Here is a 60948-nt window from a genome sequence, read left to right as displayed (position 1 = left end):
GCAGTTCTTGTCAGATTCCAGCCCAGGACCTTTGCTGTCCCAGTCGCAGTCGTTACCTCCAGACCAAGTGTGCCGGAGACGCAAAGAAATTGGAATTCACTATGAACTGAACCTAAAATTACCATTTCTAATTTTGATCATTCACGCGAAAAAAAGAGTCAAGTACCCGAACGCTATACCCTTGCTTATTGCAAGGGTAATAGTTAAAACTAGGGGCCCAGCTGTTAAAGACAAACTATTGTTTCAAAAAGCCAAAACCTTAATAATTTCTGTACTAAATTAAGTGATTAGGAACTAGTGCAGGGGAGATACCTCATACCCGTTCTTTCAGCTACACTCAAAAAGAAATTTGGCATGGAAGTAGAAATTTCCCGCAATAAGTTCTTTTTATTGAATTAGTGACTGCGAAGCAACTTCTATCGGGAGATTCCCATAAACTATTTTGCGATTGAACTCTTAATCTCAGATTTGTCAGGATAGTTTTCAAGAAATGAAAAATTTTGGAGAGCGGCGAAAAACTCAGATTGTGGACATTTTTATATGGACAACAATGTTCTTTTTTTTTAACAAAAATTAAGCAGTCGACGTTTCTGCAGAAAAAACTTTCACAATCGGTTCATTCGATTTAATCTTTAATCTCATATTTGGCAGGGTAGTTGTTAAGAAATCAAAGATTTCAAAAAACGGCCGTTCAAAACTTGACTTATCCGACGACCACGGTAAAAAAAAACAGGGCGCTATCCGCTTATTTAGGGAAAACTTTCGGTCAAAAAACGGTCAAAAACTGAAAATTTGACTCTTCAGAGAGCCATAGCTTTTCGTGAAAAAAAAATTGGACAAAGCCGCATATGCAGAAGATTATCCTTCTCTTTCGATAGAACCCAAGATCTCTGATTTGGGAGAATAGTTTTCGAGACTTCAAAAATTATTGTCGAAAAATATCAAAAAACGGTCAAAAATTGACTTTTCTGAGTGATAACAGTCTTTTAGAGCAAGAAAAAGCAAGAAAAGTTGTCATAGCTGCTTGCCATTGTCATTGAAGGAAGCGCAGGTAGTTTTTGAGAAAAAGAAAAATTCCAAAAAATGGGTCAAAAATTTCTCATTCACAATTTTTTGAAGGCTGTAGAAGTTGGGGTAAGGTAGAAAAAGACAACGGGATTAGGCAAAAAGATTCGGCGAGCTTTCTATTGAAACACTAAAATTTCTGAGAAACACTAAAATTTTTGAGAAATGAAAAAAAAATCAAATCGCCTCAAAAAAATTCAAAAAAGCAAAACCCATACATTTTTACAATACCTGTTTTATCAAACAGTTACCGATTACAAGTCACTTACTCTCGCAAAAGAAAATATACAATTTTCTGAAGTTTCTGGGATTCCTCTATCATAATTATACCTGTTTGATTGATTGTTAAAAGATGCGCCTGATAGCATTTTATTAAGTGAGCATCTCAAGACTGAACGACTGCTAGTTGACACACTAACATCGGATCTGTTCGCAGTAGTAGTGGTTTTTGTTGAAGTATATTCTGTTATCTTATCTGTTATGAACCGAATCGGTGGGCGCAAAGTTGAAAACTTTCATAGCAATCTACTCCAGATATGAAACTCTGAGATGTTCTCTAAGTTACTGCATGTAGCAAATCAGATGACAAAAAAATTTAATTGTTTCTATTGAAGCTATTTAAACGATGAAATTTCATATATTTCAAGTTATTTCAAGACCGAATCAGTTTGCGACAATTTCAAAAACTTCTAAGCCAGCTATGAAAATTTGAAATATTTCAAAGTCGTATCCTGGAGCGAAACAGTTTTTGTTAGTTTTTCAAGCAAGCTATTCATTGGATGAAACAATTCAGGTAATATCATGAAGCGAGTCGAATGGCTAAATGATTAAATTTTTCTGAGCAAGCTATTCACGCTATGAAGCTTTAAAACCTTTTAAGTTCTAACAAAGGAAATCCAAAAGCCAAACGAAAAATTGTAGTTTTCTAAGCAAAGTATTCAATTTCAGAACCTTTGAACCGAATTGAATCGGATGGCATACAATTACATTTTCATATTAAAGCTAATCAAGCGATGAAATTTAGAAAAATTTCAGATTTCTCACAGAGCAAATCGGTCCGCAAAATCAAATGTATAGGAAGCTAATCAAGCCATGAAATACTTCAGGTAGTTTCAGTCTAAATCGGTTTGCGAATTGTTTTCTCGGCAAGCTATTTAAGCAGTGAAACTTGGCTATATTTCAAGGTATTTCATGAAAGGAATCGGATTGCGAATAGTTTAAGTTTTCCTATTGGATCCTATGAAAGTTTTTTTTCATGATTCAGTTTTTAAACTTTTCTCAAGACAACCTTGTGGGGTTAGTTTGAGCATGGGGCCAGAATCTTATCGATTTTTGAAACCGTAAGAACTATAATATAAAAAATATAAGGTAGAAAAGCGGCCAAACAAAAATTGAAACCGACAGGCAATAAGCAGAAACTCATCCACAACGTACAGCTTATATATTGTCCAAGAGTGCTTTAAATGTAGTTACTGCGAGACTCAATTCGGAAATTGAACCGATTTACATCAATTTCTCTGGACACTATCAGTTTGTCTGGAATCAAAAAAGATTTTTAACAAAAAAACATGCCAAAGAACAATTGAACATTAAATTTGCACCGGAACAAAAATTACCTAAGAAGTAACAACCCATCAATGGTAGTTGCCAAAACAACAATCGCATGCGTAATATTTCCGTGCTCACTAACAGACAAAAAAAATGTTGATGACGTTTTTTAAAAAAAAACTTATGAGAAATTTGTGTTAAATTTTTTCAAAAAAGGCAAAAATTTCGAAAAAACCATTTATTACTTCTACCATTGGCCTTCAGAAAATAAGCTGAATCTTCAAAAATGTCGTGCAATGGGAAGTAAACCGAAAAGATAAAGAGGCCGACGATTGCCTGAAAAAGCAGAACATTTCTAGTTAGAAAAGGAAAACAGGTTCCGGCTGGATTCAAACCACACGCTTTAGTCGTCTCAAGCCTGTGCTACCTCTACGTCAGACGCGCTGTTTTATTGATATAATTAATTCGCATTTGTTATAAACGAATAAAGCCGAAATTTTTTTATGAATACTAGAGTGTAACGCACCTCCGAACTTTTAACAACTCAGAAAAAAACCGCATATAAGATCTGCATTCTTTGAGTCTACTCTGACAGCACCCAATTACAGCGTTCGTAATTTCAAAAATGTCACATCTGGGAAACTAAAATCAATTGAGCAGTCGGATTTGGACGCAAGATTTGCAACTCCTGAGAGTACTCCTACAGTACCCAACTAAACTTTAATCTTAATTTTTCTAAAAAAAAAATTGAAAACCAGAAAAACGTCACTAATCTCGAAAACTAACTAAAAATTGAGCAATCTTATTTGAAAGCAATAATCGCAACCTTTGACAGTACTCTGACAGCACACAACTACAGGGTTGGGATTTTCACTTGTGATTTATTTTGTAATTTGAGCTTTCTGAAAACTTCTTAATTGGAGGCCGAATCCGCAACCCCTGAGAATATTCTGACAGTCCCATACTACAGGTTGGTAATTCCGAAAATAAAAATTTAGTTTTCATGAAATTTTTTTGAAAATTCACAAAAAACTGAATATCTGGAAAACTACAAGGATTTGAGCAGTCATATTTGGAGGCAATATTCGCAACTCCTGAGAGTACCCTGACAGAGCCTCACTACCGAGATGGGAGCTTCACATTTTGTGAAATTTTTTGTATCTAAGTTCTCTGAAAAATTCCCAACAAAAGGATTGAGATCTTCAAACTTCTGGAATTTTTTTTTCAAATCTAAGTTTTTTTTGAAAACTTTTGAAAAAATCATAAAAAACGCCCTATTTCGAAAACTACAAGGAGGTGAGCATTGAGATTTGGAGGAAAGATTCGCATACCCTGACTACCCTAATAGATAGATGAAAAATCAGGTATCAGACAGACAGACTTAATTTGACCTCGAAAAAAAAGCTGAAAAATTTAATTACCTTGAGGAAAGCTCATCGAAAATTTTTCTTTAGCATTGCAATACATGATATAGCTTAAATGTGAGAAAATTCTTGTTGAACAAAAATATTACGTTGAAAAAGCTTCAGTATGGCAAGATCGTGAAGACCGCATTTAAATATATAAGAGAAATAGATAATAGATAGACGAAAAAGCAGGTATACAGACAGACTTAATTTGACCTCAAAATTAATTGCTGAAAAATTTGATGACCTTGAGCAAAGTTCATCGAAAAATTTTCTGAAGCATTGCAATAAATGATATAGCTTACACGTGAAAAAAAAATCTGTCGTAAAACAAGCAAAATTATTATGCTTAAACAAGTGAGATAGCTGTCACACGCATTTGAATATAGTATAAAATGATAGATAGATTTTTTCTATTTGTATTACGGATGGCTTAAGAAGGTGATTTCCAGTTTTCAAAAATTTCTGGTTAGAGCTCATTTGTAATAAGCCAACAAAACTAATGAAATAAAAACATTAGAAAAAAACGACAGAATCAAAGCCGACCGACCTCAGTGCCGAAAATCTTACAAAAACTTTCGAATATCATAAGAAAATTATAGGCAACTACTAGCTTAAGCGCAAGGCAAATACAGTAACCATGCTAATAACTAACCATGAAGTGGTTCACAGACCATGCTCACCATCTCTGAACAAAGTTCTCTACCCTTCTATCGCAAGGGTAAAATAAACACCGTAATTATCTTTTTTCGAACTGAAACAATAACCAAATTTAGCAAAATCACCACTAATTAATTTAATTTGTTGCTGTCTTCTAAGATTAAAGTTAAATTTGATTTCGTTTAAATACACATTGAATTTGTTTTAACTCTTCAGAAATCATTTTGTTTGTTTTCTTAATGACCAACGAGAAATTCGCCCAGTATTTGACTCGGTTTCAACACTTCCATGACTCGAGATGTGAGAGCGAACGTGACAGCGCTAATGACAATCATACACAAACATGATTAGCATTAGTTAGCGGTAAAAATCATGACCAGCGAGCTTAGAGAAAGAAGCCAAATCTAAGAGCCTACACTTGATATTATTGACTTGTAAGATTTTACTATTTCAAAATGAAAACAGCCAACAGAAAAAAAAATTATCCAACAGAACAAAAATAGCCAACACAAAAAATGCCTACAGACATTTAGAAAAAAACACCAATGAACGCAGGGAAACAGGAACAAATACTGAGTGTTTTTTGATTGTGTAAAACACCTTAAATTTCATGATGAAATAATAATGACTGGCACTTTTCATTACAATTAACTCATGTCGAAAAAACTGCATCAAAAGATAAAATTTTTATTCGCCGGGAAATCTGAGGTTAAAATCCACTTTCGAAATTAGAAGTCGATCACGTTTGTCGTGACCTATTAAACTTTGCTAATCGAAAGTCGAGTTTGCCTTCCTTTTAACAAAAGAAATGAAGTAGTTTGAAAAAATCAAAGTAACACCGCAAACAATCAATAATGAGCATGAACAAATTTTAAGACTTTCCTTGAGATAGGGGTAGATGGGGGAGTTCGGGTAAAGTCTATATGAATGTCCTTGAGGATGTCTGGCAACCTGTCTGCCAACTGCAACTGACCTCTATGTCTCAAAACACCGAAAAGAGAAAGTTGTAGTTAGACTTTGGAAACCGCAACCCCCAGTCTTCTGGGAGAAGTAGATAAAAAATTCCACTGAAGAGTGATTGCATAACATGACATTGATCGGGACGAAATTTATTTTGCAGATACCCTAACAGCAGCTCACTTCGGTGCGCTAGCTCCAAACGTCAACGAGAAAAACAGGATCGAATCCGAAAAGAAACTGAAGTCAAATCTCTGCCTGTGCATCGGCAATGATGCACAGCGGATATTCAAAGCAAGGAACCCGGGGTGAACTTGGCCACATGTGAAATGCGCTTGAAAGGGAGCGGAACGTAAATCACAAAAGGGCACTATTCTAAAGACAGAGCAGCGTGAAAAGGAAATTTTCAAAAAATTCCATGCGGTGCTTAGCGCACTAGCGGGACGGTGCAATTAGACTAATGCAGCAGAAAACGTGCGGGACATTTTCATCATGAGCATGCGTGAGTCTGACTGCGAACGGGAATTATCTGGGACGACGAAACCACAGGAGAAGGTCTATCGTGGGCCCCTTTGGTACGAGCCAGCCTGTAAGTCATATGCCAGATGAGCGTCGACAGCTCCACACATCAGTATAAAACATGAACCAGTAGGAAACATACGGGGACCGGGCTATCTCTGGAACCGGAGGAGAGGTGGACGCGGAAATTAACCGGGAAACAAACAGTATCTTTTATAACTGCGACGCTCTGAATTTCACACCGGAGCATAATAACGTGTGCCCAGCAAAAAATGCTACGTAAAAAGCATGCCAAAAAATGGTCACTACAAGCGAACGTATTTCAAGCCACTCAAAATTGACAACAGTAACCATCAAATTGTCCTGAATCATTCAACGTAAAAGATAGGGAAAGGCAAAATCAGAATAAAAGAACGAATCTTTTTTAAGAAAATTATTTTACTAGACACAGATTGAATTCGCAAACGAAAAAACGCGGTTAAGAATGGTAAAAACGGCAAGAGAACAAAAACTAAATGAATTTATTGAATAATAAACGATCTCTACGGAAATTGAACCACAGGCATTGAGCACCCAATTTTACTACTCTGCACAACTGTGCTGCTGACATTTAAAGCTTTCAAAGACTAGCCACTCATAAAGCGGAGAACACACGCGGTTAAACTGCCAATAAAATGCAGCAAAAATGAGCATAAATTTTTATTTCATGCGAGTTGGATTGGAAAAACCCTGGCTCGAAATATAACACATTTGATCGCTGGAGTTAGCAAAATGAACAGAAAAAACAATGAGAACTCAAAAATGGTCAAAACGATAATAGAAATTATAGTTGGGCTACTTGAAACTGCAAACTCAAAACAAGTATTGACCCAGACCCCCTCCCCCCTCACTGCAGGTCTTTCGACAAAAAGTAATAAAACCTTGAAAAAGTTAAAATAAACCTTGAAAACAAATTGTGATATCTGCCGATATCGCACCACCGACCAGTAGACAAGGAGTTTCATGTCCTCGAGTCTGCGCCACGATTGCTTGACTTTAGGCAATCACTAGCCACCAATAAAGCAGAGAACATATGCTATGAAAATTTCAATGCTATGCAGCAGAAAATCCATTAAAGGACAGTTGGGTTTGAAAAGAAAGTGCTTCCATAATAATATACTACGAACGCCAGCTGGCTTGTGCAATGATCCGTCAAATTTTGGTTTAATAATTACATAAATCTATATTCATATCTCTAGAACATGGAAAATTTAGAGAAATAAAACAGATTTTTTAGACCAATCGTCAGCCCATTTACCTACGACATTCGGCTATAAATAAAATCCAATAATAGCTTTCTCATAGCTAAGATATGGAAATTATCAGACAAAAAAGTGAAAATTAGTTCAAAAACCAATGTACAAACGTTCCAAACTGTACAATTACAATTTGCCAATAAACTTTGAAACAAAACAGGCTGCAACTGGGCCAGGGGCATTTGATCAATTATCAGTTTACCCATGTCCTTTTAGGTTGGAAAACCAGACATTTTACAAATCCGGTTACGTACACAGAGCTTGAAGAAGCAAAAAAAAACTTAACTGACGTTTTTTTTGACAGGCTAACAAATATGCAATTTTCTCTCCAATTTTGAGGCTCTACTCATTGATTGTTAATTACTAAGATTAAAATGAAAAACAGAATTGCCAAAAAAGGAATTTCAAAAAGCTTGAACATAAGTTTTCGAGCATTTGCCACAGAAAAAAAATTACGAACGCATCTACAGGTTACATAGCAGATTTAGACAACCGCGTATTCAATCTCGTCAGTATTTAGACAAATACTGTTTCAACCAATCAGAATCGAGACAAAGAAGAAAGTAATAAATAATTATTATTTATTTTGGATTATTTATGTCTTTTCTCGATTATGATTGGTTCATACAGTATTTGTCTAAATACTGAAGAGTACGAATACGCGGTTGTCTAAATACAGGCTGCTCTCCACATCCACAAAACCTCCGAAACGTTGATTTATTTTAACCTTTTCCAAAATCGAAATCTATTTCTCAAGGATTTAAAATCAGAGAGAAAATTGCATATTTGTTAGCCTGTCAAAAAACGTTAGTTAAGTTTTTTTTGCTTCTTCAAGCTTTGTGTACGTAACCGGGACTAGTAAAATGTCTGGTTTTCGAACTTAAAAGGACATGGGTAAACTGATAATTGATGAAATTTGTTTTAAATAACTATTGCCCCTCCAATTCTAGCACAAAAAAAATTAGCTATCATTAATTGCATCTTCGACAGCTTGAGAACAATTTTTCCCAAGAAAAGGGGTACTTTAACAATTTGATTCAATTAAATTCAAAGAATTATAACATTAATCAAATTTCAGATAAGTTTGCGCTGTTGGATCTGCTCAAGAAAAACATCGCCAGCAGCGTAATGCGACAACTCGCAATAAACGACAACTCGCATTTACAAACAACTCGCTATTTACTCACCGCCTCAGTCGCGCCAATAAGTTGTGAGCTTGCCAACGAAGGGTAGAACTTAAGTTGAAATTGAGAGCCAAATATCGTCCTTAAAACGAAACTATTCTTCCGTTATATATTAATTTTCAAACTTTGCGAGTTGTCACTTTTTTTGAAATTTTTAGAGTTGTCTTGTTGCGAGTTGTCGGGGTACTGGTACCTGCCAGCAGTCAAAAAAGCAATAAATAAGCTTCAAAATTAACGATTATTTCTGTCAAAGAAATCAGTTCAATTTAGGAAAACTATGAATACTAAGAAAACTATGAATATCAAAGGCAACTCATATTGAACAGCTATTTTGCTGCACAACATGGCCTTAACAATTTGGAGCTACTTTTCAGTTGAGCTCGATAAATGGAAATGGAAGTTTGCATCAGAAACACTTGAACACAATCTTCATCAAGCACCTTAGATTTGTGGAATCTCAGATTAATCAGCATTTGGTTTCTAAAACCACGTCAATAGGCTCTCGTTTAGGCAGCAGTCGATTTAGCTGGGCGAATGTTAACTCTTTGTAGTTCTGCTGCTTTATCAAATGTATCAGCGCTTCCCGTGCCGTCTCGTGCTGAACTTCTTCCAACTGAACCCCTACTTGCATAAAAGACAACGGCTGGTCAAAATTAATTTGTAGGGTGCATCGATTTTCGCTTTTCTCTAAAGGCTCATCAACAATACTTTGGATGATTGAATGATGAAATTGGTACTTGATTCCATTCACACTAAGGTACTTGTGTAACTCGTGTAAATAATTCGGCGACGGTATTTGTGAATCGACGTTTGCCATTACTAAATTAGCATCTATAGGAGTGATTTCTACTTTGTAAGTATTCAAATGAGATTCAACTCTCAGATCCAGTTTGTTCTGTCGCAGAAACTCCTCGTCTAGTCTCGCCTTCTTTTCCTCGCTCTGCCACTCAGTACTCCATGGCTCTCCGTTGTTATTCTTCCCAGTTTCGATCTCCCTCTTAAATGGGGGAGCAAAACTATCCTCCAGTTGAACCAGTGACTCCTCCTCGGTCACTTTACCACCTCTCCCCCCAACGACCGCCTGAATAGAGGCACAAGTGATACCCCCGCCAGTTGAGCTCTTTTCTCCTCCTTCAGTGAACTTCATTTGGCCCAACTGCTTCAACATGTTCGCCGCCGCCTCTCGTTTCGCTAGTCTTTTAGCCTTGGCGTTACCTGCATAACAAAGGTCAATTAGGATAGAAGGTCAATTAGAGATCAACAATTGAAAAGGCGAAGCAGCAGCAAATAATTTTTTGATGAATGCAGATGCTTTGAAAAAAAGCAGTTTCAGATTAAACACAGACGAAGCGCAGCTTCGCACAATTTGCGATACAAAACTAAATGCCCAAGTTAGTAAATTCTAATAATTATATACAAAAAAAACTGATAAAAACCCTACTCTCAATTTACAAATTTTTTCAATCCACGGAGGCTATTTCAGAAGTATATTTGGTTGCTTTTGGAATTATCATAATAATCAGACAAATCGAACAATTAGTTCATTTATAACATAAATCTACCTTTATCTTTTTCTTTCACAAGGAAAACAAAATAATAACCGAATTCTTTAGAAAAAAGGGTCGGCTCATTAATCTAAGCCACAAGAAGGATTAGGCTATAATAAAACTCCATCAATAGCTTTCTCATAATTAAGAGATGGAATTTACAGGACAAAGAAGTTCAATTGAGTTCAAAAACGCGTGGTCAAATTTTTCAAACTGTACTAGACACAGTCTTGGAACAAAAACCATGCAGCTCAATCAGGAGCATTCAGGGCTATAATAAGTTAAGGCACAACACATCGATTGTTATAAACTAAGATTAACATGAAAAAAAAAGTTTTAAAAAAATAGTTAATTTAAAATTTTCAAACAATGGCGAAAAAAAACAAGGACAACTGGTTACTGTGCAAGTAGCACAATGTTCCAACCATAGTCTTAGTTTTTTTTCAAATTATTTGTCGTTTTTTCTGCGTGGTGTGATAAATAGATCTTTAAAAAAAAGTAGGCAAATTCGACAGTCAAAGTAAAATAGGACAATTGGAAAACAGTTTTTGTAAGAAAATGAGTAGAAACACAAAAAAAATTGTTCGAAATTTTTTTAAGTCTTTTTTTTGCAGAAAGTTTTTGATTGCCAAAATGGCGCTAAAACAATCCAAAAACTACATTTACTCGAGTAAACTATGTTTTCACATGTTAAATTAAGCATAAATAAGCTGTTGTAAGCCTGCACGCTCACCTTATTAGCATGACATTTGACCAAAACCAAAAATTTCAAACTTAATTTTCTCAACACTGAGAAAATTCTTTCAAGTTTTGAAATTTCGTTCGAATCACGAATGAAAGGGCTTTAATTTAATATATCACTGGAATCATTCCAATGATTATTTGTGGTACTCTTGATTTTGCGTGAAAAACAAAAAACTAAAATACACCCGAATAAATACAAAGTTCCACCATATTTTTCAAATGATCAGAACAACAATTTACAGAAAAACTATAAAAACTGAGGTATCGAATCTATCCAATTAGATATAAGATCATTCTTTGAAAACATGAACAACGGTGTTAATACACAGTTTATACACAACAGTGAGAAATGAAATAAAGATAACAATAAAAAAACGACGCGTTTGGGGAAAAAAATGTTTGTAAAAAACATATATTTTCGATCAATTTCGATCAGAAACAAGGGACACTGAGACCTTTAGAATCAAATAAAATTTTTGGATTTTTATTAATATTTTTCTAGATGTTCAAACTTGGTTATGAAAAGCAGTTGCTTGAAACTACTTACGAGCACTGTCAGACAAAAAAAAATGATAACCGGTGACTGGGCACGTAGCACAAAGTTCATACCACATTCATAAAAAACTACAACAAATCGTTTTCCTTTTTTAAACTAATGTCGTGTATTGTGCCTTGTGTGATAAGCGGGCTATACAAACGCGTAGTATGTTTTCGAAATAAAGACAACAGAGGTCTTCGAAAAATTAATAACTAACAAACAAGGGTTCTTTTTCCTTTTCCCCCACCTGCAAATTTTTATAATTCAAATTACTGTTCAGATTGTCCAATTGTCATGAAAATTGGCATGCAGATTTGGTATTCATAATTTTATAAAGACCATAAAATTGATGCTCGTGTGAGGCGAGGAGAGCCCAAACAAGTTTTTTCTGACTTTCTGCTCAATAACTTTTTATCTTGATTGAATCACGACTGAAAAGGCTTTAATATTTAATCTCACTCGACCCCTTCCGACTATTACTTGTGGCACTCGATTATGCGTGGAAAACAAAAATAAAAAAACTCAAATACACTCGAAAAGTTCATCCTCATTTTCAAAGTTCGGAACAAAGACAAAATTCGACCCCATTATCAATGGTCGTAACAACTATATTTTAATCCAAAATCCCTTCCCATTGAATTTCCAGTCAGCGCCAAACTCGTTTTCCTGATGAAAGCTACAATCATTTTAGTTCAAAATCTGTATAGCATTTGTTTGAAAAACACGGCAATTTAAAATCTTACTCACCAACAGAAATTAATTTGTTGAGAGTACATTGCATGACAAATGACCTCATATGTGCAGGACCAGTTTCATCTATAAGTTTGTACTCGGGACACGGCCATTGCAACGCCACTGAATACTCCTGCAGCTCCCCTATAGGATTTTTATCCACGAAATTTTCTGCAACCTCTCTCTGAATTTCGCCTATTTGTTCTTCTGCGAAATAAGGCTTTAAAAAACGCACTTTGTCTTGCTCAGACATGCGATCTTTAAGTCCGAGAAGCATACTTTCAGAGCACTTCTTTCTAGCATTCTTCTTACTACTGGCTTCTGCTGTAAACACGAGGCTATCGAGCTTCGCCTCGTAAACAAAATTACCCCCAGCGGAGCTAATCAGGTCAAATTTGGGATTCAGTTTTTGTTTGTCACAGAATTCTTTAAGTGCAGTTGTAGCTGTTTTCATTGATGCTTGCACCGATGAAGCCAGATTCTCGGTTTCATCATTTTCGTCGTAATTTTTAATTGCCCAAGAAGGAAGATTACTCATTACATATAACTTCTCCGTTTGCTCATTAGCATTACCTTCACTATCTCCCATTTTCTGAATCAAATGCAATTATTATATATTATTACAGCAAGTACTTGGTGGTAATACCACAAGCAGAACAATCCAGCTGAAAAACTCCAGTTTAGTCAACTACCATTACATGTACGCTCCAGTTCGCATGTTAAGACAGGTGAAGTTAATTCAATGGTGTTTGCTTTCTGATTTTTAAAAAGCAAACTTTACTCGGCGAATGAGAATTAGTCCTTCATCAATTTTAAGGGTCAGAAGGTCAAAAGTATCATAGTAACCGAGATTACAGTCAGGAGTAGCTTCATCACATATTTTAGTCAAAATCCTAGAAACCAGTCATAAACCATTTGAATTGTGCCAGTCGGTCATATTTGGAAGTTTGACCTTGAGAGAAGCAAAAAACACTTGATTTTGGAGTGAAATTTAATTTTTCAAAATTTCGAATGGAACCTGTCATGCACGATTTTCTCGCGAGAACTGAAAATCAGAAAAAGAGATAAGAACAATTTCAGAACAATCGAGTAACAATCGCGGGAAAGTTGCTAGAAAAATCGGTGGGAAATTGCTATTCGCAATTTCGAAAGCAACAATAACCTAGAGTAGAGCTGTCCCATCTGAAACAGAGACGAGAGCATTCCCACGAGTTGGATTATTACGATTGGAATACTATTATTGACTGGACCAGAGTGAACCTTCGGTGGAAAGGTGGACAGCTAGAGTGTCCCAATGGTTCACGAGAACTGGTAGTCTAGAGTAAACACTTGTTCTTGTTGTTAAAACTGACTGACATTAAACTCATTTTAGTTACTTTATTAATTCTTGAGTTGCTTACCGACTTATTTACTTCCTGGTTCTTGAGCGTGCTGCAATGTGAGTACTTAATTTAAATTCCTAGAGTGTGTTTTATAATTGTTATGTTGAGGTAAGGCGAGTTTTAGGTTGATCCATCTGAAATGGATCAAAGTTCCACTGTCTAATAAAAAGTAACTTAACGGATTGTTCCAACCCGGTTTTTAACGGCGTTCATGTATTTTGGGTATCTAGAGACCTAAGTATGGGGACGTTTCTAATTCTAGAGTGGGGGGATATTTTAGTAGTAGCCTTTAAGCTGTAACGGGTCGTAGTCTCATGTCACAAGCGAACCGAACTGGCTCCGACCGTTCTTGAGGTAGAAAAACACAAGAGATAGTGTCCCTGACCCTTGAGCCAGTGGTTATAGGGCCTATTTTTCTTAAGCCTCATGTGTGACTGCAGTAGACGAATGTTACATAGTGTTTTTATGGCGCTCCTGGGTGTTTACGACATCAAGACTACGGAGTCGAACCCACTTGAGACAGCTTCGGGCTGAATGCCCATTCTAGAGTACCGGCGGTACGGTTCGACAGGAACGTGCAAACCTTCCGGTTGTACCGTGATAGCTTTTTAAGAAAACTCGAGAAAATTTCCTGGTACGCTCTCCGAACGAGGCTTAGCTAACCGAGTAAAGGGGGGCAACTAGGGGGACAAAAACACGAGCAAAAAGACAAAAAGCAAAACAAAAACCAAAAAAGAATAGAAAAAGGAACAAAAACCATAAAACGAAAAAAGACAAGTGACTTTGACACCAGATTAGTTGGATCAAACCTTTATATTAATTAAATAGTATACCCATACTGTTTTACAAGTTCGATCGTTTCGATGAACCTAGCAATTTAAACCAGTAAACTGAATAAAGTGCCCGAAGTGGGGCGTTGTCAAGGGTTTTCAGATAGCTTGGAACTTAGCTGGACCAATAGGAGACTTGACTGGAAGAGGTGACCAGCCGAGTGGGAAAGTGGTTCAGGGACACTTGAGCTGAACCAATAGGAGACTTGACTGGAAGAGGTGACCAGCCGAGTGGGAAAGTGGTTCAGGGACACTTGGCTGAACCAAAAGGAGACTGGACTGGAACAGGTGACCAGTCGAGTGGGAAAGCAGCCAAGAAGGATTTGGCAATTCTCGAGTTCTCAAGTTGGGCAGAACGGGTATCGTTAGAATCCACATTACATTATAGGAGATAAGTGTAAAATTGGATAAGCGAAATCCCCCAGTTTTGAGGAACGTTTTTACTTGAGCAGGCCTGGAAACAGGTCTACGGTTTTCTCTTGAGAGGTTTAGCACCCGGCGCTTAAAGTAATTTTTAGGCTTAAGAAGGGGGGCTAGAAAGGGGGGAGGTTAGAAGGGGGACTGGTTAGGCTAGAGGTTGGCGGTTGTAAATTGCAAAAAGGGGGAAATTAGAGTAACTAATTAGTCGACATCGTTGACTTAGTTACATTAGAAATTAACACGCGTTGGTAATATTAGGTGGAGATCCAAAATCCAACTCGAGTTAAGGCTGGTACGCTGGTTGGTTTGGTAGGGGGGACCGGATATAGACAGCTTTTGTGATACCCCATAAGATCACTAGTGGGGGGAGGAAAACGCGTGGCAATTAGGTACCAGACATTTTTTTTAGACGAAAGGTAGACATTGGTCACCTTTAAATTTTAGGTGGGCTCATTTTTCTGTTTTTATTATTTTTCTTACTTAAAATTTTTGTTGCATTTTATTGAGGATTTGTGTTTGGTTTTATACGAACAGGTGATCACAAGATACCTGCGCACCTACATTGAAATAGAAACAACCAAAAAGAAGAGGGGGGTCAGCATTTGGCTTTTAAGAGAGGGTTTTTGGGAAAATTTTACTAGAGCTTGAGTGGTGGTACAAGGTACGGTGGTTCAAGAAGACCCTACAACGAGGAAGACACTCCGTGACGAGTATTGGGACAAGACCGAAGAAGTCTTGGGACAGAGCAGTCTTGGGATAGTGGTCTTGGGACAGGGTCTTGGGACAGTGGTCTTGGGACAGGGTCTTGGGACAGTGGTCTTGGGACAGGGTCTTGGGACAGTGGTCTTGGGACAGTGGTCTTGGGACAGGGTCTTGGGACAGGGTCTTGGGACAGTGGTCTTGGGACAGGGTCTTGGGACAGTGGTCTTGGGACAGTGGTCTTGGGACAGGGTCTTGGGACAGGGTCTTGGGACAGGGTCTTGGGACAGTGGTCTTGGGACAGGGTCTTGGGACAGGGGTCTTGGGACAGTGGTCTTGGGACAGGGTCTTGGGACAGTGGTCTTGGGACAGTCTTGGGACAGTGGTCTTGGGACACTAGTCTTGGGACACTAGTCTTGGGACACCAGCCTTGGGACACTGGTCTTGGGACACTACCCTTGGGACACTAGTCTTGGGACACTAGTCTTGGGACACCAGCCTTGGGACACTGGTCTTGGGACACTACCCTTGGGACACTAGTCTTGGGACAGTAGTCTTGGGACACTAGCCTTGGGACACTAGTCTTGGGACAGTAGTCTTGGGACACTGGTCTTGGGACACTACCCTTGGGACAGTAGTCTTGGGACACTAGCCTTGGGACACTAGCCTTGGGACAGTAGTCTTGGGACACTAGCCTTGGGACACTGGTCTTGGGACAGTAGTCTTGGGACACTAGTCTTGGGACAGTAGTCTTGGAACAGTGGTCTTGGTACAAGGGTCTTAGGACACTAACGGAGAGTACTGTGATAGTGACGAATAGTCTTGGGACGGTATAGAAATTGAAGTCAAATTACAACAAGTGCGTTTTAAGACAGAATAAGACAAATCGAAATAGGTAGGGTTAAGACCAAATTAAGGAAAATTTTTCGGAGGTTTTAGAAAGAGAATTGGATAAGGTTTTTAACACGTTATACAGAATTTGTTACCACAAAAAATATTTTTTTTACCCTTAGAATAGAATCGTGTATATAATAAAATTGTAAATAGAAGCAGTTGTAAATAGAAATAATGAGGCGGAGTAGGGTACCGGTGCTCGAAAAAAGGTCAAGTGGATCAAACACGAAATATAATTCATCGCTGCGCGGAACGACATCAACGGGCCCAAAGATAACGAAGACGAACTTTTCAGTTAACATGGTCAGCACAAGGAGTACAGCGGAGAACAGGGCGAAAGAGGGCACGGAAGGGGAGCGAGTAGAACCCACCATCGAGATTGATCTAGAGACACCCGATCAAAGTGTGGATGAAACAAGGAAGATGGCGACAGAGTCAACTCCAATGCCCAATGCAGAGGAACCGAACCAGAAACCCATAGAGTTCTCACCGATAGATGACGCGGAAGATGCAATAAGCAACACCGAAGAAACGGTGAAAGAAGACTCTCAAGTAAAGAGGACATCTTTTACGGAAAAATTGGGAATAATGTTCGGAATAAAAACAAAAGAAAACGTGACTGAAGAACCAAAAGCAGAAAGAGCACGAACGTTTGGGACAGTGAGCACGAAGACCTCAGAAGCCAATCCAAGAGAGGAACAAGCTAAAGCAGAGGCTACGGCCGAAGAGAGACCGACAGCTGACCATGAAGAGACTACCATTGAGCTGGGTGACTTGTTGGCGAAATTAAATCAGATTGACAAAAGACTTAAGCACAGTGAAGAAGACAGAGAGGTGATAAAAAAGGAGATAAGATACAACAAGCACGAGTATCTAGACAGTTATTTTAACCTAGCTAAGGCAACAGATGAGAGACTCAAGGAAATGTCAGATAAGGTAGAAGCCACCAATGAAGAACGAGAAAAGAACATCAAAACAGACATGCAACAGTTGAAGAACCGATATGATGATGTCAACAGCCAATTAGGGAGCCTGGAAAGGAGAATGGACACAATGAGCAGGAGTCAAGCCGAGAGTTCGTGTGAAATACAGGCAAAGTTGGATGCAATCTTGAGAGGTTCTACTCCACAAGAAAGACCGGCAGCGGATCGTACGCAAGGCACCAGAGTTGACTTTGCAGAACCACAAAGGAACAAACGACAATCGACACCGTTGCCCTTAACCAGGGATGCGATAAGCATAGCACCAACAGCTGCGAAAACAATAATGAAGAATGGAACGTCGAATACAACGACTGCTCCGGGAGATTCAACAGCTAACAGCAACACAGGACCGGATGCTATGACATGGGCCAGCACTTGGGAGATGATGAACAGGACTCTAGAGGCCTTCGCCACGAGGAACACTGACTCGAGCGACAGGAGAGAGGGAAAATCAAGAAAGACATTCAAGAAGCCAAAAGAATTCAAGGACGACTCCGATGGATGCATTGACACTTGGGTGGAAGTGATGAGATTACATCTAGAACAAGATAACTTGAGTGACGAAAGACAAGCATGTACAGCCATACTGAGCAACTTGGAAGGAACGGCATTAAAATGCGTGGTCGCAAAGAAGGAGGAAGAACGCGACACCGCGGACAAGATCTTCGAGATATTGCTGAATCGGTTCGGGTCAGGCATGAAGGGTCACCAAGCGATGATGCGATTTGAAAAGAGAAGGCAGAGGGACGACGAGTCAATAGATCGGTTCCTAGATGACCTCGAGAGCTTGAGAAGGAGGAGTGACCCAGAGGAGTCGACAAATAGACGGAACTTTAGCATTGCCTCGAAGTTCATCGATGGGGTGAAAAGTGATGACTTAAGGACAATGTTAGCAACATACTACACATTGTCGAAGGACAGCGCACCCACCCCAGAAGAAATGAGACAGAAATCAAGAGAATACATGCTGATGAAACCTAAGAAGTACTCATATTCCGAAAACAGGAACACGCAAGGGGGAAGCCAACCCCAGAGGTCATCATGGTACAAACCTAGAGATGATATGGACAAGCGCAGATCATGCGCGAACTGCGGGTCAGCGGATCATCATGTGGCTGACTGCACAACGTACAAACAAGGCATGAAGAGCCTAGGTTATGCACCGGATGAAGAGGATATGAGCCAGATGGAGGAACACGAGTACTATAATGGCTTAATCATCAAGATAGGCGCCAGATGCTTCTTCTGTAACCAGGAGGGGCACTTCAGAATGGATTGTCCCTTGTTCTGGGAAGCGGTCAAGGACCAGAATCACCCCAAACATAAGTTGGCATTAGCGGTGGTGCAGAATCAGCGGAACAGGCAAAACGAGTTTGAATCTAGGAACTTGGGGGCACCAAACACCGAATTGCCGACGAAGACAGTGAAAGCTGTGACACATGTTAGCGGTGCGTTAGAGTCCGCGGCCGGAAGCTCTCTAGAGATAAATTATGAGAAAGCGGCGACGGAAGCAATTGCCAAAGTGAAACAAGATCTGGCTGCGAAAGAAATAGAGCAACGACTAAAGTTGGAGATCGAAAGACAGAATTTTAACGGAGCATTAACCGGATCGAACTCAATACCAGAGGCTAGAACGGGCTCAATGAAGACCGGGAATTGTAACACCGTGAAAATGGTGACAGGTAAACCTTTTGGAATATCGAAAATCGGAGCAAGAATAATGTCGATAATCACAGTGGGCGGACACGAGGTAACCAGAAACTTGAGCGAGCCGAGCGACCAGACGATAATGCACATTGACGTGTATGCAGACTACTTGAGTGGAATAAGTCCACAAACGACTTCCAGAGCGCTCAGGGCACTACTCACGAGAGGGGGCAGCAAGTCGGTACGTGTTGATAATAGGTACACTGAAGCTTATGGTCCACACGAGGTCATGCTAAATATAGATGGAATCAACATCTATACCAAGACGATGATAACATGCGACGAAGACCTAATTGGACAAATCTATGTAGGAAAAGAGGAATTGAAAGTAAGATCGATTGGACACTGTGCTATGCTTGAAGAAGATGCAATGCACATCGGGACGGAAGCAGACGTGACAGGGCACGTGCTAGACATAAGTGGCAAAAAGACTCAGTTACGTGGATTACTTGACACGGGAGCAGTCTTGAGCGTCATACCAATCGAAACATGGGAAAAGATGGGCTTTGACAAAGGTGACTTGATAGACTCGAGAATACGGCTGTCAGCTGCAAACAAAGGGGCCCTTCGGGTGTTGGGCAGGACGCCGATAATAGCCCTCAATTTGGGGGAACGTAACCTGTGGATGAGCTTCATCGTGGTAGAAAACCTAGATAAATCTGACCAATTCATTTTGGGCAGAGACTTCATCAGGAATTTCGACGTAACGATAGATCTAAATAATGCAATGTTCAGGATACGGAACCCGGATAGGAGGTACGCAATCAAACCGGTAAATTTAATAATGGCAAATGAGAACAAAGCACCGGTATTCTTGAGTAGGAGAGTGAGGTTAAAAGCTAATGAAGCGGCAATCGTAAGCTTGAGGATGAAAAATTATAATGAACTAAGTGACAACAAGCAAGTGTGTATAGTTCCAAATCCCAATAGTCAAAGCGCTGCTGTTTTAGGAAGATCATTTTCGATAACGAAGAGCGGCCTCTGCGTCAGTGTCTTGTTGAATACCCTTGATATACCGATCACGATACAGAGAGGGAGGAAGCTGGGATATGCTTTACCAGTTAAAACTCGATACGAAACAATTGAAAACTCAAAACAAAATGAAGTTGTTGATTGTCCTAATCACAGGGACAAAATTTGTATCTTGAGACGATTGCAGAGAATAAAAGATTCTTCAGGTCTTATCAAATCACTTAAGTCAGAAACGGACGATGGGCTTTCGAGCTGTTCGAACTTTCCAGAGCGACCCACGCTAGATGAAATGCAAACAGATAAACCGGTTCTGCCGGAGATTGAACATTTAAGGGGCAAACTGAAAGATGAACAGCTCGAAGCTATCAAGGACGTACTAGAGCGGAACGAGGAGGTTTTTTCAAGGCATAAGGCGGATATCGGGTGTTGTAATTTTGTTGAACATGAAATAGAACTTGAGGAAAACGCGGTGCCACACAGGGAGGGGGCGAGGCGCATGACCCCACACAAATCGGACGCGTGTAGAAAAGAGATCGAGACGTTACTAGAGTATGACATGATAGAACCATCCAAGTCACCGTGGGCGTGTGGAGTAGTGATGGCCAAAAAGAAAGGCGACCAGTTGAGGTTTTGTTGTGACTTTCGATACCTGAACTCCGTCACGGTGAAGGATGCCTATCCCATACCTAGGATTGATGTGAGCCTCTCGAAGTTAGGTGATGCAAAATTTTTTACGACTCTTGATTTAGGCTCAGCCTTTTGGCAAGTACCACTAAGGAAGCAGGACAGGGACAAGACAGGGTTTGCCTGCGAGTTGGGTCTGTTTCAATGGAAACGGATGCCGTTTGGACTCTGCAATGCAACAGCCACGTTTCAGCGGCTGATGGCACACGCGTTGATAGGCGTGACGAAGAAGTACGGCAACCTGGTAATGTGCTACGTGGACGACGTGGTAATAGCAACGCCAACACTAGAAGACCACATCGAGAGGCTTGACGAGGTGTTCGCGTGCATGAAAAGATCGGGGCTGAAGTGTAAACCATCAAAGTGCGAGATACTCAAGGACTCGATTAAATACTTGGGCAGGATGGTAGATAAACACGGTATCAGACCTGACCCAGACGCCGTGGAAGCAGTCCTAACCTGGAAATCACCGAAGACGGAACACCAGCTGATGAGCTTCCTGGGTTTCGCCAACTATTATAGAGAATTCATCAAGGGCTATGCGGACAAGGTATACCCGATGCAACAATTAATGAGACATAAGGGCAAGAAGTTCACGTGGACCAACGCGGCAGAAGAGTCATTCCAGAGAATAAAGAAAGAGCTGTGTGAGGCACCAGTACTGGGTATGCCTACTGAGAAGGGGATGTACGTGCTAGACACGGATGCGTCAGTAGTCGCTATTTCTGGGATTCTCCATCAAGAACAAGAATGGAATGGGAAGACAGTCTTGAGACCAATAGCATACGGGAGCAAGGTCCTAAGTGACACAGAAATGAAGTACGGAGCACCGAAAGCAGAGATGTTCGCGGTGGTCACCTTTGTCGAAAAATACAGAGCATACTTAGGCAGTGAGCCCTTCAAGCTGCGAGTCGACAACCGAGCACTAAGCTGGCTGAAAACGTACTCAATGGACCAGAGCTATATTGGGAGGTGGATAGTTCGCTTGGATGGATACAACATGATAATTGAGCACAGAACACGGGATAAACATCAAAATGCTGACAGCTTGAGTAAGAAGACGGAGTTCTACGAGAGGCAAGAACAAAGAGAGGCAGACAGACCTGAGATCAAAGACGGCTTCTCCTTTATGGACAAAGAAACGTACGACAGTCTTCCACTCACGAGATGGCTGGACAAATCAGGCAAACCGATAGAAGATCATCCCGAATTGCCGAAAGAGCCTCTTGAAAAGACCATCTTGAAGAAAAATAGAGGGATTCCGATAGGAATAATGCTCAAGTCCAAGATCGTGAGGGAAACACTCAAGGCAAAAGGTTATGATCTCATCCAGGTAGAGGAGGGAACGGTCCGAATAGATGAAGACTTAATGAGGTTGCTTGAGAAACTATCAGATGACAAGCCCGTGATCCAAGGGAAAGGTCAGGAGGCACCGGAACTAACCATACTTCGGAGAGAAGAAACAGTGAACAATACTGACGTCTCAAAAGGAAGCATCACTGATAGCAAGGAAGTTGTGCGATCACTAGTTGAAAAAATCCCCGACAAAATTCTGGAGCAGACAAAAGTCAGGGATAAGAAAGTAACATTCAGAGAAGAAGTTGAACACCTGGGACTAGATCAAGAGTCCGGGGAGTGGTCCAGATTCATGGAAGAAGACGAAACCGGAGAAGGGAAATTGTCCGGGGAGCGTGAAGAATGGGATGAAGACTCGGATGAGAGCAGCGAAGACCAAGACAGTCTATGCATGATACTGGCGGAAGAGAAGATAAGACAGCACGACAGGGAATTACAGACGGATCCATCTTCAGGGACGTACAATCTGGAAATACAAGAGGTACGAGGTGGTGAAGAGCTCGAGAAAATAGCAGTTTCAAGAAAACCACTAAGGGAACTATCGTGCAACTCAAACGTCAGAACGAATCTGGTACCAGAAGACGACATGAAAATCGTGAAAAGGATGATATGTGTGAAGCTGAGCGATGACATCCACAACCCTGGTGAAATGAATGGACAGATCATGGCGCTAAAGGAGCACGTTAAGGCGAGATACAGGCTGTCTGACCTAATAAGGGCCCAGAGGAATGACAAAATGACAAGTAACCTCTCCAAATGGATCCATTCGGGAGTCAAGGAGAAGGGGAACTTGAGGAAGACAGCTACAAGATCTTGAGCCAGTTCTACAAAGAAAAGAGAGATTTACTTTATCACACAGCTGAAGGGGTGGTAGCGTGCAAGAGAAGAGATGAGGAAAAAATATTACACAAACACAACCTCATCATACTACCACAATTGTACCAAACGGAGATGCTTTTCAGATCACACGACCAGATGGGCCACCAGGGGATAGATAAAGTACAACAAAGGATACTTCACAGGTTTGATTGGCCGGGAATGAGAAAAGCTTGCGAGAGATGGGTGAATGCCTGCCTAGCATGCCTTCAAGTAAAAGACCCAAGGAAGATGAAGTTTCCCCTCAAGTCTGTCGAGAGTTCGGAATTCAATGAAGTGGTGCAGATAGACCATCAGAAAATCTGCATGACGGAGTCGGGTTATAACCAAATACTAGTTATAATAGATCACTTCACCAAGTTGGCGGAAGCGGTTCCGTGCCAGACAGCCTCGGCAGAGGAGACATGTGATCACCTGATAACGCATTGGATATCGCGGTATGGTTGTCCAATGACTTTCCAGTCGGACAACGGCAAGGCTTTTGTGGGGGACTTGACAAAAGAATTGATGAAGAGATCACACATTGCTCAAGCGCACTCGACGACCTATCATCCACAGACCAATGGGTTGGTAGAGAGACAGAACAGGACACTGGTCAACATGCTCAGGGTGTACTGCTCGAGATACATGACGGACTGGGACAAATACCTGCCACAGGTAGTAGGAGCCTATAATAGTACTCAGCACTCAACGACGGGTATCAGTCCTTTCATGATGTTGACAGGCAGGGAAAGGGCAATGCCTATAACATTCTTCTACCCGGAGTACGAGGGGAAGAGGACGTCACCTCAAGCATACGTGAAGGAAGCGATCAAAAGACAACAAGAGCTAAACGAGCTATGTCGGAGAAACACGGCGCAAGCGCAAATGAGGCAACGCAAGAAATATGACGAAAAGATACTAAGAGCAAAGCCATACGAAGTGGGCCAATACGTGTGGGTCTTCCAAAATGTCATACCGCCCAAGGGAACAAAGAAACTACTCAAGAAATGGAGAGGACCGTTCATGATTACGGAAGTACATCAACAAGGACGGTTCTATCGCTTGAGTACAGGGCGAGCAGCACATTACGAAAATCTGAAGCCTCATGTCCCGTCCCCGGAGGACTGGTGCCTACCAAAAGACATGGAAGGTCTTGAGTACCTGGTGGTGGAACCAGCGTGCGAAGTGAATGAGAAAGGCACTAGAGAGAAAAATGATGGTAATGAGAACTTGAGTTTGGACGACAACGAAAAGATAGAAGTGGAGTCGGATGCAGGTTCATTTGTAGAAGAAGACTGGAACGACCCAGAGCAAAACGAGGTACCGAAGTGGATGGAGCCGGATCGACCAACACCACCGGAAACCAGGACTGGCAATCGTAAACGCACAGGCATGAGGTACAATAGGTACGGGGATGACTTCTTGATCGATAAGATACAGCCAGACAAGTTGGGCGATGAACTACTAAGCGCAGGCGAACTGGAAGCCGGAGAGGAATGGCAGGTCATTGACGATGGTGGACATTATCCGCAGGATGATTACTCGACGCCAGAATTGGAGACGGATCTCGAACAGAGTGAGATAGAAAGGAGGGAGAACACGAACTTGAGGATTCTAGAGTGGATGCGTGATGTCAAGGACGAGAGCCGCGAAGGACAAAGCATTCAGCAAATCGATGTATCAGCAGCAAATTACATGAAGACAGAGGACCCTCTTTTCGGATGGACAGCAACAGACAGGCCACTGGACATCCCTAAGGACAATTCAGACCCGACTACATCGACGGGGACGTCGATAAATATTTTTGTCCGGGGAGTGGGGGTAGGACTTACCCACACCGAAAATTTGATGATAAAGAAGCTCAAGGAAGTGAGGGAAACAAGCGAATTGGAACTGGAGGAAGAAGAACCAGAGCCTACCATAGGAAGGAATTTCAAAACGAAATTCGAAATACCCAATGAATACTCAGAGAACATCATGATAACGGATAGCGACTTCATCCTGTCAAACAGGACCAGCGCGATCTGCATCACGGCGGACATGAGTTTCAAATCAAGATTGGAGGCTGACTTCAAAAGAGAGTACCAGAACGTAGAGTTTCTGTTCAGACAGAGGCCAGGACTGGGAGGCATGGCAGCGCTTCCACCGTCAGTGGCACAGGTCCCGGGCAAATACCTCTGCTTCCTAGTAACGAGAGTCAACGACAGAAACACAATTGATCCCGAACACGTGATATTGGCACTGACAAGACTACGTGACTTCATGATTGAAAGAGGAATAGTGGAGGTCTCGATGCCGGTGTACGACCCAAACAGGGGCAAACTGAGCTCGAGGGAATTGTACGCTATCCTACATGTGGTCTTTGCAGAAACAGAGATAATGGTGCATCTTCACAAGAAGTACTACTTGAGCATCGCCTGAGTCGGGTACATGGAGGTATCAGGTCGGGTGTGAGGGAGGAGTCTTGAGTTAGGTACTGGGGTGCGGCGCAGGTAAAAGGATCTTAAGATGTGATTGGCATGACAATTGAATTTTAAAAGAAAGAATTGATGGTGCTAAAACATAAAATGAATCTGCATGTTCTTAAAGGAAAATCCAATCGAATTGCTTTAAGTGATATGAGAATGATAAGATTTTAACCATATGGGTAGAAGGGGGGTCCCTAGGTTAGGAACGTGACATGCTAAGTTTTAATAAGCTTTCTGTTTTCAGATCGAGTTTGAAAAACAAAGTTGAAAATCCAACTACACTCAAGCGAGAAACAAAAAGAGAGAATCTTGATTGAACACGCGATAATCCGAATCTACAGCAAGTAGTTGCAAGAGAACATTTCTAGAGAATTCTTGAATTGGGTAATACTTGAGTTGGTAAGGTAATTCTTGAGCTGGTTAACATCTACCTATATACATCCCGAAGTTGCAAAAATGGCAGACCGATTCTGGAACTCCGTGCCCGCGGCTCTGAAGAAGCCCACTCTTGACGAGCTGTACAGACGCTTGAGGGACCTGGACTACACCCAGATAGACGAGAGAATGGCGGTGATGCTGAATGCGATCCTCCAGTTGGAGGACCAGGGTGAGTGCAGGGAGTCTGCGACGGAGGCTGTCTTGATGGTCGGCTACACCACCGAGGGCATATCAAATCGAGAACAGACCAGATGGTTATCTTGGAATGCGGATGGAGGAGTAAGGGGCTTTGACTTGGCAAGAAATCCTGGCCTGAGTAACAACACCGAACACGGCGCAGGAGAGTTTCCGCTACCGACGAGACCAACAGCAAGATCCACAGGCCAGAGCTCGAGTAAGGTGCCGTCGATGTCGCGAGCGCAACAGACGACAGAGGCATATCCGGATCTGGGGGTTCTAAAGAAAGAGCTCGAGAAGGCGCTGAAGGAGAGGAATAAAGCGAACCTCGATCGGGATCAGGCGAAGCTGGACAGGGAGAAGCTTCAGCTGGAGAGAGACCAGGCAGTCGACGAGCGAGATCAGACGTCGAAATTACTTGAGATGCTAAGGGCTGAACATCAGCAGGAGCTGAGGGTGCGGGAGAACGTCGCAAATCGTGATCAACTGAAGTCGGAGTTGGAAAGGATAGAACAGCGACAACGCGAGCTTGACGCACAGAAGGGAGCCAGGTCAAACGAACGAGTGGTGACCAGCTCGAGGCCAGAGTCGCGCATGGAGGTGGATGAAGCTCCCAGGGCTAGAGGACGGTTCAACCTTGACCGCGAGGCCAGAGAACACATGGGCGAAGGGTTAGAGGTCTGGATACCGAATGACGTGACGCCTTCCTTGCGCAACCTAGAGACACAACCTGTACGTCCTCTGATGGATGTGGTGTTACCAGGATATACCCCAACCTCGACCTCGAGTGGCAGTCAGGTGAGTGGCGCCTCATCGCGCCTGAAGGAGCTAGGCGAGAAATTGCAACAGCAGAGTCGTGAAAGATCGACAAGGCCAGAGCTTCCCCCAACTTGGAGGGAACAGCCGGTCAGGAATGTCGTGATCGCAAGCTATAAGAAGAATACAGAAGGGAACTACCACAGGCACAATCGGCTGGACTGGAGTGCGGAACAGGGAGCCAGGAGGGACTGCTTCCATGACGCAGCCTGGGTGGAGTATCTAGCGCCACCTCGTGTGCCAGAGGGTGCAGTTCACCTAATTATAGGGGATAGCCTGGTGCGGGTGTTGACCCAGATACGGTCCCATTGGCAGACAGGAGTCTTGAGTTTCGCTGGAGCTGCCACGCCACAGATGTTGGCAACCCTGGACATGCTAGGGATGACCAAAGTTTACACAGTGACCCTGATGGTTGGGACCAACGACGTATCAAGGGGAGAAGCGAGGAAAGTAGCGAGGCTGTGCGACAAGATGAGCTGCCTTCTTGAGGAACTGAGGATCCAGATGGACCCCATCCTGCTGACGGTATGCACGGTCCCCTACAACATGATGTTTGATCAGCACGCCCTAGAGATGAACCAGAAGGTGCGGAGCCTGAACAAGATGATCCGAGACATACACCGGAAGAGTGTGCTTCCTCTCAGGCTGTTGGACATAGCAGAACGTATGGAGAAAAAGGGATTCCCTGAAGACACCTCAAAAGATGGAATCCATTTCGATAGGCCAAGGGGAGCGGAGTGGCTGAACGACGTCTTCCAGGAACACATTAACACGCTAGAGGCGGACCTGCTGGAGACAGCCCAATTCACTTTAGGACCACCTCCCAACCCACCATTCCTTGCCTCGAGGGCCTTGGCTGGTCGCTTGGGAGCGAGAGTTGATACTAGAGACAGTTCAAGGAGCAATCAGACCCGATTGCAGAGTGCCACGCCAATGGAGTCGGAGGAGGTAGAGTCATCAACACCTCCGGGCTCGGCGATGTCCTCTGTGGTGGTGGCAGATGGCAAGAGAGAAAAGAAGTCTATGGAGACTGCCCGCTTGAGATATCCTGAGAAGGTGAAGGAACTGGATCTAGAGAGTTTGGAATGCAGACGAGAGTTGGCGGAAACCCTGGGGATCGAACGAGTGTCGCACGAGGATCTGAATAGACATCATTGCATAGACTGGTTGAAAGCTCACGAAGCGCACTTCTCGAGAGCGAAGTTAATGGAGACCACAGACCTGACTGGAATTCCCACAAAAACGATCATGGGACCCATTAACTACAGGCCTCTCAAACTGTTGGGGGGTCCTGGACTTATAACAGAACCTCCCAAGCACCGAACTGGCATCGCTAGGATCAGGTTGGCAACACCGGCGCAGTTGAAGGTGGTAGACAAGCTACTCAATCCGGGGGGAATGGAATTGCCTGATGCCGCTTACGAAGGTCCGAAGTTGGCAGAAGATCCCAGGTACGGGAAGCCCTGTGGTGGCACCCAACTGGCCAAAACTCTGGCAGTTTATGATAGAGCAGATCCAGCTGCTGCAAGAGTAGTCATTGTGGCGGGATCGGACTTCGAAGGAACGTCTCCCAAGTTGTTCTGGCCGGAGACTCTGGTATACTCCTTGCCAGGAGCCGAATTGAACCAGATGTTGACTCTAGTGGTGGCAATAAAGTCGGAGATGCCCTGTGAACCTGAGCTGCTAATGTTTGCAGGAATGAATGATCACCTGCACGCGATGGGACTTCTTGAGCAACTGAAGGGCAAGGAGATTCCGACATCAAAGAAGATATGGGAGGCTATTCAGGCGTTATTTGCGGCGATGAATGAGGTACAAGAGAACGTAGCCTCGAGATTTGGGTCCAAGACGAAGGTGGTGTTTACCACATCCCCGGGATACGCAAGTATGCCACCCGCCCTACAATTCGTGTACGCGGTCTTGATCCTGATAGCAGAAGGGAGTGAATGGCGGATTCTGATGGCAGCCCCCAATCGAGAGCTGGAGCCATTGAACTTGAGGCTTTACAAATCAGAATTGCCTGCCGCATGGGCTGACATATCTCATGCACTGAGGGGCTTTTACGGACTGGCCGACGTCCTGATTGTATTGGATGAGGTACTCTTGCTAGAGATATCGAACTTTGCTAGACAACTCAAGTTCAGCCCAGTCATCGGGGACGACCACCCGGCGATAAACCAGTTGACGGCCAGCCTGTGGTTCCGGAGTATGGATGTGAAAGTCGCAAATTCCACCAGCAGGACTAGAGGTCCCAGCAACGAGAGAAGAAATGTGGTCGAGACGGAGAAACAGTTAGAATCGATGAAATATCGCTTGACTCAAGAGAATGGCTGGTGGCCATTCCTGACACCAAGGCTGGAGAACGTCACGAATAAGACGAGGGAGGAAGCACCACTCCTCGTGAAACAAATCTGGAGTTTTCTAGAGAAGCAACTGGAGCTAGCTGAAACGAGAGACATGACGGTGGTTAGATTTGTCTCGGCCGCCAATGAAGTGACGATTGGAGGATTTTGGAGAGAGCACGCCAACGGCGAATTGAAGACTAGGAGAGATTACGAGATTCTCAAGTTCTTGAGTCCTTGCTGGGAGAGAGAATTCTTGGCAGGAGTGTTCGGCACCACGGCGACTATCTTCGGAGCCTTCGTACAGGAGATACTGGGCATGTCCATCAGCCTGCTCTTGGCCCTGTATTTGGTTTACCCCAGATACTTGTTCAACATGGGCCCAGCATACATGTTTAGTCGAGGAGTGGAGACACTTCGAGTTGATGGGTATCTGGCACTAGTACTCTTGACCCATGGGGAATTGGTATCGTTTCATCGGTTAATGGAATATGGAGAACCTCTGTCTATGGGGAGAGTCCACACGAGCATTGAAACCAGCTCCTACAAGTGTGCCGCAGGGTTGAAGACACTGCTGGTGCAATACCTCATGATGCAGAATCGATACATGACGGGTGAAGATGAGAACCCAACCTCGAGAGAAGAATGGGAGAAGGCGAACAGAGGGATGCCTCTGTTGACGGACCTGTGCCTGGCAATGAGGTCGGACCCAATGGGGATAATCCGGGGTCTAGAGGAGGCGGTGACCTGCATCTATGGTCCAGCAGTGACGTACGCGTTTCCAGATCCCCTGGTGATAACGTATCGTCACTCGGTGACGCACTTGAGTCTCATCAGCGTACTGGATGGTACAGCGCTGAATTGGTGTCAGCAGGAGGTGCTCAGGGCGCGTATGAGCAACACGGTACTCTTCGGAAAAGTGAAAGATGCTGAGATGATGGTGTGCAACTTCAGGGGACAAATGCAATGCAGAATGGGAGGCAAGCGAGAGGGCCCCATTGAAATGTATCCAAAGTTTTGGAACCTAAACCCATTGACGGCCAACGGACGAGAAGTCTTGAGAATCCCCGCCTGGAAGGAGTGCTTTGCACTAGTCAAGAGGGAGCTGGAGGCCATAATGGAGAAAGAAATCCTACCAGCCACCATGCCTGAGTTCCCGACAGTCAGGAGGATGACCTTGGGAATGAATAGCCCCTTGGTGGTTCCCTCCATAATGGCGAAGATGATGACGGAGGAAACGCAGAGGCATTTCACGGATGGCTGGGATCCCCTGTTCATCGGCTACACGGCGGCAGTCTACTTCCACATCAGCGAGAGGAAGGTAAATTCGTGGACGACGCAAGCGAAAAAGAGTAGAGGTTCGCAGCCCCCTGGATATGAGGTGCGGAAAGTCTTGAGGACTCTTGAAAAGGAAGGACTTGAGAATATGCTACCCATATGGGATGATGGCAGGATGATCGTGATGGAGGGACACGTCGCATTGGTGGACGAAATGAAATTTGCCACGAGAAAATACAAGGCACCCTATGGCTTGGAACAAGTAGAAGTGACACAGGAGGGAACAGAACTAGATGCAGCAGGTCAACTGCATGTAGCCCTGACGGAATATAAAAAGCTGGATCCTACGACACCGTCACCACTGTCTGTAGACACGCCTGGAGACAAGAGGAGTGGACCCGTTGAGGATCGATTCAAAAGAATTCTCGAGAGAAGAAGAAATGAATCAGAGGAAGAGAGTATGGATGAAACTCTCAGTGAAGTTGGAGAAGACATGGAGGTGGGGAATACACCTGAACCAGGGCCATCAGGGGAGGAACTCACCACTCAAGAGCTGTTGAAAGACTTGAGCGAAGAGAATTGGGCAGATACTGCCACACCACCTCTGAACCCGTCCCCGCGGAAGAACCTAGAGTTGCCATTGGCAGGTGAGACCTTCAATATGGGGATGTTACTCTTGAGCTCGGAGGAAAGGGAGAAGAACACGTTCGAAGGGAACAGGGATATATTCTTGGGATCTCTCGAGGATGACGCTTGGCAGGAATTCCTGGGGGAATTCAATCGAGAAGTGGGCAGCGAGACGACGCTGGACAAGTTCAAGAAGGAACTGTGGGACGCAGTAGTGAGATTCGGGGAACCGCTCCTGATAGGAACGGGCCTGGATGAGAAGGCAAGAAAAGAGCTGCTGAACAAGCTAGTGGAGCTGAGGAACGCACGATCGAAGACTAGAAAAGAGAAATGTGAGGACAGCTCTACTCTGAAACAAAAAACTGTGGATAAAATGGTTGATGATATAAAAAGGGATAAGGTTGGGACTAGTAATATGATTAAGAGTACTAATATCCTTAAGGCTCGAGCAGGGGGGAGGCAAGAGTTGGAAGGAGTGGATGGAGAGGTCGAATCAATGATGATAGCCACAACACCCTCGAGCAGAGATGTGAAGACTCGCAAGAGGAAGAGAGAAGTGGAAGGATGGGGTAGTCCTTCAGTGGACGCTGTTTCGGAAGGAAACTTGAGAGAGACGGCGCCCATCGTTTTGGCCCGATGCAAGACGGCGGCATACAAGAACAGCTCGGAGCTCAGGAAACCACTTGAAGTAGAAAAGGAAATAGAGGTTTCCACCAGTTCGACGTCAGAAGAAGACTTCAAGCCTCAGAAGGTAAACGTGAAGAGAGGTTCAACGAACGGACAGGTAGGGGAAGTGGAGATCGGCAAAGAATGGATCTCGAAGGCACATCAGGACATGGGCAAACAAGTGACGAGTGATCCATTGGAGAGGAACAAGACGAGGAATACTTCCCGGACGTGGTGGGTGGCCCTCGAAACATTGAAGGAAATGGAGGACTGCTTGAAGAAGTTGGACAGTGGAATAGCTCGCAGGCGACGCAATTGGGCCACCCAGCAAAAAGCCGAGGTTAATAAGATAGAGATGGCAAGTCATCTGAAGAGGTCCTGGCAGAGTTTGTTGAAGGATCATTTTGAAGAGGCGATGAGAACATCCTCATCAGCACCGCCACTAATGGCGAATCCCTTCGTTAGAACTGCGGGACAATTAATGTTCACCTGGAGTCTGGTGGGAATAGAGTTGGAGACATTGACCTCGTATGACAGGCTGAAGTTGGGAAGCAAGAAGCTAGAGGTGTATCAGGCACTGATGCAACACGTGGCCAGGGACAATTCAGGCTTGAGCCTGGCTAGAAGAAAAGATGCCACATGTTTCTTGAGATGGACAATGTCAATGATGTCTGATAGCACCATCCTGGCATGCCACCAGAGAGCGAGTGGAAGTAAATCCATGGAGAAAAGAGTCTCAACGATCATCTTGAACGTATATCAGAGTACAGGAATAGAGAAAGAAGATGGTTCCAGACTATCCTTAGAGAACCATCGGAAGCTGGACGAGGTACGGAGGTTCTCTAATAAGAAGTTCGAGGAAGAACATGATGTTCACCGTAACCTGGCCTCGTCAGAACAGTACTCGAGACTCAGTGAGAAGGGGGAATACCAACATGTGTCTGGAGTGATGGGAATGGCCTACAATCCCTTCTTAGACTCGGAAGCTGGAGGAGCCCACAGAAACCATGAGGTAGCGGAGCTACTGAAGTTTTGGACAGAAAAAATAATGGAGATAGACGCGGTGGAGAAAGAGGGGCCGAGCCTGGGCCTGATTCTTGAGAAAACACCAGAAGTGATAAGCATACCGCGCTCAAACAAGAGAGTTGAAGTGAACATGGGCGGTGGAAATGGCTTGTTAACCACGAACTTGGGAGTGATATGGAAGCTACTAAGACCCTCCTGGTGTCCACATCCCCATGCAAGTCTAATCGAGGAAACCACAGAGCGAGTGAGGTTAGCACCAACGGAAGATGAAGATCTGGCGAAGTTGAGTGTGCTACATAAGCTAATCACGCCCCAGATGCAAGAGCCAAGCGAAAGGACGAGCGACCCCGGGTCAGTGAAGAAATTGGAGCCGGGTAGCTGTCTGGATTCGACGTGTGGGAACGGAGAGCACATCTGCGATGGACGGTCATGCGTCAGAATACTGTCGTTTCAAAAAGAAGACCTGGTCACTTGGTTCGAAGACATCACAGAAAGGGAGAAAAGTGAAGTGCAAATAATAGCGGAATGTTACGCGAGAACCACGGTGAATATAGCGACAGCTCTCGGATTCTTCTCGAGAATGTGTGGTCTGCAGGCACTGGAGAGACTGGAGTCTGAACATCATTTAGTGACGGCGTTGAGCGTGGAATCATGGCCCGGGGTGTTGCAGGTGACTCAAAAACACATCCGGAGCTGAAAGGTTGGTCTTGAGGCGGAAATGGGATTTCCCATGAGCGAAGCTTATGGCTTGCCATTGAACGCGAAATCGCTGATAGGGTCAATGATGGCCAACTTGTGTGGAAGTCACTACCCGCTACACATGGCGATGGTGGAAGTGTCCAGCCAGAGAATACTGGTGGACAAGGCCTTCTCAGTGCCCAAGTGCGTGAGGTTGGCTCGGATGTCGCATCACTCGCACAAGTTGTTGAGAAAAATCAAAGGGACAGTACCAAAAGAATTGAGAGATGACTTAAGCGAAATCTGGGGAGAAGATCTTCTGAAGTTGGAAAGGGAAAACACAAGCGATCACGAGAGACAAAACGTGATCGGGAAACCTGTGGGAAGTACTCCGAACCTGGAAGACAACGACACGATGCACGAGAAAATGATGGAGCTTGAGCCTCTCTTGGAAGCCTCAGGGGAGCGTAATCTCAGGAGCATTGAGATCTCTCATGGGGAATGCCCATGCCACTGTTTGGCACAAACGGTGTGGTATCCAGATCACAAGAACCTTTGCCTGGTGTGGGATGTGGAAGAGATTCGGTCGATCGGACTACCGGATCACCGGCAGAAGGTGACGCTCTTAGTAGTGAGTACGATGTTAGCCCTGAGATGGATAGAAGAGAATATAACGAAGTATCGGGAGGCGACGACGCCAACGGCTGAGTCAATATACGCGATAGACTACAGCAGGAGACTCGAGTTGTTTGAGACTGCGTGCAAAGTATTCGCCATACCGACGGAAGTCAGGCACGTATGGAGTCGCTTGAGGTACTTTCCATGGTTTCGGGCGACACTGACGTCTTGGTTGTACATGACAACGAAAGATCACATGAGAAAACATCAAAAAGAGTATCGACAGTTCCAGGCCGAGATTGGGCCGGAAGCTTTCAAGAGACCCCTGCTAACCCATCGTAATGCGATCACGACAGGATGGAAAAGAGTGGGTAAGATGTCTAGAGACAATACCAAAGCGAGGGAGTCGATACTAGAGGAAGACCTGGCGAAGAACGTGAGCTTGAGCCTGCACAACTCCTTTTGCTTGAACCGAGAAGCTAGGGTGAAGGCACTACCCAACCAAGCAAAGAGATTGCAGGAGCAGAGAGAATGGATGCGATCCTATGAACAGCTGAAGGCTTGGGAGGAGATTGTGATTAGTTCCGATGATGAAGAGGAACTGTTGAGACAGTTTGCCGCATCTAGCACTTCAGGATGCAGTACCTCCAAGGTGAAGAGCACGAGATGAATGGGCAAATCGGATGGATCTTGAGTCTTGAGAGGGAAGGGGGGCTTGAGCGTGGATCTGAGTGAAACTTGGATTCACGAAAAAGAAATTTTAACAAAGCAAATATTGTTACTAATATACTATATTTATTATATAAATCGAAAATGCTGCATGACAATTTCCTGATTGAATAGGACAAAAGAGATTTTAAAATGATTGGCTTGAAAAGCGAAAATTCAAGGGTGCAGGTGTATGCAGATTTTGGTTGCTGTTTAGCAATAGTGTGAAAATTTTAAATGGCTGTGAATTTTGGGGTGTAGATAAGCTTAAATCTGCTGCAAACTTCTGTAAATGACCACTGGCACTGTATCTTGAGCAACACTCGGTTTTTCTGGGACTCACTGGCAGAAGACAGCGCGCGATGAGGACATCGATCTCGAGTCCGGGGAGTATGTGCCAGTCGGTCATATTTGGAAGTTTGACCTTGAGAGAAGCAAAAAACACTTGATTTTGGAGTGAAATTTAATTTTTCAAAATTTCGAATGGAACCTGTCATGCACGATTTTCTCGCGAGAACTGAAAATCAGAAAAAGAGATAAGAACAATTTCAGAACAATTGAGTAACAATCGCGGGAAAGTTGCTAGAAAAATCGGTGGGAAATTGCTATTCGCAATTTCGAAAGCAACAATAACCTAGAGTAGAGCTGTCCCATCTGAAACAGAGACGAGAGCATTCCCACGAGTTGGATTATTACGATTGGAATACTATTATTGACTGGACCAGAGTGAACCTTCGGTGGAAAGGTGGACAGCTAGAGTGTCCCAATGGTTCACGAGAACTGGTAGTCTAGAGTAAACACTTGTTCTTGTTGTTAAAACTGACTGACATTAAACTCATTTTAGTTACTTTATTAATTCTTGAGTTGCTTACCGACTTATTTACTTCCTGGTTCTTGAGCGTGCTGCAATGTGAGTACTTAATTTAAATTCCTAGAGTGTGTTTTATAATTGTTATGTTGAGGTAAGGCGAGTTTTAGGTTGATCCATCTGAAATGGATCAAAGTTCCACTGTCTAATAAAAAGTAACTTAACGGATTGTTCCAACCCGGTTTTTAACGGCGTTCATGTATTTTGGGTATCTAGAGACCTAAGTATGGGGACGTTTCTAATTCTAGAGTGGGGGGATATTTTAGTAGTAGCCTTTAAGCTGTAACGGGTCGTAGTCTCATGTCACAAGCGAACCGAACTGGCTCCGACCGTTCTTGAGGTAGAAAAACACAAGAGATAGTGTCCCTGACCCTTGAGCCAGTGGTTATAGGGCCTATTTTTCTTAAGCCTCATGTGTGACTGCAGTAGACGAATGTTACAAATTTCAAATATTGGAGAAAAGTAAATTGTAACGAGAATAAAAGTTAAGAGTCAGATAGTTGAGTGTGCCATTCCCCCAAATTGGCACGTCAAACCCGCCGATGCAAACGAACAAAGTCGGTAGAGATGTTAACGGGGAAATCGTTATGAAAAGGAGGGTCGGAAGATTCTAGTATTTCAAAATTTCGATTGGAGCTAGGAATTTTCTCAGAAATGTAAAAACGGCCATTTTGTCCCAAAAAATACAAGACAAACAGACAACGGAATTGACAAGACGAAAATCAGTTGAAGAAAAACACGAGAAATACGAAGCCCCTTATCGTGGTCATACGGAAGGAAAGTTCAGTGGGACATCCGGAGCGGATCCGTACCCTGCCATGCCTCGAAATCGGGAAGATAAAGACGCTATCCCCGGGGGAACATGGAATTGGAGCCCCCGTGCCCAGAGACTATTAGAAACTGTTAAAGACTTTAAGAGACATATTTTAGCAGCTGTAATGTTGTGCAGCAAAAGTTGGGAAACGAAAAATCACCAATCCGACTGAATAAAACTAGTGATTCGCAAGAGTGTAAATTATTTCATGAGTTATAGATAGAAGTCAATTGATTTTTGTTAAATGCGGTTTTAAACAAGTAAATCAGTTCAATCGTAGATTTAGTTCAAGTAGAAAGCTGAGATGTCTTTTTTAGGCTTCAACATTTCGCCTCCCTTGAAGTGTCTTCAATTTTCAGATCGTTATTATGTCTGGAAATGACTACCCATTTACAGTGTATGAGACGAAGGAGAGGTAGAGTAGGGCGGAGTCGGGTAGAGCACCACGTCTGCCTCCACATGGCGAGGTGCGAAGGTCCAGTAGGCGGGGCGCTGTCGACCAGGAGGACCTGCAGGGTTTCTTCGATGCAGTGACCAGAGGAGATCCGGGTTTCACTCCGATTCCTGTAAAGTCGTTGGATGAGATCCAGTCTTCAAGGAAGGAAGCTGCAATCGTGGATAGGGCAGTTCTGCGGTTTCCGAAAGGTGAGACTGTGAGTAGCATTTATTCCATTGTATCATAGTAGAAATTTTTGCAAAAAAGTAAATTTCAATCGTTTTCGCAACTATGTGCATCGTCAGGAGTTTTACAATAAACTATTCTAAATGACGATAAAACATCAATTTACAAATGTTATTTACAATAAATCACATACAATTTGGTTCTAAACCATCATGATAAAAAATTAGCCAATCACAGTTGATCTCTAAATTACCATTAAGATTAAAATACTTTTAACCTCTAAAATTAATTAAACATTTAAAATTAATTTGTCTGGAAGTTTCTGAGTCATAATTTCGATTTCGACATGTACGTTTTGAATAAAAAACCAAAAATATTTTGGGACTAATGTGACATTCGACCAGAATGTGAAAAATGCAATCTCTGCAGAATTCGAAATTTTAGCAGCGAGCCTTCCGGATTGGTGATTGTTAAGGATTAGGAACGTTATTTGAACGATGGGACAAAACGTGAAGGTTGAAGGATTCGGAAATTGCTAATTTTTAAATTTTCGAAATGATTACGTAACATTTCTCAGAAACATCAGAAACGGTCATTTTGGCAAAAAGGTCGAAGAAAAACACAACAACATTAGTTGCGCGGACGATAACTACGAGAATCGTGATCAAAAAACAACAGCAGATTGCAGGAATAGCAGAGAAGGTTCCGAGTTGCAAGTATTGTGTCGCTACAATAGTTGCAAGGCCGTTGCGAACAACAGTGAAGGGTGGAGGACAGCCTTCCGGATTAAGAAGAAATCAAGATTAACGAGCTTGATTCAGTGGATTCAAGAATCCGGAAGGGTTTCGGAACTGAGACTTTTATTCTTTTATATAAACTTTTAGCTTCTTGTCATGTCCTGAATTGAATTTAATTAACAACTGGATTCATTTTGATAAGGATGAGAAGCTAGGAGTTGGGGGAAAGGGTTGATCCATCTTCGATGGAGATGATGATTTTTATCTACTGAACAAAAACAATAATAATTCAATAATTAGTAGCCCTGTTTTTAGGAGTGACCTCGTGGTCTGGGGATACTGAGACCCAGCCATGAGCTCACTATTTCTGCATGTAATCTAGTTAATTTGAGTGTTTTGACCGAAGCCGAAAGCAGTAACGTTTTTGTCGACCCGATGTTAGAAAAGACCACCGAAAAGTACTGGCTTGGTAGAGACGGTGAAAAGCATATAAAGCTCTGTTTAGACGTTAGCCAGTCGTCTTAGGACTTCGTTTTATTTTCCGTCGATATGTATCTTCCGGGCGAATGTTACATACATGTTTTTATGGCGCTCCTGGGTGTTATTCTTTTTTAACATCATGACCGGCAGAACCGTTAACGAGCACTCCGCGCCGAGCGGATGCTCACATTAACGCCCTTAATAGGCCTAAACCGCCGGGGCGGAAGGGTAGTTCGGAACGCGGAAACCTTCCGGATTACCGTGAATAGCTTTTTAACTTAGTTAAGACCGAAAATTCACGAACCAGGAAGGGTGGGGGGATCGGCCATTCCCTCGTTCCCTGAGAGGTTTGTGACCAAAAACACTTAAAGATATATCTAAAACCAAACAAAAAGTAGTATAGTATCCAAGAAAAACAAAAAACAAAAAAAATAACCGAAAAAACCAAAAACAGTAAAAAAAAAGTAAAAAACCAGTAGAAATCATCCCCCCAGACAAGATGTGATCCGACCCTCCCGTTTGTTGTTGATAGATATATTGTTGTTACAGGCATTTATATCAGTCAGGATCGTTACGATCATTTTTGTAGCCCGTTTGTGATGCTTGTACTGTAGGGTACTCTTGGGAGAAGACTGATCCGGCAAGCAGTACAAGGAGCAACAAGAAGGGGCTCAATGACAACAACAATCGACTGTTGGGTATCGTTAACAAGTTTTGTATCCCTTTTGATACAAAAATTAGGATAGCAATCTGTGGGGGGCTCGACAGTGCTGCACTGTAGTGACCCTTCACCGAACTGCGAATATCCGAGTTAAGCACCTTAATTCGGATATTAAACAAACCCGGTGGGGTATAGTATTACTAATATTATTAATTATATAGCCTATATTAGTAGTCTTATATCGTTTCTCAGTGAAAAACAAGGAAAACAGACCGGTTTTTAGGGTAAAAATAGCGATATTTTGATCCCCCCACAAGTCGCGATTTTTGAAATATCGATATTTTTTGAAACGGAAAAAAGCGCTAAGTCAGTGTGTTACATCGTAACTGCACTACCATAATAGATAGAACCGGTTAAGTTTAGTTCGAAAGTGGTTGGAACTATTTTGGAACCGAAAACAGAAATTTCGTGATTTTGAGAAAACGAAACACTATAAATTCAGAAAATTTTTTGAAAATTTTGAGTTAGAACAGTAAGAATAGGGACAAAAGTTTTTCGGAAAAATAAGCGTGAAAATTTTTGAGGTTGTTTTTAGCAAATTCACCAATTTGGGAGGGTAGCCCCTTCACGTTTTATAAATTTCTTTTAGAAAAGCCCTTATACCCCTACCAAAAGGTAAGAGGGGTTGAATAAAGTAACTTTAGGCCGTTCTAGACGAAAAGGGAAGGCTAAAGGCACAGAAAAACCTTAATCGAGCCGAAGTCAGGCGAGCAATAAGACCCTTCACCGTTAGTGTGAATTGTCAAATAAGAGGCTTAACTTCAATCCGGAAGGGTCTAGGAAAGTAGTACATACCCTTCCTAGTTAATTGAAAAAGCAAAATTGCATAGGAGAACGTATCCGGAGGGGTATAGGTTGAAAGAAGGAAATCTCCGAAAAGCTACTTTTACAAAATCACCGGAGGGCTCCCAATCCGGAGGGGTCAAAATTTTTTCAAGTTAGGCGGGGTCCGAATCCGGAGGGGTCTTATAGTCGCTAATTCGGAGGGGTCCAAATCCGGAGGGGTCTTGTGTTAACTAACTCGGAGGGGTCCCTATCCGGAAGGGTCTAGATTTTGTTAGTCCGGAAGGGTCCTATTTGTGCCAATCCGGAGGGGTATTATTTTATTAAAGGACTTAGGTAGGCGAAAGAAATACTAAAGTGAGAGGTATTAGGTTATTAGCACACAGGCTAGGAATCAGTGACTGCACTGGTAGTTTGCCTTTCAATAAGAACCAGACCAAAACAAAACAGGTCCGAACTCGGATATTCGCGACACTAAGTATATATTAAAAAGAGCGTGACTCATTGGTGTGGATTGCAACATAATACGTTTTTGTGAAAAGTGACTGCCCTGAGGGTTTTAGTAGGTCTAGCTCGGGCAGTCCGAAGGCAGATAGGTAACACAGTACTCGGTGGGTGCAATAGACGCCCACTTGAGAAAATTACTGCCTTCAAAGTTTTTGTCTGTTTGGTGCAGCACCGAGCAGGGAAAGCTTTTTCTTTAAAAGACAAGTTCGACTATTGTACTGCGACCGACTAAGAGTACATTAAACATACGTTTTTTCATAGAGGTATTCATATTCTGTCATTGTATATATATACTTATTGTTTTTGATTTTAAATCAACGTAAACTGTGCTTGATTGGGTAGTGAGTACACTATCTTTTAAATTGACTGATAACATCATATTGTGCTAGTCTTCGAATCTTACGACCGATAATCGGTAAGTGTGAATAAATTTTATGCAAACTGTACTCTGATAACATACAGGGAATCGTGGTCACTATTTAATAGAATCTTGTGAAATTTATTGTGTTGTGTCATTATTATTGTTAATAAAATTATAAGGTCACTAGCAATCGAGTTAAGTGTATAGGCATTAAGAAGTGACAAATAGAGAATGAGTCAAGACAAGTCAAGGATACCAAAACGAGGTAATAGCTCTAGAAAATTCATACCTGAAGACCGATGACCGATCCTTTTGTGGATTGCATCAAGCGATCCCGGTCCGACAAAGGGGAGACGGTTTCAGGCAGAATGGTTGAAACGAGAAGTCAGAAGACCTCAGAAGAGCGTAAAGAACTGTTAGAAGTGGAGGTCAACACAGACCATGTCATGAACGACAACCAGGAAGTACATGGACTGGAAGGGAGAGGCAGAAGGCTGGCAAGTGAATCTACTCCGGTAGAACAAGGCCATGATTTTGCCACTTCCACCGGGACATTGGATCGAGAAGAGATGTCGGAACTGTCCGACATCTCAACTGAAGTAGCGGCGACGAGAAGATCTCCGACAGACAACACTATGATGGCAGGCGGAACTGGGAAACAAACAACGTCATCATCGTTCTCAGAAAGAATGAAGAACACCTTCGGAAACATCTTTCCATTCACCATGGGAGGATGCGCAGGGAACGAAGTTGAAACCCAGGAGGAAGAGGATGAAGAGGAGCAAGGGGACTTTGGATCTCAAGTCAGCCTCAATAGTTCGATCCAGGAGAATGAGGCATACGTCGGAAGAGAGACTGGAACCATGGACAAATTTGGTGTAGTGACAACGATAAGCAAAGAGGCAAACACACCGGGCCAGTCAAAAGACTTCGCGATTATGACAAGTTCAGAGCCTCAAACTGGAGAGAGTAGAACCAGAGGGCTAGGCAACGCATTAGCGGATCCTGAAATAGATAAGGAAAAGACGTCGAGACAGAGAGTCAAGGCCCGGATCTCGACCAGCACGAAGCTACCTAGGACCGACAGGGTTGCACCGCCACTAGTAACGCCACTCGTGAATAACGGGGCAGCACTAGAAGAAGCCTTAAACAACATAGTGGACAGTTTAGGAGAACAAAATGAACAGATGTCAATAAGGATGAGTGAACTAGAAAGAGAAGTTCACATTGAAAGAGAAAGTCTGCGGGAAGAAATAAACTGCAATAGACAAGAAGTTGGCAGGAGCGAAAAACGCTTGAAAGAAAGAACGGACGAGCATATGGCGAAGAACTTGTCGCGAATGACAAGAGAGGCGGAACAGCGAGAGTTACGTTTAAGAGACGACATGGAGAAGTTAAGAATTCAGCAAGAGCAGTCTCTTGGGACTCTTGACACAAAGATAGACGCGATGATGGAGAGGCGAACTCAGGCTATCATGGATAGGTTGGACGGGCTACTAAGCAGCAAGAGTGGACCAAAAGAGGGAGAACCGAACTCGGGAGGTCCCAGCAGGGAGCCGAGGGTGAACTTCAATGAACATCAAAAGAGGAAGACGTATGGATCCACTAGAGGCAGGGGCAGTTCATCAGGCTATGCCACAAGGGGTAATGGAACATGGTGCCCGAACAGTAGAACAAGTTCAACGGGGATCAGACAAACCTCTAACGAACGACCAACGCAAGGCACACATGCGACTGGGAGAAGTGATTCCGGCAACAGGGGGCATGCGAGCCCGAGGAGGTGTCATGTGGCCCAAGCGGGAAACACTCACGGCGATTCGGATTGCAGGGATGCACCGCATACAGAGCCTCAGACGAGGTGTGAGGACACTCAGGCGGGACACTCAAGGGATGCTACGGCAATGGCCACAGCATTTGAACCCCTAAACAGGTCTTTGGAGACATTCCTTACAAGGTTATCCAGAACCAATGAACGCAGTGAGAAGTCCAGAAGAGTCTTTAAGAAACCAAGATGCTATAAAGATGAATCTGATGGCTGTATTGATACCTGGATAGAGGTAATGAAGCTGCATTTCGAGGAAGAGGACTTGTCGGAGAGACAGGAATGCAGTGCGCTCACCAGCAACTTGGAAGGGACAGCCCTGAACTGTGTCATGGCCAAGAAGCAATATCAACGTGACACTGCTGAGAAAATCTTCGAAATCTTGTTAAACCGTTTCGGATCAGGGGTGCAGGGGCACCAGGCGATGATGCGCTTCGAGAAACGGAGGCAACGAGAAGATGAAACGATAGACAAGTTTCTCGATGATTTGGAAATGCTGAGAAGACGCAGCCAACCGGATGAGTAAAACCGAAGGATGAACCTGGCCGTAGCCTCAAAATTCATCGATGGTGTGAAGAATGATGAACTTCGCACGATGGTAGCAACGCATTACACACCACTATCTACCAATGCGCCAACACCGGAGGAGTTGAGGCTCAAGTCAAAAGAGTATCTTTTGTTGAAACCTCCTTCGAGATCTGGATACTACAAGAACAATTATGGCAATTTTAACAACGGACCAGCAAACCAAGGGAACAATTGGTACACACCGAGGGATGATATGGACAAGAGACGCTCTTGTGCCAATTGCAGTTCAACGGACCATCATGTGTCAGCATGCCCAGCTTACAAACAAGGCATGAAAGCTATAGGCTTTAGCCTCGAGGACGAAGATGCGTCAGAATTGGACCATGAGGATTTCATGAGAGGAGTAATTGCAAAATTCGGCCCGAGGTGTTTCTTTTGCAACTTGGAAGGTCATTTTAAATCAGATTGTCCGCAATTCTGGGACGCAGTGGCAGACATCAAGCATCCAAGACGTGAAGAAGCTTTGTCAGGAGTGAAAGCCAGCAAGGCTAGACTTTTGAGTGAAGCGGAGGCACGCAGAAAGGATAAACCTCAAGAGCTGGCGGCAAAGAAAATGCAAGCGGTAACAGAGGAGACACGTGAGCCGGAACCAGCAACTGCGGCTGATGACTTCAAGATCGATTATAGGGCAGCCGCGAGGGATGCTCTAAATAGAGTACAGCAGGAATTGGTGACGAAAGAGATCGAACAAAAAGAGAAACTTGAACTGGAAAATGAGAAACTTCAGGAGCAACTGAATACCTTCGAAGCAACGGAGTTCGAAGAAACGAAAGCACCAAGTAGTTTGAACATGAAACTTAATGTGATCTCCGGTCAGAAGTTCGGCATGGTGCCGCAAGGAAGCAAGATCCAGTCGATAATCTCAGTGGCTGGACATCAGGTGATCAGAAATCTGAGTGAACCATCCGAGTTCACTTTGATGCATTTGGACACATATGCAGATTATCTGAGGCAGGTGGAGCCACGCACCGAGTCGAGAGCTGTGCGAGCACTACTAACGACGGGTGGCCCTCGCATGAAGAAACTTCATGGACGCTACCTAGAGGTCTATGGGCCGTATCAAGTAATGCTGAACGTGGATGGAATCGGTATCTACACCAGGACTTATGTAACAACAGATGATGACCAAATGGGGCAGATCTATTTGGGAGAAGAGGAACTCAAGGTCCGCAGGATAGGCCATGACGCCATGATGGAACAAGACGCAGTACACATTGGGTATGAAGCAGATGTGACTGCACATCTGCTCGACATCAACGGAACAAAACTCGGAGTCACAGGGCTTCTGGACACAGGAGCGGTAGTGAGTGGGATGCCGATAAAATTTTGGGAAAGAATGGGCTTCAACGAATCTCCGACTGGCCGCCGCCAATCGAGGAGCTATCTACGTGGCCGGAAGAACACCAATAACGGTCCTCCACATAGGAGGACGGGATCTTTGGATGAGCTGCCTGGTGGTAGAAAATCTGGACGACGCCGACCAATTCATCTTGGGCAGAGATTTTGTCAGGAATTTTGACGTGATGATTGACTTGAACAACGGTCTGATACGGATTAGAAACCCGGACCGAAAGTATGTTAAGAGACCAATTAATAGGATAATAACAGACGAAAACAAGGTACCAATTTTTTTGGATAGAAAAGTAAAATTACAACCAGGACAGGCTGTGTTAGCAATTTTTAGAATGAGAAATTTGAATTCGTTAAGTGATAGTAAAAGGTTTGCTTAGTACCGAATCCAAATAGTCAGAGTTCGGTGATTTTAGGCCGGAGCTTCTCGGTAACGCGAAACGGACTGTGTGTCAGAGTGTTGTTGAACACACTGGACACCACGGTTTCAATCCAGCGTGGAAAGAAGCTTGGCTACGCTTTGCCGATGAGAACCGACTATGAGGAGACACAAAACTTGAAGAAATATAGTGTGAAAGACTGTCCTTATCATGCCAATAAAGATAAAATTTTAAAGAGGATTAATGAAATAAAATCTATTCATAAAATGTTTTCAATGAAATCCGAAACGGACGACGGCTTATCAAGCTGCTCGAATTTTCCGGAACGCCCCTCGTCATATGAACTAGAATCTGACAAACCGGTTTTGCCAGAGATAGAACATTTAAAAGGGAAAATAGGTGAGGGAGATTTCGAAAAATTGCGGGACCTCCTAAATCGGAACGCAGATGTATTTTCAAAACATAAGGCGGATATCGGTAGCTGTAATTTCGTCGAACATGAAATCGAACTAGAAGAGGGCGCCGTTCCCCATAGGGAAGGCGCAAGACGAATGACGCCACACAAATCGGAAGCGTGCCGAGCGGAGATAGAAATGTTGCTTGAATACGACATGATAGAACCCTCGAAATCGCCATGGGCTTGCGGGGTAGTAATGGCGAAAAAGAAAAGGGGGCAGCTTAGATTTTGTTGCGACTTTCGTTACTTGAACGCGGAGCCTATCTAAGCTTGGTGATGCCAAGTTCTTCACCACATTGGACTTAGGTTCTGCCTTCTGGCAGGTACCTCTGCGGAAGAAGGACAGAGAGAAAACCAGATTCGCGTGCGAATTGGGATTGTACCAGTGGAAGAGGATGCCCTTCGGCTTGTGCAATGCAACGGCCACTTTTCAAAGACTGATGGCTCAGGCTTTGACGAGAGTGACCAAGAAGTACGGGAACCTCGTGATGTGTTACGTGGATGACGTGGTCATAGGGACACCGACCCTGGAAGACCACATTGATAGGCTCGATGAGGTCTTTGGATGCATGAAAAGAGCTGGATTGAAGTGCAAACCATCGAAATGTGAAATCCTTAGGGATTCGATTAAGTACCTAGGAAGAATGGTGGATAGGCATGATGTGAGGGCGGACCCGGAAGCAGTGGAAGCAGTGTTGACATGGAAGGCCCCCAGAACGGACACACAGCTGCTGAGCTTCCTAGGGTTTGCCAATTACTACCGAGAATTCATAAAAGGATATGCGGACAAGGTGTATCCGATGCAGAAGCTGATGCGCAACAAGGGGAAAAAGTTCGAATGGAACGATGAGGCACAGGTTGCTTTCGAGAACATAAAGCGGGAACTGTGCGAAGCGCCAGTGCTGGGCATGCCTACAGAAAAGGGCATGTATGTTCTCGACACAGACGCATCGGTGGTAGCCATCTCAGGAATCTTGCATCAAGAGCAAGAATGGAACGGAAGAACAGTTCTCCGTCCCATTGCATACGGCAGCAAGGTCTTGAGTGACACAGAGATGAAATATGGCGCACCAAAAGCAGAAATTTTTGCAGTAGTCACCTTCGTGGAAAATTACCGTGCATAATTGGGGAGCGCTCCCTTCCAGTTACGCGTGGACAACAGAGCGTTATCCTGGTTGAAAACCTACTCGATGGATCAGAGTTATATTGGTAGATGGATAGTCAGATTAGATAGCTACCATATGATAATCGAACATAGGATGCGTGATAAACACCAGAATGCTGACAGCCTCAGCAAGAAAACTGAGTTTTATGAAAGATTGGAGCAGAAGCAGGCCAATCAGGCGGAAATAAAGGAGGGATTCTCGTTTCTGGGCAAAGAAATTTATGAAGCGCTTCCCTTAACGAGATGGTTGGATAAGTCTGGACATCCAATTCCAGGGCACCCTGAGTTACCTGTAGAGAAAGCAGCCGAGATAAAGATCCTATCCAAGGAGGACCCAGTCCCCTTGGATCTGTTGCTGCGCTCGAACCTGGTCCAGCAAGAACTCTCTCGCATGAGCATAAACAGCCTCTCATTATTGGATAAAACGGTGCAAGTCACACCGCAAGTGATGCGGATGCTGGGTGGATTGTTGGAAAGAGAAGTGACCAGAGATGACCCCGAGTGGACAGCAGCAGTGGCATCGCTAACAGTTAGTGAGAAGGTGAAGATTATGCCGTCCAGACGACAGCACGAAGAGAACGAGAGGGATTGTAGGACAATAGTTCAGCAACTAGTATCCTCAATACCCCAAGAGATTTTAACCAGTACTTCCTACGGACAGAGAGAACAGGGGAGCAGCAAGCGAAATAAACCGTCACCTTTGTGGACCAGGATAAGGAAGGTAAAAAGGTAGAACAAAATCTGCTGCAAGACTATTTGTCCGGGGAGACGAATGATGAAAAGAACCAGCGATCACAAGATCAACACCCGGGACAAGAAAATTTGTCCGGGGAGTCTGAGATAGACGAGAAAATTCCTGATGAGAAACAGGACCTAGAGAATAAGGTTTTGTCCGGGGAGTTCAGATGGATGCGAAGAAGGCACAGACATAATCTGGAGGAGCGTGCAGTCTCCAGCACAACCTCTTCGATGGATGATGATTCCCGAAACTCAGGAATGGACACCTATTCAGACAGGAACTCGAGTTCGGGATCAGAACTGTCAGAACTTTTGATACACACGCTACTAGTGGAAACTCGGGCAAGGGACCTGGACAGAGAGGTGTACCAGGATCCTGACAGCGATCGCTACCTTATACCAAGCGAAAGAGTCTTTGACAACGCAGCGGATGACTTGGAGACCATAGCGGTATCGAAGCGTTCGATAAGTCTGTTGCCACAGAAAGAGGTAGTCAGGACTGATCTTCAGCCGTTTAAACAAGAAACACAGCCGTTGGCGAAGATTTGGTGCGTTAAGATGGAAGAAGACACACACCAGCCCAACGAGCTGAACAGTCAGATGAGGGTCATGAAGACGTACTTGAAGGCGAGATACAGACTCTCGGACCTTCTAAGGGCGCAGAGAAATGATCGCATGACAAGCAACCTGAAAAGGTGGATCGAGAATGGTTCTCCGGATAAAGGGGACCTCGAGGAAGATAGTTATCGCATCCTGAGACAATACTTCATGCAGAAGGAAGGGAGGTTATATTTGAACAAGGACGGGATTGTGGCTTGCAAAAGAAGGGAAGAAGACAGAGTCCTATACAAGTATAACGCGATAGTGTTACCGCAACTCTATCAGACAGAACTATTATTCAGGTCACATGATCAGATGGGCCATCAGGGGATCGACAAAGTATATCAGAGGATCCTGAAGCGCTTTGAGTGGCCTGGGATGAAAAAGGCATGCGAGAAATGGGTAACAGCATGTCTGTCATGCCAACAGGTCAAGGATCCAAGGAAGTTGCGATTTCCTTTACAATCGATCGAGTCGTCTGAATTCAACGAGGTGGTGCAAATAGATCACCAAAAGATATGCATGACAGACAATGGTTATAATCAGGTTCTGGTCATGATAGATCATTTTACGAAGTATGCAGAGGCCGTGCCCTGCTTAACAGCCTCGGCGGAAGAGACATGTGACCACCTGATCAACACGTGGATAGCAAGACATGGTTGTCCGATGACGTTTCAATCGGATAATGGAACGGCTTTCGTAGGAGAGCTTACGAAAGAGCTTATGAGACGCTCACAGGTCGCTCAAGCTCACTCCACGACATACCACCCTCAGACGAACGGCTTAGTGGAAAGACAGAATAGGACGTTAGTGTCGATGCTGAGAGTATATTGTTCCAGGTACATGACCGATTGGGAAAGATACCTTCCACAGGTGATGGGAGCATATAACAGCACGCAACACTCCACCACCGGAGTCAGTCCACACATGATGCTAACTGGACACGAAAAGTTATTACCATTAACCTTCTTCTACCCAGAGTATGAGGGAAAGAAAACGTCCCCACAGGTCTACGTGAGGGATGTGATCAGACGCCAACAGGAGTTGAACGATTTGTGTAGACGAAATACTCAGCAGGCACAGGCAAGGCAGAGGAAAAGATTCAACAAGAAAGCAGCTGGTGCAAAGGCTTACTCGGTGGGAGACTACGTATGGGTATTCCAGAACGTTATACCACCGAAAGGGACGAAAAAGCTCCTAAAAAAGTGGAGGGGACCCTTCATGATTACAGAGGTGCACCAGGAGGGACGCTTTTATAGACTGAGTACTGGCCGAGCCGCCCACTACGAGAACATCAAGCCACACAATCCATCAACACAAGACTGGTGTATACCTGCAGACATGGAAGAAGGGGATTATCTAATGATGGATCCTGCTTGTGAGGTCAATGAAAAGGGCACCAGGGAGAAGAACGATGGAAACGAAGTCGTAGAGGAAGGTACGGATACACCGCTGGACCTGGATCCAAACGAGCAGATCGAAGCGGACGATGAAACCATACCCTACGCAGAGGAAGATTGGCAGGATCCCGAACAGATAGAGGTTCCCAAGAACTTGGAACCGGATCTTCCGTTCACGATACAGACTCGTCAGAAGGACGGGACGAGACCAAGAAAGAAATACAATCCTTACGGTGACGACTTTGTAGTGGATAGGATAGATCTGAAGAAGATAGTGGAGGAAGTAGTGGGTCTAGAGGAAATAACTGTGTCACAAGACATTGACATAGTCGATGATCACGACGATGAGTGGGTTGACGACTGGTCAAAACCCGAGGTAGAATTCGACGACGAGCAACAGCAGTCATACGAACAAGATTTGACGAACCTGCGTGTCTTAGAGTGGCTGAATGAAACGACCTCGGATCCTGAGGAGACCAGTGTCACGATTCAAGACGTAGATCGTGAAAGCATGAAATACATCAAGACCGAACGAGACGATCCTTCCTGGGCTGCCCAGGAAGGACGACTACTCATTCCAGCTTCTAACCTCGACTTGATACCCGGTATGCGATCGACGGTGACGTCGATGGATGTTTTTGTCCGGGGAGTGGGGGTAGGACTTACCCACACTGAAATATTGATAATAAAAAAATTAAGAACAGCAGGAGAAACAGGAGACTTAGAAGCAGAAACAGGCGAAGAACCTAAGAAACCTGACATAGGCAGGGTAGTTGAGTCATATTTTAACTTACCAAATGAATATTCAAGTAACATAATACTAACAGACAGTGATTTCATACTCACAAGCAGAACATGTGCGATAGCAATCACAGCAGACATGAGTTTTAGGACAGCGCTAGCGGCAGATTTTAAGAGAGAATACAAAAACGTGGAATTCCTTTGGAAGCAAAGACCAGGGATAGGGGGCGTAGCAGCCTTACCTCCGGCGGCGACGCAGATACCGGGAAAATACCTATGCTTCTTGGTAACGAGGGCGACGGAGAAGCAGCATGTGGACCCAGAGAACCTAGTCTTGTCCTTGACGAGGCTGAGGGACTTCCTTGTGGAAATGGACGTGAAGGAGCTCTCGCTTCCAGTGTACGATCCAAACAGAGGAAGACTGCATCCTCGGGAATTGTACGCGCTTGTACACGTGATATTCTCTGATACGAACATACAAGTATATCTACATAAGAAATATTACTTAAGTATAGGCTGAGTGACGTGCGAGAGGGTGTTAGGACAAAGACTAAGTTGTATGTTATGTTATGTTATGTGTCAGGTTATTAAGATCATGGATAAGTAGGGGTTAGTGACCATGAACAACTAAATGACGATCTTAGGAATAGATCCAAAGTTTGGACTGTCCAATCTTAGGTCGAATTCCAAAATTTTAGAGACCGATTGATTTTAATAAATTTTAGGATAAATATCTTTTTATCTGAACTGTTTTTAAGCAAATTTTAACGATATATGTTAAGGTGAAACTGGCAAGTGTGATATTTGTGACTGCTTTTCTAGATCCTGATTGATCATTTAATTACTCATTTGAGTCAAAACCTTGGAATCGAATCGAATCAAATCAAACTTGAAAGAATAGAATGGATAACTTCAACTTGGATGAATTGATGGACCTGGCAGAGGCATATGTAGGACCGATGATAGATGCGATCTATCGTCGGCTGATCAATCGAGACTTCGCTCTGGAGGACCCAGAGGTAGTCATGTTGCTGACCGCCCTGATCATCATCTTGGGGCACGACAACCGTGGGGACCGCCCCACGGAAGTCCTGTTGATGGCAGCATATGGAGAAAGAGCAGTACTAGACCGCCCGAACATGAGAGTGATGAGGTGGAGAAACGGAGCTCTCTCAGGGAGTGACTTGGCGAATGAGCCTGGATTGGGAAGTTCTAGGACTTACCAACCAGGTGAGATGCCAATGCCCTCCAAGCCCAAACCTGGGCTGACGAGAATGCATCGGGAGATGAACAGCGAGGCGACCTCGTCTGGTTCACCACTGAGAGCAGCTGTGCCACCAAAAAGGGCGAAAGTAGGACAGAAAGTTCAGACGAACCAAACCATGCAAGATCTGGATGAGATGAACGATGAACTGAAAAGTACGAAGAAGGAGCTGGACGAGATGACCAGAAGCATGCTCCAGATGGAGGAAGATCGGGACATGTGGAGAAAATTGTTTGAAGACTGCAACCAAAAGCAGGGTCAAGAGATTGAGCGCTTAAGGCGGGAATACAAAGAGCGATCGGAGCAGATGGCGTTGACGACGGCCGTGGAGAAAGTGATACCTGCATGGGATATTCCTCGTGAGCAGTCCCCGATAGAGCTCTTGACGCCTCGAGAAATGAGTCAAACGACGGAGACACAGCTCCCAGCAGAGACAAATCGAGTAACGATCCCGGATCCTAGTGACACCTTGGGTGACCCCGTCGTAGAACAGACAGTGAGGAAGCTGATAGAGACAGCTGGACGACTGTACGCTAACAAAAATGCGCCAGGTTCCGGGGTGACTGCACCCTATGGAACGATTGACGATACGGGCAAAGTACGACTCTCCCAGACCGTGATCAGACAGGGGATAAGTGACGTGACACCACTCATGGGGAGCTCGAGAATCCCAGAGAGGAAAGTACGGAAGATGCCAGCGAAGAAAGTGTCTCGCATAATAGACGTGCAAAAGAATAATCAATTGAAATATAATTTCACGGGAGTTCCGGAGACAGATCCGAGGGCCTGCTTCAATCGAGCTACTTGGAGCCCGGCAGTAAACCTACAGCAACCACCACTCGGGACATCTCATCTGATACTGGGAGACAGCTTGCTCAGAGTGCTGTCGAATTTGAGGACCTCGTGGGTCACCACGGTGATGGCCTTAGGAGGCGCGACAATAGCCCAATTATATCGGATGGCGGAACTGATGAATCCAGGGAGGATCCCCAATGTGATGATCTTAGTTGGGACGAATGACATCTCCAGAGGTTCAGATGAACAGGAAGCATTATGGGAGTCAATGATGGTGTGTTGTTTACGACCCTCTGGCAGAAATTCAATTGCGCGGTACTGACCGTTTGCACTCTGCCAATGAACGCGAGAAGCCTGACAGCATCAGGAAGAAGGCATAACGAGGGAGTCGTCAGGTGGAATAACATCCTGAGGAACCTCGCAAGTCGAAACGCCGGAAGAATGATCCTAATGGACATCGAACATGAGTTGAGAGCTATGGATCAGGCCAGACTGACCACGGACGGCATCCACTTCGACAGTATCGAAGGACAAGCTTGGTTGAATCGAGTCTTCCAAGAGCGGTTGGACGAGCTGGAAGCAGAACTCTTTGACACAGGAGTGCTGAAGGAAGAGGGAACAGTGAGTGACGCGGTGATTACTACCTTTGTGCCTCCTAGCCTGGAAACACGCTTGGGCACGGTCCCGGCCGTCACGAACTACAGGCCACAAAGCTCCAGCGAACCAGGTCAAAGGACAGACGTACAGGATCGATTGGGAGAAGCGCCGATGAGGAGGACCATCCATCCAGGGAGAAGAATAGGAACTGTCAACCCAATCGAAGAGACAGCCAGCACGTCTAGATCGTACACTAGGTCGGAGACGACAAGTACCAGTCGAGAGGAGAGACGTCCGAACAGAGGCTCGTTGATGTGGTCAAGACCCATACCGTCTCCCTGGAATATATACAAAGACGAACTAATGAAGCTGGATCTCTGGAGAGTAAGCTTCATCGAAGATGCAAGGAGGATGCTGAATGGAGCGACGACGCTATTCGTCAGCAGATTGTACTCGATAACCGGCGTAGACTGGTTGATAGCCGCTAGCATAAATTTCAGCTCCACGACGGCCTTGAGATTTGCTGACTTGGAGGGACTGCCCTCTGACAACACGATGGGACCAGTGAATACCGTGGACCGATCAAGAAGAAATCGTATAGCTACGTATCCGGGATCATAGGGATAGCGTACAATCCATTCCTGAGTAAAGACATACGCGATTGCTTCTTCGATTATGAGCAGGCGGCGTTGCTAAGATTCTGGATGTCCAGAATTGTAACGATTAAGAGCGTTAACAATACACAGGCCAAATTGGGACTGGTCTTGAAAGAAGAGGTGACTGCACCTTCAGTACCAAAATCCGACAAAAGAGTGGAGTTTGGGTTGGGATTCTCAAATGAACTACTGAGAACGAGCTTGATGACAGTGTGGGAATTGATGAGGCCATCATGGTGTCCTAGTCTCAACGCTGACTCAATATTACGGGCGACACAAGACGCACAGAGAGAACTGAATGCAGACTGTAACCTGCGTGACCTCAACATCATATATAATGTGATGATAACGGCCTCTAAGAGCAACGGAGAAGATAAAGTGGAGTTGCCTGGCTGGGGACCAGAAGACTGGGTCAAACCTGGTAGCTGTCTGGTGGAAGTCTGTGGACTGGAGGGTCACGTTTGTGGAAGTCTGGACTGTGTGAAGACCCTGGAAAAACAACACAAGCAATTGACGGTATTGTTTGGAAACGTAGTGATGAAAGCAAAAACAGAAACGGAACTGATAGCAGATTGCCATGGAGGAACCGAAGTGAATCTAGTGACTGCACTAGGATTCTATAGCATGTTTGGTTCTTTAGAGGCACTATTGAATCTAGAACAGAAACATGAGATGGTCACAGCCATCAGTGTAGAAGTATTCCCAGGAGTTCTGCAGACTGAGCAGAAATACATAGGAAAATGGAGGGAAGCAATCGAGACGGAAATGAACATTAGACACAGTGAGACTTATTGTAGACCATCAGGAGCACGATATTTGGTGGGTTCAACATTGGCTCTAATGTGCAAGAGCAGATACCCTGTACATTTCGTAGCTGTGGACGTGAAGAGTACGAGAACGATTGTGGATCAAGCCTTCTCAGTGCCGAAGTGTGTGAGACTGGCGAGAATGTCCGAGAAGTCATACGAGTTGCTATGTAAGATGTTCTCAGCAGTTCCAGAGAGAACCAAAAAAGAATTGGAGTCAATATTAGGAAAGAAGTTCATGGGATATGTGAGCGGGAACTTCAGTGACTTCGAGAGACAGAAACAGAGAGGATCAACTGTCACAGATTACAATGCAGTAGATGAGAATGATGAAGTCCACCGAGTGATGATGGAAGTGGAACCATTGCTGGAAGCTTCGGGAAAACGTAATTGGAGGAGCATCATGTTGACGCATGACGAGTTTCCTTGCCACTGCTTGCTGCAGACCTGGTGGTATCCCAAGCGTAAAAATCTGATGTTGATCTGGGACTCTGGAGAGCTGCTCTCCATAGGTTTACCAGATTCATCACAGCCCATAACAATAGTGATAGTGGGAGTTATGATGGCGATACGATGGCTGGAAGCTCATGTGAGAGAAAATAACAGACAGGAGGCACCGACGAGAGAACAGTTGCGGAGATTAGATTGTCTGAAAGATTTAGATTTCTTTGAGACAATGTGCAAAGTTCTAAACATTCCGATGGAAGTGAAGAAGATATGGGCGAGGAAAAGATTGATGCCATGGTTCAGAGCTAACATGACTGTATGGTTGTATGAATATGCGAAAAAGCATATGTCGAAGCATGGCAGAGTGTACAGTGAATATCAGCTGGACATTGGAGCAGGAGCTTTTAAGCGAGCTCTCGTGACTCATCGGAATGCAGTGACCACCGCTGTGAAAAGAATTTCCAGGACGAGTGAACGTAGTGGAAAGGAGAAAGCAGAGATGCTGAAAGAAGATTTGGAGAGAAACGTGACGTTGTGTCTCCACAACAGCTTCTACAGGAACAGAGAATCTAATGTGGATCCGCTACCTTGCTGCAAACAGAGGGTAGAAGAGCAGAAGTGTTGGAGGACGGCTTCCAGCAGCGTCAGGAGAGCTAACGACGTGTTACAAGATACGGAGACTGAGAGTGCAGAGTCAGTATCACAGGAGGAAGAAATGGAGCATTGACGAATGACCGAAAAGCAAGATGGGAAAAAAGAGACGAAAATTAGAAGAATTTAGAAGTTTTAGAACTTCTAAACGACGAAAAAAGAAGGGAACAAACGAGTAATGAAGGAAAAGTTAAAACTCAGAATTGTCTTATGTGTGTGAAAAAACTCAAGTGAGAAACCAAGCAACCAAGTTGTAATTGAAAACTGAAACATTTAGTTGAGTTTTGAAATTGTTGCATTTATAAATTTGCATTTTGATTTTAGTGGAGTGGCTTTAGAGAAGCTCACTTACTATTTATTCAGAAAGACTTAAGTGAAGGAGTATATTAAAATATTCCAGCCTGCATGACTGTTTTTAATCAGCTAGGAGAACTGATCACTTTGTGGTGACATGGAAGGCTTGAGTAATCTCTCGAAGAGGGAGATTGTTTCATTGTTCTTGCTAACCACAGGGATTCTTAGTTTTAGTATTCAGGACAATAACAAGCAAGGTTTCCGAAGGGAAGAAGCATAGTAGGATAATTTTAGCTTGTTGGTTGGCAGGACTGTCCTGCAGACCAACACATTTTAAATCTAAGAGAAAAAGTTTTAATCGGGACATTGACACTGGAAGTCAGAAAATATGTTTTATCTTAAGTCATATCCTCAATGTGCAAATTGATGAAAGAATTTGAAGGCTATAGTGATGTAGTATGATGCCATTTGTATTCTGCAGTGAGTCGATGTGACGTGGGTAAAAGTAATTTCGTGCATTTTGTAAATTCTGTTCGATGACACTGTATCTATTTTACGAACATTGCGTGATTCAATGAGGACACTGACCGGACTGTCCGGGGAGTATGTGACATTCGACCAGAATGTGAAAAATGCAATCTCTGCAGAATTCGAAATTTTAGCAGCGAGCCTTCCGGATTGGTGATTGTTAAGGATTAGGAACGTTATTTGAACGATGGGACAAAACGTGAAGGTTGAAGGATTCGGAAATTGCTAATTTTTAAATTTTCGAAGTGATTACGTATCATTTTTGGTCGAAGAAAAACACAACAACATTAGTTGCGCAGACGATAACTACGAGAATCGTGATCAAAAAACAACAGCAGATTGCAGGAATAGCAGAGAAGGTTCCGAGTTGCAACTATTGTGTCGCTACAATAGTTGCAAGGCCGTTGCGGACAACGGTGAAGGGTGGAGGACAGCCTTCCGGATTAAGAAGAAATCAAGATTAACGAGCTTGATTCAGTGGATTCAAGAATCCGGAAGGGTTTCGGAACTGAAACTTTTATTCTTTTATATAAACTTTTAGCTTCTTGTCATGTCCTGATTTGAATTTAATTAACAACTGGATTCATTTTGATAAGGATGAGAAGCTAGGAGTTGGGGGAAAAGGTTGATCCATCTTCGATGGAGATGATGATTTTTATCTACTGAACAAAAACAATGGTAATATAGTAAATAGTAGTAACCCTGTTTTTAGGAGTGACCTCGTGGTCTGGGGATACTGAGACCCAGCCATGAGCTCACTATTTCTGCATGTAATCTAGTTAATTTGAGTGTTTTGACCGAAGCCGAAAGCAGTAACGTTTTTGTCGACCCGATGTTAGAAAAGACCACCGAAAAGTACTGGCTTGGTAGAGACGGTGAAAAGCATATAAAGCTCTGTTTAGACGTTAGCCAGTCGTTGTAACATTCGCCCAAATACTACACAGCGACGGAGCGTAGGAAAAGTACCTATTAACGACTGGCAGGCGTCAGTTACCTTAATCCTACTCGCTTTTCACCGTCTCGACCTTGCCAGTTGATTTTCTGGTCTGTCTAGGGCAAAGTAAAAAGTTACCATTTTTAGGCCATCAGTCAAACGACTTTTGATCAGCTTTCGTTTACATGCGAACACAACCACATAGCTGAGTCTCGGATCCTCAGACTACGTGATTGTCATTAAAAACACGGCTCGAACAACCTATTTTAGTATGTTTTTGTGTGACAGTTCTATATTAAATCCATTGGAGATGGATTGACCCTTTCCTCTTTCTAGCTACTCATATTCTAAAATATCAAGTTACACTGGTGTTAATTTAAAGTTTCACGACATTCAAGTAGCTATACAGTCAGTTTTATACAGTCCCTTCACATAAAACAGTCTCTGGGGGACCAAGCCTCCGCTCCCGTAATATTCCTGCGATAACGCTCTTATCTCTTCTAATTTGCGTCCCGGGAGGGTTCCGTGGAATATTCCTTCCCCACCGAAGCTTCCTTCTCCACTAATATCCGCTGATAAGGGTCTTGTGGCGTTGCTGCCACGATAAGAGGCTTCGTATTCTCCGTCTCTTGCACGACTGTTTTTCACAATATTTGTCGTTGTTCTTATTTTTTCAGCTTTCTTGGTCAAAATGGCCGTTTTTCGTATTTCTGAGAAATATCAACTTGAAAATCGAAATTTTAAAAATAGAAAATTTCAGAATACTTCGACCCTCCTTCCAAGCACTTTTTTACTGTTAAGGCCTTTTCTCTCTGATTCGTGCTTCGTCGGAAGGTTGCGCTGTGCCATCTGGCAGAATGGCACATACTCCCCGGACAGTCCCCATCAATGTCCCTATTGATCGCATAACACTGGGTTATCGTCAAGTAGTTATCCAGTTTTCTGTAATCAATCTTACAAATCGCATAAGAAAATGAAATTTATCTATCCCACCTCAACTCACTACGTGTTCACAAATGGCATCGTACTACATCTCACTGCCTTTCAACATTTTCACAAAATTTGCACCACGAGGAGTGTCCTAGATAAAATTTCTTTTCTGACTACTTACGTCGTCTTGCCATAAAATTTATTTTCGCTCTTTGTGATTAAAAAGTGGGACGTGGCACGGCCACGCACCCGTTAAAATTAACTTAACGTCACTCACCAAGTATAATCAGTTATTTATGCGGTCCTTTCAATATTAAAACTAAGAAACTCTGTGGCTAGGAAAGTTATTGAGTTACCCACCCTTCTCGAGCGAGTTTACTCAAACTTACCATGTCGCCACACAGTGAAATTGTGTCTTACACAGGTTAAAAACTTTAATCGTGTTTAAATAGGTAAATATACTCACCTATGTTCTATATATACATACATAAATAGTCATAACTAAAATTAATGTTTCAACAATTTAACAATTGTAACAATTTTCAAAGTTTGGTTTGACCAAACTAAATCAAAACAAAAAGTTTAACAAGTTCAATAATCAAAACTTGGTTGATTGGTTCAAGTTTTAGCACACAAAGACAATCAAGTTTTTTCTCCTTCTCTTCTCTTCTCTTCTTTGTTCATCTTCATTCCATTACTTCTCCATCTTGATCTTCAGCTTCGCTGTCCTCCAATATTTTCTCCAGCACGTCCATGGAGTTGCGGGCCGTGCCCCAACTCTCCTGTTCCAACAGCCTCGGTTTGCAACAAGGTAGCAAGTCAACATTAACCTTTTGCTCCCGGTTCCTGCAAAAGCTGTTGTGAAGACATAGGCTCACGTTTCGTTCTAGGTCAGCTCTTAAGACCTCTCTCGTCTCATCTTCAGTTACACAAGGCGCTCCAGCTACCCGCTTCACCGCCGTGGTGACCGCGTTTCTGTGCGTCAAGAATGCTCTCTTATAGGCTCCTGGTCCTATATCTAGCTGGAAAGATTGATAGGCTTCCGTGTTCCTCGACATGTGACGCTTCGAGCGTTCATACATCCATGATGTCATCACCGCACGGAACCAAGGCATCAATCTTTGCCTTGACCATATTCTTTCAATGGCTTTAGGTATCCTCAGAACCTTGCAGGTGGTTCTGAAAAGATCCAATTCACGTTGCTCAGCTGCTCAGGAGTTGGCACGGCCGTCTCCTGTTCACTTGTGTCCGCGTTAGCCTCCAGCCATCTCACTGCCAGCATGGCACTAACCACCACGATTGACACCTGTTGATTCTGATCGGGCAACCCCGTAGAGTATAAGTCCTCCACGTCCCATACTAGCATCAGATTCCCGCGTTTGGGGTACCACAACGTCTGCGCCAAGCAGTGGCAAGGATACTCCCCATGGGTTCTCACTATGTTCCTTCGGGTCCGATATCCTGAGGCTCCCAGCAACGGTTCCACCTCCATCAGAATTCTGTGTAAGTCGTCTTTCTCTTCTATGGTGGGGAATTCAGTGGGTAACGCTCCACTCGCTTTCTGCTTCTGGAACTCACTCACATTGCCTTCGTTTAATCTCAGAAACTCTTCACCCACTACGTCTTGCAACTCGCCTTCAGATCTCTTCGGGACAGCCCGAAAGATCTTCGCCAATAAATCATATGACCTCTCCGACATTCTGGCCAACCTCACGCACTTTGGCACAGAGAAAAGTTGGTCAATCAACACCTGCTGTGTCCTCGCATCCATCACCACCATGTGTGTAGGATATCTACTACTGCAATATGGTGCGGAGCTTGAACCCACCAGATATTTTGAACCAGTCGGTTTATGATAGGCATCACTGTCTTTCAGATTCATCTCGTTCTCCAGAGCTTCTCTCCAGCCTCCGATCTTCTGCTCCGTTTGCAATGCTCCAGGGAATACTTCCACGCTGAGGGACGTCACTAGCTCATGGGCACGCTCCAGGCGCTCAAGCGATTCAATCGAACTCGTCATGCTACAAAATCCCAAGGCTGTGATCAAGTTTACATCCGTCACCCCATGACAGTCCGCGACCAACTCCTTGCCACTCTTATCCGACATGCTCAATCTTCCGTACAACCGTGCCAGTTGCCGATGCTGCTCGCTCAGCGTAACCAGGCAGTGTCCCAGTTTACAAACATGTCCTTCCATCCCACTATGTTGAGCCAAGCATGTGCCTTGCTTCAACCAATTGCTCGATGGACCTTCCTCGGACAGCTCCGTGGATGGGTTGCTCTTCCGCTTCGTCAACCTCATGGCCAGCAGATGATGTATCATGGCCAGATCATGCAAACTCGCGTCATCATCTAGGTCTAACGTGATATCCGCCGTCATGTCTCAGATTAAGCCGGCATTAGGATGAGGACACCAAGAAGGCTTCATGAGTTCCCACATCGTCACTAGACTGGTTTTCAAGGGACCGTCCCAAGAACCACAATCAAAACTCACTTGCCCCTTTAGCTCGGGAACCGAGGGTTTGACCACTCGTTCTTCCAAGATAATTCCCAGCTTGGGTTGTTCCACCATCAGCATCCCAGTTTCTTTGATACGTTCAACCCAGAAATTGAGTACTATGACTTGCTCATAGTCGAAGTACGCTTCCCTGGCTTCTTCATTCACGAAGGGATTATACACCATCCCCGGTATGCCAGACACATATTGGAACGACTTCAGTTTCCCTAGTGTTGCAAACTCTTTTTGTCCTTTGACTGCTTCAAACAACTCCCGGCTCACTTTCAATTCTTTGTTGGAATATCTTCTCACTTCTTCCAACTTGCGATAGCTCTCCATGTCATTCGACTCCTTGTTTGGTACAGTCAACGGCATGTCCTGATACAGTTCCAGGAGTGCCCTAAGGAAGTTCCTTTCGCAATCAACTCCCTTTTGCCGAATGATCTTTATACATTCTCCCAAAACAGGAGTGGGGATACGATCCACCACGAACCTGACAAAGCAAAGGGCATCCTTACGCTTAGCCCATGCTATCGCAGAATCGTCTTTTGAAATCAACGCTCGCAGAGCTTCCATCAACTCCAGCTCCTGTT

General features: G+C 44.0%; 1 protein-coding gene across 1 annotated transcript; it reads right to left on the bottom strand.

Annotated features, from left to right (window-relative positions):
* Positions 1-8767: 8767 nt before the first annotated feature.
* On the bottom strand, positions 8768-12790 carry LOC134854128 (uncharacterized). The gene is made up of 2 exons (XM_063870247.1): positions 12211-12790; positions 8768-9849 (listed from the first exon to the last, which is right to left on the bottom strand). The coding sequence occupies exons 1-2, from the start codon at positions 12782-12784 to the stop codon at positions 9101-9103; spliced, it is 1323 nt and encodes a 440-aa protein (XP_063726317.1). The 5' UTR covers positions 12785-12790; the 3' UTR covers positions 8768-9100.
* Between the last annotated feature and the right edge of the window lie 48158 nt (positions 12791-60948).

Source organism: Symsagittifera roscoffensis, chromosome 9, assembly GCF_963678635.1.
Source record: "Symsagittifera roscoffensis chromosome 9, txSymRosc1.1, whole genome shotgun sequence".
NCBI lineage: Eukaryota > Metazoa > Xenacoelomorpha > Acoela > Convolutidae > Symsagittifera > Symsagittifera roscoffensis.
Note: the sequence above shows the minus strand (reverse complement) of the source record. Positions and strands in the feature narration are given on the sequence as shown.

Coding starts and splice junctions, on each gene's coding strand:
- LOC134854128 (XM_063870247.1), bottom strand. CDS start 12,784: ATGGGAGATAGTGAAGGTAATGCTAATGAGCAAACGGAGAAGTTATAT. Junction 9,850..12,210: donor CAACAAATTAATTTCTGTTG/GTGAGTAAGATT, acceptor TTTGTTATGCAG/GTAACGCCAAGGCTAAAAGA.